The sequence below is a fragment of the Akebia trifoliata genome, chromosome 15 (genome assembly GCF_017979445.1).
Source record: "Akebia trifoliata isolate Shusen 1 chromosome 15, ASM1797944v1, whole genome shotgun sequence".
Lineage (NCBI taxonomy): Eukaryota > Viridiplantae > Streptophyta > Magnoliopsida > Ranunculales > Lardizabalaceae > Akebia > Akebia trifoliata.
Window position 1 is genome coordinate 5,158,328 of NC_141389.1, and position 72,089 is coordinate 5,230,416.

A 72,089-nucleotide genomic window follows, 5' to 3' on the forward strand; every position below is an offset into this window, starting at 1 on the left:
GGGACTAAAATTACACAAGGCAAAAACAATACTAAAACTAAAGCAAAAAAAAAAAAAAAAAACATAAAGCATAAAGTTGGGATTGAATATTAACCCAATGATTTAAACCCATTGAATATTAAAGACTTTTCAAATTCAACCCTCTAAATTCCAACACCCTCAACTTTGTCTAGAACATAAATACATGGTGCAATGTGATTGAGAATAAAACAATTTGAATGTAGACATTTTAAGTTTCAATATACGGTTGAGGCTAGATCTCCAACAAACAGACGGTCGATGTACGGCAAGGAAAATAAAATATTCTTAATTTGTTTTCAATTTATTTTTCTTGAGAATTCCTAGCATTTCCACCATCAATTTGATGGAGAACCTCAACCCTTCAAAATATGTTTTTGTTGGTTAGTTTAAATAAACTCATAATCTGATGCTTTAGAACTTGTTGAGCCACGTCCTGAAACAAGGTTGACTCAATCCAAATGAATTTCAAGTTGTTTTGGCCCTAAAATATTTTTTGAACCAAGTTGAGGAGTCATGACAAACTTAGCCAAATTAATTAAAAAGATACACCAACTTGTGTCAGAAATTTTATTTTAATTTTTTATTTATTTATGACGTGGGTGTCTGAACTTATGTTTAAGTCCCACAAGAGGGACCCAAAAGAACCAGGGTCAGAGCCAAGGTATATGGATCCCTACCCCAAGCACACGCAAGGCCCGCACATCACACGGACTGGGTAAGTGAGGGTGTGCCCTCGCATGTGGTCCTGAGGAAATACTGCTCATACTTGGTATCGAACTCACAACCTATACACCCTCAGGGTTAAAGTTATCTATTATTTTTAATGTTTTTCAATAAATAAATAAATATAACTTTGCATTTTAAAATATTTAACAAGTTTATTGTCATGACCTTGATTTTTGGCCAATATTTATCTATTTTGTGCCTTAATAGTCATTAAAAATTATCTTGACGGGCATATCGGTACGTCATGACACGTTGGAACACTTTTTTGGTCACCCTTGAGGAACAGAGATTTGTTGTTTGGAATTTTATGTGTATTGAAAAAACAGGGGTTACTAGTAAGTGAAGAGAAAATTATGGCAGGAAATTTCAGCCCGGTTTAAGTGCTTAGATTTTATTTGTTTTTTTTAATATTTGTGGTGGCTACTGAAAGCGCCCTCGATCCGCGGGGTGCGCGGATCCACTTTTGACCCTTGAGGTTTGGGAGTCGCCACCTAGTTATTACGGTCTAGGAACCGATCAATGACTCTAAATGGATAAAAACTAATCTAAAACCAAAAAAACTGAATTCGGGGATCATGTTACGGGATTGGAAGGTGTTAGGCACCAACCCCGCCCGACCAAAGCCGATCTCTACTAAATTCCCGAAGATATCACATTGCTAAAAACCTAGATTAAAATAAAAATAAAAAGTTCATACCTTTCCGATAGTAAGGATTTTGCTCCCTCAGATCTGACAAAAAGAACTCCTTGTACTGTACTCCCTTACTTCGTTCTGTCTCCGGATTTGACTTCAAATCTCCTTAATCAAGGTATCTCTTTATTTCTGAATCTGAACTCTTCAAGTTTGTTGCGGATTTAAGGGTGTTTTTAGAGGGATTTTAGATGTTTTCTAGACTAAAATTGAAGGGGGGATGTTAGGTAAGGAGTTGGGGCTCCAAAACTAGGGTTTATGAAGGGCTAGGGGAGCTTCTAGACCTACTTCTCCTAGGGTTTATGATTTGATACGAAAATAGGGTGTGAGCACCTCTATTTATAGATGTTTTTAGGGGTTGATTTGGATAGAGTTAGTGTTTAATTAGAGATCTTTTAATTAGAGTTGTGTTTTAGTTAGACTTATTTTAGGTAGAATTGTGTTTTAATTAAAATTGTTTTAGGTAGAATTGTTTTTAAGTTAGAACTCTATTAGATAGAGTTATTATTTAATTAAAGTTCTATTATGACTTTTGGTCTTATTTGATTGACTTTTAATATTTTGACTTTAGTCTTAATTGATTGACTTTTAATATCTTGACTTTAGTCTTGCTTGATTGACTTTAATTTTGACTTCAGTTTTACTTGATTGACTTTAATACCTTGACTTCAGTCTTGCTTATTGACTTTTAATTTTTGGAGATCCCCCTCTAAAATATATTTAATTCTTTGGACCCCCAAATGGAGGGGTCCTTAAAGAAATATCCACGAACCCTCAACAATTATACCCGAAAGTCCGATTGATCGATTTTTCAGGTTCAAAATTTTAAATTAATTTCATTAATGTTTCACTTTAATTATTTAATGTTTTATTTATTAATTTCGAAAATTTTAATTATGAAAATTGTGAAATTACTGTTTTACCCCCGGAGAGGACTTTTCATGTTTTAAGTCGGTTTTTAATGTTCTAGGATGTTTTAGAATCGATTTTTTGTAAGGAATCAAATGAAAATATTAGTTTGTGTCATTTATGAAATTTTTTGTGTGAAATAGTCATGAACTTAATGAGGGGCATTTTCATAATTTTGTCAAATTTTGTTAAAATTGGTGAAATGATTTATTTGATTTCATTTGTTGTTTTATGTGTTTGAAAGGGTTTTCCTAAGCGTAATGTAGGCTCTAGGGTTGTTTTGATGTTAGGGGTATTTTGGTAATTTGATAGTTTTTTAGTGATTTTTATCGTGAAGCTTCTTTTTGTCTGAAAAATGATGATTTCTATGTTTCTGGAGTCGTATTTTCCTAGCGTAGCGTGGTTTCTAAGGTTTTGTTAGTTTGAGATACCTCATCCGGATTTCTGAAACACATCTAGTAACAAAATAAAGCAATGGAATACACATCAATCATTGGGAATCATTGCGATCGGGTTGACGAGTTGATTAATCAGGCGGATGCAAAAATGGGGTGTCTACAGATGCCCCACTTTGGCAGAGGGTTGAAGCAAACTAGATAGCAAATCTATTTTGGTAGATAGTGCGATATCCGAATGCCAAAGCTAATGACAGTTCATTTTGCAGCCTGATTTAGCAATTCGTCAGTGTTCGGATCCTTGAGGGTAAAGCTCACCCCGAATTAAAAGGTTGTCAGGTCCTTGAGTGTGAGCTCTCACTGATAGTGTCAGATCCTCGAATTTTAGAAAATTCTCCCTGACTAATGCAAAAGTGCACGTGTGTGCAATGGTGTGATGCTTACTGAGTAAAAATGTGTCAGGTCCTAGAGATCTTCTCTCACTGACAATAATGAAACAATCATGGCAAGGTTTAACAATGTGGTAATTAGAGTCATAACATTGTAGGAACTTCATTAAATCCTATTTGAAATTCTTTTTTAGAGTTCAAAAAAAATGAGTTTCATTTATCGAATTCGAACCTATTGTAACCACGTTTCTCGGGCTAAAGAACTTAAATAATCTTGTTAATTCAATATGATTCAAACAAAGCTGGAGTCTCGTTTCTCGGACTCCGACTAAAGTTTAGAGGAACTTAAACAATCCTATTAAAATTGGAGTTTCGCTTCTCGCACTCGAACCTAGTTTTGTAGGCACTTCAAAAAACCTACTCATTCTATGATTCAAAAAGTTGGAGTCTCGTTTCTCGGACTCGCACTTAGGTTTGTAAGCATTTCCAAAAGCCTACTCATTCTATGATTCAAAAAGTTGGAGTCTCGTTTCTCGGACTCGAACTTAGGTTTATAGGCACTTCGAAAAGCCTATTCATTCTATGATTCAAATAGTTGGAGTCTCGTTTCTTAGACTCGAACTTAGGTTTGTAGGCACTTCAAAAAGCCTATTCATTCTATGATTCAAAAAGTTGGAGTTTCGTTTCTCGAACTCGAACTTGGGTTTATAGGCACTTCAAAAAGCCTATTCATTCTATGATTCAAAAAGTTGGGGTCTCGTTTCTCGGACTCGAACTTATGTTTATAAGCACTTCAACAAGCCCACTCATTCTATGATTCAAAAAGTTGGAGTCTCGTTTCTCGGACTCGAACTGAGGTTTATAGGCACTTCAACAAGGCCATTCATTTTATGATTCAAAAAGTTGGAGTCTCGTTTCTCGGACTCGAACTTACTAAGCCACGTTTCTCGGGCTTAGATTTATAGGAACTTAAACAATCATATTAATTCATTTTATGATTCAAAATCGAGTTCAAAGTTTGGAAGATCAATCCTTTATTGGCTTATCATGCATCTGGATTCATAATTATCATTGGGCTTCACCGGACTTTTAAGCTTTTGTAAGATTTTCTTTTTATCATGTGATTAAGAACAAAAACTTTGGAATTAAATGACCTTAAAAAATGCCCCTAGTTTCAAGGTTGACTTTAACTGAGACTTGACTACGAGACTGATGGAATGGATTACGCTTGGACTCTAATGTATGACAGATAGAAGCACTGACATTCTCTTAAATTTAAGACTCTTAAGATATCATATGTGCAATAAAGAATTGATCATTTTCTTTCAAATTTCTTTTGAAAAATGCTTAGCTGGACTTAAAAAATCTCGATAAATATTAGAATAAAAGATCTTCCTCTTCAAAGTGGTTGATGATTCTACATCTTCCATTAGCGAACACTTGAACAAGTAAACATACTTTTGAAGATCCTACAATGTTCATGATGACTTCTGATTTTTTCGACTTCAATATTGTCTTTGTTGGATGTGAGCTCTTGGCTAAAAGACAAATATCGTGGCTTGAATGGTTCTGCAGTTTCTGCACAAGCTTCCTTCTGAATTTTTCTTCTTGACGGGACCTTTCCTCCCATTTGATGATGCCTTAATTTTTGCCTAGATCGCCTATTTAGGTTTTTAATCTAGCGGACTTTATTTTTCTTTTTCTGATGATGCCTTGATTTTTGCCTAGGTCGCCTTTTCAGATTTTCAACTTAGCGGGCTTCTCTTTTTTTTCTTGATGATCTTGTATAACCAACTCGACAACTTCTCAGTTTCCTGCACCTTAACCGAGTCAATTAGCCTTGAGGAGGACTTAATAGGTGGGCTTAGGATATGGTTTAGAAAGAAAAGATATAAGGCTCAACTTCCCAAAATGCCCCTAGTTTGATATTCTCTCTTTCCTATCAATTATTTTGATTTTTTTTCTAAATGCCCCTAGTTTGGCATTCTTTTCTTTTTATCAATTCTTTTGATTCTTTTTTTTTTTCTAATGCCCCTAGTTTGACATTCGTTTCTTTTAAACCTTTCAATAGGGGATTTTCCTTTTGGATAATACTTTCCTTAAGAGAATATATTTTTTTTCATGACCGGGCCTGAAGTAACTTCTCAGGTTGCCTACGTACCCCAAATATTTTCTTTATCTTTTGGGACCAGGTCAAAACGTAGTTCATAATAAGATTCCCTCCCAAGGTTGGTCGGCATAGTTTAGAAAGAAGAGGCTATTGATTTTTTTTTTTTTTAGGCTGCGAGGGGCTAAAGACGGTTATATTTTTCTTGGTAAGACATGAAAATGGTTCGACCAATGAAGGCCTCCTTTTGTGAAATACTACTTGATTTGGCCAAGGTTTTAGGAACTTGATGTCTTGATTGCTCTATCGAGTAAGGTCTTCTTTTGAGAATGAGTCTTCAATCTTCTTCTGATGAGAATGAATAATTTTCAGTCTTTTTTTTATAAAGAGAAATCTTTAGTCTCTTTTACAAAGTTGAGTGTGATTGACTTCTTTGTATTTGACGTTGACTTGTTCAATTTTCCAAACTTCAAAAAAAATCTTATATTCTTTTGCGAATGAGAACTCTTCTTCTTTTGAGTGAGAAACATGGTAGATCCACTTGTAAGTCTTAGCATCTTTGTTGATGCTTTCAGCTATATCATCTTTGACCGATAATCTTTGACTTTGAAATCACTCTTGACTTGATCTATGTTTTTTGTGTAATTCATCCATATATCCTTATGAGATCATGCAAAAAATATTGTTGAATTTCTCAAGTAAGTTTACTATTCTTCATGTTCTCTTGAGGATAATGTATCACCAATTTGCACTTCTTGAGTGTACTCTTTAATTCCAATATTATTAAGTTTAGTTAGTGAGTTTTAAGTCATTTCTCATGTTAAATCTTATATTCAAATCATTATTGCACGCATGATAATCAAAAGCTTCTTTATTTATTGGAATTGAAAAGAACATAGATTGACCACCTTACTAAAATCAAAAATAAAGATGACTAACTGAATTTAAAGACTGACGCAACTAAAGCTAAAAAAAAACTAAGACGACATCATTATGAATGGAGGGACGCAATTCTAGAGTCTATGCCACTTCAGTTATCTTCGATGGATGACTTGAACTTGCCTGCTTTTACTATCTCTTCATATTCCTGTCACATGCGGGACAACCCATTGCTTCAATAATTTCTCTGTTCTTCAGTCCTGTCACTGCCTTAGGGTAGTTGTGCTCATTCTGGCATGGAGTAAATGTACTGTTAAGACCATTGGGTGAATAAAGAAAACTGGGTCAACTGATTCGGGTTTGGATATTGATATTAGGTTCAGAGTAGGAGGGGGTTGATTTTGAAAGGTAGGCAAAGGGTTAGTCTTAACATTGGGAGTAGTAGGAGTGGGTATGGTGACTTTTCCTGCTCAATAAGATCTTGGATAGCATGTCGGAGAGTAATACACCTGTCAAGAATATGACCAGGCATCTGATGGAATTCACAGAATTACCCATTATCTATGTTTGGGGGAAGAAGATTAGGTAAAGGCTTAGGTTGTAAAGGTGCCAGCAATCCCCTTTTCATCAATTTTTGATAAGCAACACTAAGGGACATTCCAAGATTGGCAAACTGTCTCCTAAGCTTAGCTTGTGAAGGCTGAGTAGCTTGTGGAGATAGTGCGAAGGAGGTGTTGGCCACTTGCAAGGAATTGACATTAGGTTTGAAATGTTTGGGTTTTGACTCAGACGAGTTACCACAAAGTCCTGAAGAGTAAGTATCTTCAACTTGATTTCCAGCCTCAAGGAGGGATTGAAAAGTAGGCAAGTATTGAGGCATCAAGTACTTGGCATAATTTGGAGTGAGATTCTTGAGGATAATCTTGACTTGTTCCTTCTCTTGAGGTCGGTCCCACAATTGAGCGGCTTTAACTCTCCATCGAGCAATGAACTCAGTGAAAGTTTCTCCGGGTTTCTGTTTAGTAGTTTCTAGGTCTCTTCTTGTAAGTTCAATATCTGTGTTGAATGAGTACCGACCAATAAACTCCTTCATCAATTCATGCCATGTTCTTACCCGAGATGAGTCCAATGACATTAACCAGCGTAGTGCAGGACCTGTCAGGGTTCTTTGAAAAAGTTGAGCCATCTGTTCTTCACTTAAACCCTGAGATTGCATTATGCCGACATATACTTTTAAGTGAGTCCTAGGGCATCCAATACCGTCAAACTTCTCCATATCAGGCATTGTGAACTTTTCTGGTAGACAGACCGTGGGAAACAAGGTCATTGACCCTAATCCAATAGTAAGATCATCAGGGTCTTTGATGTTCTTCAAAGCAGTTTCAACTTGAGTTATTCGATGAGCTAGGACAGGGTCGATGTGTAACTGATCATCTTCTTGGTTTTCAACGAGGTCAAACACATCCTGAGGTTCTATAGCTTTATCTTTTCCCTTTTCAATTTTCAGGGATTCAATTTGTGTTTGGATAGAGGCAATAATCTGGGCTTGAGAAGATTCTAAAATCTGACGGAGCGCAGCTTCATCCATGGTACTCGTTTCTTCTTGTGGCAATGACTGACTACTTAGCAATGGTACTTTAGAAAGACGACTCTTTTCACGAACCCAAAGTGGTACAGATGGAGGTTTAGAACGTTTAGGACCAATTATCACCTGATTGGAAGTAAACCAAGGTTAACCATTGACTCTAAAGGTTTGACTCTTAACCACATGATTAAAGTTTTGACATAAAATAGTCCAAGTCTGACGGAAAATCGAATCCAAATGCACCATAAGTCTATAGTGACCAAGAAAGTGAGAAAGGTTAGATGCGGGTCTACCCCTAATTGGGATTGAACCTTTGATCAGATAAATTAATTTAATCTTAAGATCGAATCTTTCTAGATAAAGGGGTCTGGATCTTTAAAAGTGAAACCAATTAGTCCAACTGATTTGGTATCGATCAGTTTGATCCATTTGTCCATTGGGTCAACTGGTTTAAGTGGTTCAAATTAATCGGTACATTTCACCGATTAGGTCAGACCGATGTTGTGGGTTTTGTTTGATTATTCTGGATCGGTTTGCCCACCTACCTGTTGGTTGGATTGAATAAAGTAACCCAGGAACACCCATAGTCAGTTCGGGTCGTGACCTATAGGAAGGCTTCTAGACTCTAGGTTTACTACGTGCAATGCAATTTTATCTAGCCACCCTTGCCCAAGCATACCTATATACCTTTCGATACGTGGTGACTTGGTTTGATATACCGTATAGGTGATAATCTAAACATCAATTCACTTCTCTGAAGCCAAAAACAACCAGTTTGATCTCCAGTTGAGAGGTGGCGCACAATGCTGAGTAAGGGCCCACTTAAATACCTCTTGTCTAGAATAGATGTAGTCTATCCCCCTCGTACAGTAGGGTACATCGGGGCAAGATCTTGCTTAGGCACCGGTTTTGACCAAGAAGTGCAATTGATATACTTGGATTATCTTTTTATACCTACGGGTACGAGTCAAGAATTGTAGCTTTCATAAATGGTTTGGCATCCCACGAGAGGGCCGACCACATATTAGTACTACATTGGCAATCGGGACATGTGACTGTGTGGCTTACAATAGGTAAAAGGCTCAGGTCGCTCCAGCCTGGGTGCATCAACATACTTATCAGAATCACCTAATCAGATGGTATTGATGCCCCCAGTTTGATATACCCTAAGGTACGTGACTGGAGTTGTGGGTTTCATGAATGACGTCGCATCTCCGAAGAGACCGGGCCACGCACTAGTGCCACGTTGGCTAAATGGGACGTGTAAGTGAGTAAAACAATAAACGTGCATGTGGTGTCTGCAAAACAGGGTGGGGTGTGCCCGGGACCTTTTTCAAACAAATGGGCCCATGGATCCAATCAAACCAATCATACATTTAATCAAAACCAAAATCATTCAAATCATATGAATATTCAATTAAGATCACATTATTCCCATCACATAAGCACATTAACATTACGATCAACATCAATCATGTATTTCAAGTAAGATCATGGTAAATTAATCATTAAATATGGCATATGATAGATCAAACAAACATTGCAATAGGCATAATTTTTATAATTTTTAAGATCCAATCAATGATCACTTTTGGGTGATCCAAAATAAATTGAGATTCCAATAGGTGTTACATTGATGATAGAATGACAATGGTTGAGATGATTTCACTCTCAAGAACATTAATTGTGCCAACATTAGATAAATTCAGATTTTCTGTAAATTAGGAAAATACAATCTGAACTTGCATCGATGATATCTAAGGTTCCCGATAACGAAATCGAGTGAACTCAAGTTCTAAATTAATCTACTCGATGAGATCTACATTTTATTAATAGGTGCCTAGACTTAATTCTCACCAGAATGTTCTGTAAAAAAGTTTTAACGTTGCTGTCCCAACTTTCATTCAGAATAATTCCAGATTTACAGATTGAACTTGCATCGATGATATCTAAGACTTCCGGTAACGAAATTGAGTGAACTCAGATTCTAAATTAATCTACCGACGAGAGATCTACATTTTATTAAGAGGTTCCCAGACTTAATTCTCACTAGAATATTCTGTAAAACGTTGCTGTCCCAACTTTCATTCAGAAATAATTCCAGATTTACAGATTGAACTTGCATCGATGATATCTAAGGCTTCCGATAACGAAATTGAGTGAACTTAGATTCTAAATTAATCTACTCGACGAGATCTACGTTTTATTAAGAGGTTCCCAGACTTAGTTCTCACTAGAATATTCTGTAAAAAAAATTTTAACGTTGCTGTCCCAACTTTCATTCAGAAATAATTTCAGATTTACAGATTGAACTTGCATCGATGATATCTAAGGCTTCCGATAACGAAATTGAGTGAACTCAAATTCTAAATTAATCTACTCGACGAGATCTATATTTTATTTAGAGGCTCCCAAACTTAATTCTCACTAGAATATTCTCTAAAAACGTTTTAATATTTCTGTCCAACCTCCATCATTCCATCATTTTCATAGGTTAATATGAATCTTTCATTATTTAGGAGTCATCAAAAAGTGATCCTTAATTGGAAAAAAAAAATGCAATACCCAAAATCATCTACAATCAAGATAAAAAAATAAATAAAGAGAAAAAATAAATAAAATAAATCCAACTAAATAAAAAAAAAATTAGGTCATCTTGGCAATGCTCCCATACTTGGGGTTTTTCAAGTTTGATCCTCAATAGTCCCCAGTGGAGTCGTCACTGAAAGCGCCCTCGATCCGCGGGGTGCGCGGATCCACTTTTGACCCTTGAGGTTTGGGAGTCGCCACCTAGTTATTACGGTCTAGGAACCGATCAATGACTCTAAATGGATAAAAACTAATCTAAAACCAAAAAAACTGAATTCGGGGATCATGTTACAGGATTGGAAGGTGTTAGGCACCAACCCCGCCCGGTCAAAGCCGGTCTCTACTAAATTCCCGAAGATATCACATTGCTAAAAACCTAGATTAAAATAAAAATAAAAAGTTCATACCTTTCTGATAGCAAGGATTTTGCTCCCTCAGATCTGACAAAAAGAGCTCCTTGTACTGTACTCCCTTACTTCGTTCTGTCTCCGGATTTGACTTTAAATCTCCTTAATCAAGGTATCTCTTTATTTCTGAATCTGAACTCTTCAAGTTTGTTGCGGATTTAAGGGTGTTTTTAGAGGGATTTTAGATGTTTTCTAGACTAAAATTGAAGGGGGGATGTTAGGTAAGGAGTTGGGGCTCCAAAACTAGGGTTTATGAGGGACTAGGGGAGCTTCTAGACCTACTTCTCCTAGGGTTTATGATTTGATACGAAAATAGGGTGTGAGCACCTCTATTTATAGATGTTTTTAGGGGTTGATTTGGATAGAGTTAGTGTTTAATTAGAGATCTTTTAATTAGAGTTGTGTTTTAGTTAGACTTATTTTAGGTAGAATTGTGTTTTAATTAAAATTGTTTTAGGTAGAATTGTTTTTAAGTTAGAACTCTATTAGATAGAGTTATTATTTAATTAGAGTTCTATTATGACTTTTGGTCTTATTTGATTGACTTTTAATATTTTGACTTTAATCTTAATTGATTGACTTTTAATATCTTGACTTCAGTCTTGCTTGATTGACTTTAATTTTGACTTCAGTTTTACTTGATTGACTTTAATACCTTGACTTCAGTCTTGCTTAATTGACTTTTAATTTTGGAGATCCCCCTCTAAAATATATTTAATTCGTTGGACCCCCAAATGGAGGGGTCCTTAAAGAAATATCCACGAACCCTCAACAATTTTACCCGAAAGTCCGATTGATCGATTTTTTCAAGTTCAAAATTTTAAATTAATTTCATTAATGTTTCACTTTAATTATTAATGTTTTATTTATTAATTTCGAAATTTTTTAATTATGAAAATGTGAAATTACTGTTTTGCCCCCGGAGAGGACTTTTCATGTTTTAAGTCGGTTTTTAATGTTCTAGGATGTTTTAGAATCGATTTTTGTAAGGAATCAAATGAAAATATTAGTTTGTGTCATTTATGAAATTTTTTGTGTGAAATAGTCATGAACTTAATGAGGGGCATTTTCGTAATTTTGTCAAATCTGTTAAAAATTGGCGAAATGATTTATTTGATTTCAATTTGTTGTTTTATGTGTTTGAAAGGGTTTTCCTAAGCGTAATGTAGGCTCTAGGGTTGTTTTGATGTTAGGGGTATTTTGGTAATTTGATAGTTTTTTAGTGATTTTATCGTGAAGCTTCTTTTTGTCTGAAAAATGATGATTTCTATGTTTCTGGAGTCGTTATTTTCCTAGCGTAGCGTGGTTCTAAGGTTTTGTTAGTTTGAGATACCTCATCCGGATTTCTGAAACACATCTAGTAACAAAATAAAGCAATGGAATACACATCCATCATTGGGAATCATTGCGATCGGGTTGACGAGTTGATTAATCAGGCGGATGCAAAAATGGAGTGTCTACAGCTACCATGGTTCATTGACTTAGCACATAACAACAAATCTTTGTTCACCCTTGAAATCATTTTTTTTTAATTATTTGGCTAATTTCATGACCAAAGGAATTTGACCTTGTAAAAAATATTTATTTTAATGTCAATTTAATTATTAATGTGTTGGCATACACAACATGAAAAAAAAACTCTTATTCGATGGTCCAAGACTATCGTATTTCATAAAATTCGATGGACCAAGGTGTCAAATTTTAATTGTCATTTTTTTTTCAAATTATATTACTTATTCTTTTTTTGAAAAAATTGGCAATTACTCCGAGTTGACTTGAAAAATTGGTTCAAACGATTTTGTGGGACAAAACAACTCGAAATTCCTTGATTGAGTTGACCCAGCCAATCTTGGATGACAAATACTCTAAAACATAGAGTATGAGTCACTCAAACCCAAAAAACTTTAAATTCATTAAGTGAGTCGATCTAACTGATCTTGGACGACAGAAAATTCTAAAACTTACTGTAGGAGTCTCTCAAACCTATCATTAAAAAAAAATATTTCGAAATTGTTCATTATTCTCCACACAATGAGCTGTCCAAGTGGTGTGGAAAGAAGTCTAGCCCTATCGCAATCAACTTGGCATTGAGCGGAAACTTGAAAAGTGGGTTGGACATAAGTCAAGTCTTCTATTGACAATATAGGAAAATCTTTGTTTTTCATTAAAAACCATCCACTTCACATGAAAAGCAGCCCCTCCGAATTTTGGTGAATATTTCAGGGTCGAAACCCCACTCCCACGCCTCAGATATTGACATGTACCTTTAACGTAGGGTACGAGTCTCTTGACTTTCAACCTGATAATAAAAACAGAATTTGAATTGAATAATGATGAATGCAGGCGATTTTAGTATGCGACTGACTAACGTGGTAAAAGAACAAAATCACAAATATTTTTCACAGGAAAAAAAATGTGCGATTCTCCGTCCTTACCACGTTGGCTGGGTACTAAACTGCATGCATTTATCATGATTCAAATTATTTCCAATAACATCACATCAGGTAATGTGCACTGACGTGGTGTCTAGTTTTATCCCAATCAATTTCGACATTTTGACACAAGATTTGTTGGAATGGTTTTCACATACTATTCAAAATATAAAATGAAAGGATAAGAATTATGAGTCCGAATTATGATTTCTTAACAGATAAAACATCCAATCAATGTCATTCACATTTGCATCCTTATTATTTTTATATTATTCATGATTTAATCGAGAAATTCATAAAAGTCATGTACTAATAAAAAAAAATTAAATTAAATTAGGACAGAAAATATCATGATTTAGTCCGGTCGAAGACTTTGATGACTTTGATTATAACCACAAAATGAGCTAGCAGTCCAAGTCATGTGAGCAAAAGTCCAGTCTTTTAGTCTATCCGAATCACACGGCATCTTAGCCCACCATTTGTCAAAGTGGTTGTCACAAGTCAAGTTTCCTGTCCACAATATACAAAACCCTTCGGTTTGCAATACACTTGAGAAATTGTATTTTGTGCTAAAAATACTCAAAATACCCTCAGATGCTTATTTCCAAAGTGTATTTATTGCACTTTAACGTGTGTTCTTACTATCATATGTTAACAAAAAACCCAAATTTGAGATTCATCCTTCTATTATTTAACCTGATTGCATGTCCTCCTTGACCTTCGTATTGTCTTATAGACACAAAATACAAAATCCTCAATTTGAGGATCAAACTTTGAAGGGCCTGCCCCCTTCAAATTTTGGCAAACCAGTGTCTTTAAATGACATGTAACCCCATAAATCTTGAAATTAATGTTATGCTTTTCACTTTTGTTAATATTTCAGATGCATCGTTCTATGATTTAAATTGATGGTATGTCCTCCTTGACCTTCATATTCTCTTGAAGACTAATGAAGAATGACCTAAATTCTCTCATCAAAATGATCTTAATGCCATAATCATCAACATAGTTGTTATCATCATCATCATTTCCATCACCATTATGATTAGTTTTGAAAAAGAAAAAATCAAGGATTCTGAAATCATTTTCTATTAGTCTATATGAGAAGACTGAGGTCAAGAGACACGTGCCAATTTGAATATATTGGAATAGTATCTCAAAAATTAATCACAACGTGGAGGGAAGTTGATGCTCTCAGCAACTTTTCCTGTAATGCCCCTGTAGCACTATGTCTACAGTCAAGAGATTGTAATATCACAGGGACACAAAACACTAGAGCTCAATTGAATCAATGGTTTAGATCTGATTTTCAAAAAGAATTTGACAAAAAAAAAAAAACCTGAATCTCCAATTTTCAACAAATGTCAGCATTGTAGGTTTTCTATCTGCTTACGTGGCATTTTGATAACCGTCCATAAGTGTTACAGTGGCTCTACAGGAAAAGTTGCTACAGATGATCCTCTTCGGACTCGTATCTCGATGAAATCATGTATGATTCTTACACTCTATCTACGTCAGAAATGTAACCCCACAATGTACATTTTAATGTTACTTCAGCGTTATCCTTGCTAGACTCACTATTCACCTCTTTTTTTTTCTATATATAGTTCACTCACAAAGATAACCACGCAAACCACTCACTGGAAAGCTTAATTACATTGTTGGTCATGATGAGTGTACTTCATTTCTTTCTTCTACATTCCCTCATTTTCTTGTGCATTGGTTTACCAATAGGATTGGCCAAATCTAGCACCTTAGGGAATGAAACCGATCGACTTGCCTTGCTTGCCTTCAAGGATCTCATTCATCATGATCCTCAGCAACTTATGAGCTCGTGGAATGATTCACTCCATTTTTGCGAGTGGACAGGTATTGTATGCCGTCGTCGACATCAAAGGGTGGTAACATTGGACCTACAATCACGAGGGTTGGTAGGCTATATGTCTCCCTATATTGGAAACCTCTCTTTCCTACATACTATAATTCTCATGAACAACAGCTTCCAAGGTGCAATTCCCCAAGAAGTCGGCCGCTTGTTCAGACTTGAAATATTCGAAATGGGTAACAATTCCTTCGGAGGGGAAATTCCAGTTAATTTCTCCCAATGCTCAAACCTCAAAAAACTCGTTCTAATTCACAACAAGTTTGTCGGGAATCTACCCACTGAGATTGGGTCTTTGTCAAAGCTCAGTCTATTGGCTCTTAATGGCAACAATCTATCAGGAGGGATCCCAACTTCCTTTGGGAATCTTTCATCTCTCATCACTCTTTCTCTAGCAAGAAATTCTCTACAAGGAAGTATTCCAGATTCCCTAGGTCAACTTAAAAATCTTAATATTCTTGGTCTTGGTCCAAATTTTTTTTCTGGTACCATTCCTCCCTCTCTTTATAATCTCTCGTCTATAGCAATTTTTTCTGTACCATATAACCAACTAACTGGCAATCTTCCACTTGAGATAGGCCTAAATCTTCCCAATCTCAAATTATTTTTTATTGCAGGAAATAATTTTTTTGGATCCATTCCAACATCATTGTTCAATGCTTCGCAACTTCAGATGTTTGATATTCCTGCCAACAATTTTTCTGGAAAAGTCCCAACTGAGATAGGAAACCTAAATGGCCTTCAGCGTCTAAATTTGGCTTACAATCATTTAGGAAGTGGGGAAGAAAATGATTTGAATTTTCTAAATTCCTTGACCAACTGCACTAAGCTACAATCGTTGATTATCAGTGGAAATCATTTTGGAGGTAAGCTACCGAATTTTATAACCGATCTGTCCAACCAACTCACTACACTAGATCTAACACAAAATCAAATATTCGGAAGCATTCCTTCTATAATTGGAAACCTCACTAACTTAATTATGCTATCTATGGGGAATAACTTTTCACCGGTAGCATTCCCAATGGCATTGGGTTGCTCCAAAAGTTGCAAAAGTTGGATTTAAGTGGAAATAGATTGTCAGGATATATTCCTAACTCCCTGGGGAACAACACTAATGTATATTCTCTCAATTTATCAAACAATTTCTTAGTAGGAAGTGTCATTCCAGATTTTAAGAATTATCGTTTTTACAGACTTTGGATCTTTCAAAAAATAACCTTAACGGAACCATTCTTGGTTTATCGTGCAGTTACTGTTTCTCCTCTTAGCTGATAATTCTTTGACAGGGTCCCTACCTTTGGAAGTGGGTAACTTGAAAATCTTGTAGTGCTAGATGTTTCTGAGAACAATATGTCTCAAGAAATTCCTAGCACACTTGGTGATTGTTTGAGCTTAGAATACCTTCATTTGTCAGGCAATTTCTTTCAAGGACCCATCCCCTCATCTTTTAGCTCTTTGAAAATCTTCAAGATTTAGATCTTTCGCGTAATAACTTATCTGGAAAAATTCCTAAAGATCTAGATGACCTAGTCTTTTAAAAATTTAAATCTGTCTTTCAATAATTTTGAGGGTGAGGTACCAATAAAGGGTGTCTTTCAAAATGCAAGTGAATTTATATTTTCTGGGAATAATAAACTTTGTGGGGGTATCCCAGAACTTCAATTACCTGCATGTCCCATCAAGAAATCCAAGCAAAGAAGAACATCTCTTGTGCTGAAGGTGACAATTGGTATAATAATATCTGTATTGTCAATTGTGGGGGCATCTTTTCTCGTTATCTATTGGATGAGAAAGCCAAGGATGAAATCTTCTTTCACATTTTCCTTGGGTGACTTTTTTAAAAGGATTTCTTACAATGCACTCCATAAAGCAACAAATGGTTTTTCTTCAACCAACTTGATTGGTATGGGAAATTTTGGGTTTGTGTATAAAGGGGTTCTTCATCCAGATGAGACACTTATTGCAGTGAAGGTACTCAACCTTAACATACGAGGAGCTTCCAAGAGTTTCATTATTGAGTGTAAAGCTTTAAGAAAAGCCCGGCATCGAAATCTACTCAAAATCATAACTGCATGCTCAAGTATGGACTTCAGTGGTAATGATTTCAAAGCTTTAGTTTTTGAGTTCATGCCTAATGGGAGTCTAGAGAATTGGTTGCATCCAAATTCAGACAAGAGGCCTCAATCGAGAGACTTGAACCTTGGCCAGAGACTTAACATAGCAATCGACATTGCTTGTGCAATGGACTATCTTCATAATCATTGTCAAACACAAATTATTCATTGCGATCTAAAGCCAAGCAATGTTCTTCTTGACAACGAAATGGTAGCTCATGTGGGTGACTTTGGCTTAGCAAAGATTCTCGCTGTAAATGCAAGCAATTCCGGTAAAATTGAAACCAATTCAGTACTTGTAAAAGGATCCATTGGATATATCCCTCCAGGTATGAATTTCATTTATGTTAAAAAATTTCAAGTTCATATCTATATATATATATATATATATATATATATATATATATATATATATATATATATATATTATTTAATACTTGACTAGATAATACATATTGGATTGTAGAGTATGGTATGGGTTCTGAGGTCTCTACACAAGGAGATGTGTACAGCTACGGAATACTTTTGTTGGAGTTGTTAACAGGAAAAAGGCCAACTGATGCAATTTTCAAGGATGGTTTAAGCCTTCATCAGTTTTCCAAAATGGCTTTGAATGGGCGACTGATGGAAATTTTGGATCCACATTATGTGTAGAAGAACATAATGAAGCTATCAATGATTTTGAAAATCAAAGATACAATACAATATGTGAAATGCGAGAATACTTGATTTCCATGTTCAGAATTGGAGTTGCATGTTCTACAGAGTCAGTAGGTGACCGAATGGAAATCAAAGATGTGCTCATGGAGTTGCAAATGATTAAGAAAATGTTTATTGAAGATAGAATTCATCAATAGATGGATGATCATTCCCCTGTTGAGTTTAGATTTAAGTTTCGCTTATGGTTTGTTTGTTTGTTTTTTTATATTTATTTATGTAATTTTCTCTACGGTTATGTAATATAGCTTAAAGGGCTTCCTTTACTGATTTAAATAAGATATTATTGCTTCAAGATATTTTTTTCAAGTCTCTAATTTCTTTTCACTTTAGCTTGAATAGAGGAGTGCTGATTTTGTAACTCAACCTGTCATGTACTCAACAAACCACAAAATCATTACACTAAATAGAATGTGTTTTACTCCATCAAATAAGCTAATAGTGTAATGATTTTGTAATTCAACCTGACAGGGTAAGTCAATAACTCAACTGATGGGTACTCACAAGAATCGTAAATTTTTTCCCTCGGGATACATAACTGCACAAATTATGAGAATAAAACTACGGTTCTCAAGTTCTTGCACCTGTAACGGCAGTGAGACAGTTAATACCATGTAGAGTTGAGTTACAAAATCAGTCAATGACTCAACTGAAATGGAGTAAAACAAGTTCTCATGGTCTTCGAATATTAAAATAAACTTTAACAGTTACAATCCAAAAATTTACATTTAAAAAAAAAATGTTGATATCTACGCACATAACATACCCACTGATATACAACACTTACTTTTTGGCAAAGCAAGTATGTTTATAAATAAAAGAATAATTGGCACAGAGATTCGACGGCATACCGTTTACGTTTATTAGCCAAAATCCAGAATTTGGAGGACCTAAATGTAGGGGTGTCAATGGGTACATATTTAATTAATCGAAACCAAACCAAAGCCATTAGGTTGTATCCAATGGGCACCCACAAATACCTAGAACCAATTTATTTGTCATTTGTTTTTACATTATAGATGATTAAAGGTTTTTTATTTTATTTTAAAATTAATGCATGTTATATAAAGTTCTTCAATTTTTCACATAAATTATCAATTCGAGCTTAAAAAAAGTTCTCTTTCTAAAAGTTTAATATGTTTATCTTCATTGTAACAAATTGTAACTAAATTCATAACTTTGTAGATAATATGTTAATTTTTTGAAAGGTAAAAAGTTTTATAATGCTTTAAAATATTTTTTTTCTCATTCAATTCTTAAAAACCCGAACCGATGGGTACCCGTGTTTTCTTGGCAGTTACGGTTCCATTTATTTTGGAACTGGACCCCAAATCGACAAGAACTAGAATTGAAATAAATATAATGGTTATAAGTTCCTTAGGAATCAAACCAGAACTGACCCATTGAGACCCCTACCTACATGAATCTCCAAAAAATACCACTACAGTAATTGGGCAGTGCTTTCCAAATAAATCAAGCCTAGGCTTGGCCCAAGATGCTATTAAATACCAAGTTATTGACCTTGGGCAAGGCTCACTTAGAACTTTTTTTTTTCTTTCAAGTGATAGAAAAACAAAATAATTAAAAATAAAACAAAACAAAAATAAAATTTTATGAAATTGATTGTAATTAATTATGGTTATGAAATAAGAAATAATTGAATAAAATCAATTTTTGGCGTTTTAGCCTGCCTGTAGCTAAATCCTTCGAAGGCGCTTGCTATTACATTTTTAATGTTAGATTTAAAATAAAATGATGTTACAAAGCTAGAATTTTCGTAGTAATCGCGCAAAGAAAAGAAATGCTTTAGGAAGATATTATTATTTATGAAGTTAGATGAAATGCTTTTGTCCATTACCTTCTAGCTTTGACTCTTACCCAAAAATATAAATCGTTTCCATCTTTGTTGAATATATTTGAAGACCATGACGAAGAAAATAAAATATTTCATCATCTTGATTCATCTTCATATTGCCATGGAAGAGTTTAGGAAAGCTTTGACTATTTTTTGTTGGATTCCACTCTTCATAGTGGATGTACACTTCGAGTGATGTGTTTAGACTTTAAAGATTGATGCTCCCTCTATGAAGGAAGGAAAGCAACCCTAAAAACCATCACTGTGTTGTTAAAAATGTGCAGGCCTTCTTATTAGGTTTAATTTATTTGTTAGAAAATGTAATAAATGTAAGTGATAAAAGTTTTAAAAACATTTTGTGGAGCAATCTGGATTGATGCATGTAGCTAAGAAAGAAAATAAAAATCACTATATAACATTAGTTTTTATAAAAATTGACATTATATATTTAATACAATGTCAATTTTTATAAAAACTGATGTGATATGGATGTGATTTTTCAATTTAATTATAACGTCGAGTTTTTGTAAAATCGATATTATATAAGTGATGGCATTTTCGTAATATTGTTTAGTCACATAATATAATGTAGTGTGACTAAAATCGACGTTAAAAATTTTAAAATTAGGGTGTTTTCGCCTCATTCCACTACCCAAAAAAAAAAAAAAAAAAAAAATTCGCTACTATTACAGCATTAAACTTGGCGGCCCAAATCTCACGTTTATTTTCGCCGGCCAATAAGTAAAGAAAAACAATTCTACAGCCCAAGCCCAACGAACCACCGAAATTTTTACCGATTTCCTTCTCAACCATCTCAGCGAAAATGAAACCAGATCCAACTGCAAATTCAGTTCTTCCATCTATACTGATTTTCCACGTCTCATCGAAAACGAAACCTGATCCAACTGCAGAGTTAGTTCTTCCATCTTTACCGATTTTCCTTCTGAGCCATCTGTACTGATTTTTGAGTTCGAAGAAGTTTCTTCCATTTCCATCAACGATCTCTCAATCTCCCATTTCAATACCGAACGATCTCTCAATCTCACTCACGTCCCTCAATCTCCCATTTCGGATCGATAACTCACTTTGTCAATGGTTTTAATCTCTTAGAGCTCAAAACGAAGAAGAAATCAAAGTTCAAAACGAAGAAGAAATCAAAGCTCAAGTCGAAAACCTTAAGAACTGAAGCTCACTTATCAGTGCCACCGATCAAACCACTCCAAATCTCATCTGTAAGTCTATCTCTCTCAAAAACCCTAAAAAACCACTCTAGATCTCTCTGTATGGTTTGTGTTATTGCCAGCCCTTTTGTAGCATCTTTAATTATGTCTGTATTTTATATTTGATGAATGATGGTTAAGCATCTAAAATCAATAGAGGTGGTTGCATCAATTTCAATGGATATCTGCTTTGGTAGCTCTATTCTTGCATTTATATGATAAATTTGTTGTAGATATCTTTTGTTTTTCTTTCAAAATTTAAAATAGCAAAACAATAAAATAAAATCTATTAAAAAATTTAATGGATTTTGTTTGTTTGGCTTTAGTTTCTGTTGTCTCTAATTCTATAATTCAAAAAAAAATGTTATTGCCCTTGTCTTAATTCATAAGGCTTAAGATGCTGATGATGATGTGCTCTTGCCATTGGTACTGCATCAAATGATTGTGTGTATGTGTGTGCGTGTGCTCTTGCCATTGGTACTGCATCATAAGCGAGATTTTTTAATCATTAGTGCTTTTATAACAAGATTAACTTCTTGAATGAGCTTGGAAATAATTGAACAAGACCTCTACAGAGCCATTAAGAGTACTCTCAAGAGTGGCAAGATGATTAGAGAAGTGAATGCTACTGCTGTTACCAGTATCTTTGATGACTATATAGACCAATATCTTGCTGCAATGTTCTTTACAAATGCATCTCCAAGCTCCTAGCCAACAGAATGAAGAAGGTGGTTCACCAATTAGTTAATAGCAACCAATCTGCTGCCTTCACCAAAGGGTGTAAGAATCATAGACAACATCTTGCTTTGGAACTCCTAGATGTGCCATTAAAGTCGACCTCAGAAAGGCTTTTGATAATGTCTTTGCCAATCCAACACCTAATCCATTTATAAACTCCCTTTTATATGAATTTCTTGTTTTCTAATCCATTTATAAACTCCCTTTTAGATCCCTGAAAAATGTTAGAGTTGAACACTTAGATATTCACTTCCTATCTTGTTGTCCTAAACACCTAAAATTTATCTAAAGATGGATAAAGTTTGCAATTTTGCCACATTTTAGTTGGTTGAAATTTGAAAATGGAAAGAGAAAATACCGTCATTAATTCTCTCAATTTTTTACTCTCATGCTTTACAACTTTCCAATCTGGTCTTGGCCAGAAGAGAAACTCAGTTTGTTCAAAAGAAAGAAAAGGTGAAGTCCAATCAGTATTTTTAAAATCAATTAAGAAAATTTTTTAACTCTAAAAAGGTGGTAATCTTGGAGGGGTTTTATTCTTTGTATTGTATGATGGTATCGATATACATCTATCTGTGAATGGCTCAAACACCCAATATGGTTTATTGCATATTAACCAAAGATTTGTCTTACTCTATATTGAACTTTCAAACTTCTTATCCCTGAAGAGTGAAACAATCCTAACCTGAATTTGTACTCTAATATGTTGTGTAATTTCTTCTTTGGTGCTCATCACCATCATCAAAGCCTCTATCCCTTAAATTTGGTGCTAATTTTTTTTTCCTTCTTGCAGACTTAAAATCTTTGTTCCAATCACATTCCTTGCCTTTGCAATCTTGGTACCTGTGAATTGGACTAATGACACACTTGAGCGATCTAAATCTAGTCTGACTTACAGTGAAATAGATAAACTTTTATTTCCAATATTCCCGAGGGATCACAAAGGTGCGTAACCATTTTCTGTTGGTAAGCTGTTGTTTATTTTCAAAATATCATTGGCTAAGATGATGGATACAGGCACAGTGCATTTCTTCGATCCCAAAATCCAGGATATGAATGCAGATACAGTTCTTTTAGTGTTTCCATCATGTTAAACTTAAAGAATCAGTTCTTGGAAAAAGTATGTTTTATTATTAAATAAAAACATATTAGAAAAATTCCCTATAAAAAGTATGTTTTATCATTTAGAAACTTCTAAGTGTGAAGGATTTAGTTTAGAAGATAACCAATTAATAAAATAATAAATAAGAAAATTGAAGATGAGGGCATTAGATGATTTTATATGGATGTGGAAAAAACTTTCAACATTACTAATGTTTCTGTTCAGCCATCTGTACCAATTTTTGATTCGACACATAGCCCTTAATAAAACGTACAAGGAAGACATAGGGTGTAGGGACTGTTATGGTCCATTCAAGTGGATCAAAGCTACCCTAGCTTCCCTTTTATTTGGGGTCCTAGAGTTCTGCCAATGGTTGTGTTCTTCATTTGGTGTGCCTTGGTCATTTCAAAGTGTCTTTGAAGTTTAGGCTCATTGGCCAACTCATTTTTGGTGTGGAAGGAGCATAATAGCCGTGTCTTTGATGGAAGGAATGCGTCTTAAGAGAAGCTTGTTGTGTCGGTCTTGGGTTTTTTTTTTTTTTTTTTTTGGTGTTAGGTGTTTAAAGAGTTTAAGGGATTCTTCTTCGAAGATTTTGTGGTGAGATGGGATCAAATATGTTGTATTGTATTGTGTCCCCTTGATTGTCCTCGTCTGTATTATTTCTTTAAGTTGGTATCATTTACCTGTTCTACTTATCAAAGAAAAAAGATATTTTACCTATTCAACCCAAAAAAAAGAAGAAGAAACAAAGGTCTCATTAGGTTGTATTTCTCTTGCAAACATTGCTGGACCTACCCCCCCCCCCCCCCCCCCCCCCCCCCAGCCCAATCTTTCTTAAATTTGTCGATTTCTCATCTTATTTAAAATGATTTCTATCATATCTAATATGGGTTGGATTTGTTGTCTTTGGTTCGTTATGCCTTTGAAGCAAAATGTTCGAGGAGTCAAAAGTGGTCTTCTTTGACTGTGTATTTGGATTGTTCTTTCTGGGTAGTTGTTGTTTGGTTGCCTTTCCTTGTTTCTGTTTTTGATGCACATAACGTTATATCAATCTCTTGTTTTCTTTTCCCTAATTCAGTTCAATTTGTAAGCATTTTTCTTACCTTCTTTAGTATAAATTTGTCAAGTCAGATAATCAATTGTAAAATGAAAGGTTGATGTTGACAAAGGTCTTTGCTATGTATAGTGCAAGTTTACAATTATGATAAAAGAGAACACTTTCGAATAACTATCCGGCTTTGAACCAGTATCTGTGAGCATTAAAAACACTATGGTTGACATGGTCATATCCCATTTTGTTTTTCTGTTTGAAATTTTAGTAAGGTGATGTTGTTTTTCAGATGGAACAATTAAGCTTTATCACAATGGGGGAAGACCTGCTTCCAAAAAAGGCTTGGTAAGGTGTCCAACGTATTTTAAACTTCTACCAAAACAGGCCACGTAGACACTGTTCTTATGCTATTGGAACAGGACGCCTTTCTGGATCTTGTCTCTAAGAGAAGAGTGTTGATAATCTGACTTTGGCACGTGGCAACTCAATCAACTTACCTGACGTGACAGGCTCAAGAATCATAGATGTGCTCTCCTCGGAATATAAAATTATGAATCTCCATAAAAAGATGCAGTTTTGTATCACGAGAAGAAAAAGATGTCATTGCCGAATGAGATTGCTTGTTCGGATGGGGATTCCGTAACAACGGCCAATTTGATGCTGGAACTTGTAATTCACCGGTCAGAAGAAAAAAAAAGAGAATCTGTTGAACGTAAAAGATTTATTTTAACTCCTATGTAATAAATGGCATTGCTCAAAGTTAGATAACCTTGATATACAATAGAAATCAGGCTCTGTTCCTTAATAATCATATCCCCTTCATTTGAAGCTATGGCCTAAACTGGGTTGGGTCTGAGTCAGACCCACCCAGGTGCATCCATTCCAGATATGAATTTACATTTGCTCTACTGGGATTCTTGATTCCAATCGTTGTCACACTGGTATCCATCTGAACTAATCCAGTATTTTCACATTCTTCTCTAGCCCAAAGAGATCAATAAACATATTTTCGAATGTCTTAACCATTATCATTGCAGGTTGATAAACCAATTTTAGGATTAAAAATACTACTAGTAGTTCGGCCCAAAAAATGAGGGTTCCATGGAGTTCAAATCAGAACCAATCTTATTGGGCCTTCATTTTTTGGATTCCCAAATGAAGCTTAGAATAGAATAGAAAGATGCGAAAGAACTGTCTCAAGCCAACGAAAAAATGGTATTCGACAACCTTTAGCCGTCGATAATATATTATTCGACGGTCTAAAGCCGTCGTTATTGTTGAAAAAAATCCCCAATTCGACGGTTTTGGGCCGTTGAAATGATGAAAATTCTATGGTCTCTAACCGCCGAATTTTTTTTCAATAAGGCCCAATTCGACGGTCGAGGCTGACGAATAGTTACATAATTCGACGGTTTTGGGCCGTCGAATTTATGATATTTTCACGTAGTGTTCTATCACTTTCATTTTCTATTTTCCTGCTCTGCTCTTTTAATCTCTCAATATGTTCTCTCTCATCTTCTCCATCTCTCTCGAAATAGAATGCTCTGATTTCCTCCAAGTAATTAAGTTGTTTTGAGAGATTGGATATAGAGTTGGGTAGCTTAACACCAAATGATTGCCATAGATGTTTAGCTGTTGTAGATTGGTGCAATTGGTTAAGGAATTAAAGAAATTCAAATAATTAACATTCCCACTACCAAAATGATTGGAATTCAAGTTTACCCACCTCAAGTCTTGAAGCATTGAACAATGATAACGGCCAACTTCTTGGGGGATTTCACCTTGCAAGGTGTTGTTCATTAGATTTATACTCCTTAGGAAAGATGTTCTCGATGTAGGGAGATATGGAACCAACCAACCCTTGCGACTATAGGTTCAACATTATCACCCTTCGATGCTGATGACTACTTGTGGTCCCTTGAAATTCATATAAATGGACAGAACCATTTCAAGAGCATACTTGGTATCGAACTCACAACCTACGGACTCTCACCACTTATTGATTCAAAATTTCCATTGAGCTACCCTCAGGGTTAAAGTTATCTATTATTTTTAATGTTTTTCAAAAAATAAATAAATATAACTTTGCATTTTAAAATATTAATAATTATTTTAAAATATTTAACAAGTTTATTGTCACGACCTTGATTTTTGGCCAATATTTATTTATTTTGTGCCTTGGTAGCTATTAAAAATTATCTTGATGGGCACCATTAAAAATTATCTTGATGGGCATTTAGGCACGTCATGACATGTTGGAACACATTTTTGGTCACCCTTGAAGAACAGAGATTTGTTTGTTTGAATTTTATGTGCTAAGTTGATGAACCATTGGCATATATGACTTGATGTGTATAGAAAAAACAAGGGTTATTGGTTAGTGAAGAGAAAATTACGGGAGGAAATTTCCGAATTGTTGAAGTGCTCGGATTTTATTTGTTTTCTTTTTCAAATACATGTGGTGGCTACCATTGGTTCATGGGCTTAGCACATAAAATTCGAGACAACAAATCTTTGTTTACCCTTAACCTCTTTTAAAAAAAAAAAAATTATTTGGCCAATTTCATGATCAAAAGGTATTTGACCTTGTAAAAATATATTTATTTTAATGTCAAATTAATTATTAATGTGTTGGCATACACAACATGGAAAAAACTCATATTCAACGGTCCAAGACTATCGAATTTCATAAAATTCAATGGACCAAGGTGTCAAATTTTCATTGTCATTTTTTCTTTCAAATTATATTACTTTTTCTTTTTTTTTTTTTTTCAAAAAAATTGGCAATTACTCCAAGCTGGCATGAAAAATTGGTTCAAATGATTTTGTGGGACAAAACAACTTGAAATTCATTAACTGAGTTGACCCAACTAATCTTGGATGATAGAATATTCTAAAACATAGAAGACGACTCACTCAAACCCAAAACAACTTGAAATTCATTAATTGAGTTGATCTAACCGATCTTGTACGACAGAAAATTCTAAAACATAGTGTAGGAGTCACTCAAACATATCATTAAAAAACGATATTTCAAAATTGTTCATTATTCTCCACACAATGAATTGTCCAAGTGGTGTGGACAGAAGTCTAGCCCTATCGCAATCAACTTGGCATTGGACGGAAGACTTGAAAACTATCCACTTCACATGAAAAGTGCCCCCTCCGGACTTTGGTGAATATTTCAGGGTCAAAACCCCACTCCCACGCCTCAGATATTGAGACATACCTATAACATGGGGTATGAGTCTCTTGACTTTTCAACCTGATAATAAAAACATAATTTGAAATTGAATAATGATGAATGCACGCGATTCTGGTACGCAACTGACATGGTAAAAGAACAAAACCATAGATCTTTTTCAGAGGAAAAAAAATGTGTGGTTCTGTGCTCTTACCATGTCAACCACGTACCAAGCTGCGTGTATTCATACGGGAAGTAGGACATAATGAGAATGATAGGAAAGGTATCTACCTTTAGAGCTTGGGTGTTCATGACCTTAAGTCATGTGGAAAATAGGGACCTTAGTCAGAACGAAGCTTTAAAAAGAGGGTAAGCAAATTGATGTAAAATTTCACAAAACGTGGGACACCATGTGTGCCTATACAACAAAAGAGAATAAACAACCCCTCATTTGGGGCAATACTTTAGAACAAGTACTAGCGATATAGTCGGCGAAGAAAGCTCACAAAAGAGTCAACGAGCTAGAGCCTACAATTCAATTTGATGACTATGACTATAACCACAAAATGAGACCATGATTGAGGCTAAAATTTTGGTGAAACCCATGTCTTTAAATGACGCTTGACCCCACCAATTTTGGAATTAATGATATGTCTTTGACTTTTTTGATATTTGATTTTCGTTAATGTTTGAAGTCTTGTTAACGTGTGCCTTTAAAGTGTAGTAAATGCACTGGAGAAATTTGTATGTTGTGCCGAAAATATCGCTAAATTTATTTATTTATTTATTATCAAAATACCCTCATCATGCTTATTTCCAAAGTGTATGTATTGCACTTTAACGTGTGCCCTTCGGGCACAAGTTAACAAAAACACAATATTTGAGATACATCCTTCTATTATTGAAATTGATTGCATATCCTCCTTGACCTTCATATTCTCTTGAAGACTAATGAAGAATGACCTAAATGCTCTCATCAAAATGATCTCAATGCCATAATCATCAACATAGTTGTTATCATCATCATCATCATTTCCATCACCATTATGACTAGTTTGGAAAAAAAAAAATTAAAGGATTCTGAAATCATTTTCTAATAATCTATATGAGAAGACTGAGGTCAAGAGACTCGTATCAATTTGAATATATTGGAATAGTATCACAAAAATTAATCATTATGTGGAGGGAAGTGGATGCTCTGCAGCAACTTTTCCAGTAATGCCCCCTGTAACACTATGTCTACGTTAAGAGATTGTAATATCATGGGGACACAAAACACTAGAGCCAATTGTATCATTGGTTTAGATCTGATTTTCAAAATGAATTTGAAAAAAACTGTTTTTTTAACATGATCCAACCCGTTGAAAATGGACGGTCACTAAATCTCCAATTTTCAACAAATGTCAGCAGTGTAAGTTTTCTATGTGCTTACGTGGCATTTTGATAACCGTCCATAAGTGTTACAGTGGCTCTAAAGGAAAAGTTACTACAGATGATCCGCTTCTGACTCGAATCTCGATGAAAATAATCTACGATTCTGACACTCTTATCTACGTCAGAAATGTAACCCCACAATGAACATTTTAATGTTACTTCAGCGTTATCCCTGCTAGACTCACTATTCACCTCTTTTTTTTTTTTTTTTTTTTATATATAGCTCACTCACAAAGATAACTCAATTACAAATTTGGCCATGATGAGTGTTCTTCGTTTCTTTCTTCTACCTTCCCTCATTTTCTTGTGCGTTGGTTTACCAATAGGATTGGCCAAATCTAGCACCTTAGGGAATGAAACTGATCGACTCGCCTTGCTTGCCTTCAAGGATCTCATTCATGATCCTCAGCAAATTATGAGCTCGTGGAATGATTCACTCCATTTCTGCGAGTGGACAGGTATTGTATGCAGTCGTCGACATCAAAGGGTGGTAACATTGGACCTACAATCACGAGGGTTGGTAGGCTATATGTCTCCCTATATTGGAAACCTCTCTTTCCTACATACTATAATTCTAATGAACAACAGCTTCCAAGGTGCAATTCCCCAAGAAGTCGGCCGCTTGTTCAGACTTGAAATATTCAGAATGCGGCAAATTCCTTCGGAGGGGAAATTCCAGTCAATCTGTCCCAATGCTCAAACCTCAAAATACTCAATCTAGTTTACAACAACTTTGTCGGGAATCTACCGACTGAGATTGGGTCTCTGTCAAAGCTCAGTATATGGGCTCTTAATGACAACAATCTATCAGGAGGGATCCCAACTTCCTTTGGGAATCTTTCATCTCTCATCACTCTTTCTCTAGGCGACAATTCTCTACAAGGAAGTATTCCAGATTCCCTAGGTCAACTTAAAAATCTAATTTATCTTGGTCTTGGTCCAAATTTTTTTTCTGGTACCATTCCTCCCTCTCTTTATAATCTCTCATCTATAGCATTTTTTTCTGTACCAGATAACCAACTAACCGGCAATCTTCCACTTGAGATTGGCCTCAATCTTCCCAATCTCAAAATATTTTTTATTGGAGGAAATAGTTTTTTTCGATCCATTCCTACGTCATTGTTCAATGCTTCACAACTTCAGAGGTTTGATATTTCTGATAACAATTTTTCTGGAAAAGTCCCAATTGAGATAGGAAACCTAAATGGCCTTCAGGTTCTACGTTTGGATGCCAATCATTTAGGAACTGGGGAAGAAAATGATTTGAATTTTCTAAATTCCTTGACCAACTGCACTAAGCTACAATTGTTGATTATCGGTGGAAATCATTTTGGAGGTAAGCTACCGAATTTTATAACCCATCTGTCCAACCAACTCACTACACTAGATCTAACACAAAATCAAATATTCGGAAGCATTCCTTCTAGAATTGGAAACCTCACTAACTTAATTGCACTATCTATGGGGAATAACTTTCTCACCGGTAGCATTCCCAATGGCATTGGGTTGCTCCAAAAGTTGCAAATGTTGGATTTAAGTGGAAATAGATTGTCAGGATATATTCCTAACTCCCTGGGGAACAACACTAATGTATATTCTCTCAATCTATCAAACAATTTCTTAGTAGGAAGCGTCATTCCAGATTTAAGAATTATCGTCTTTTACAGATTTTGGATCTTTCAAAAATAAAACCTTAACGGAAACGATCTATTTAGCGTCTCATCTTAGCTGATAATTCTTTGACTGGGTCCCTACCGTTGGAAGTGGGTAACTTGAAAAATCTTAGTGCTAGATGTTTCTGAGAACAATTTGTCCAAGAAATTCCTAGCACACTTGGTGGTTTTGAGCTTACAACAGCTTTCTTTGTCAGGCAATTTCTTTCAAGGACCCATCCCCTCATCTTTTAGCTCTCTGAAAAATCTTCAAGATTTAGATCTTTCGCGTAATAACTTATCTGGAAAAATTCCTAAAGATCTGGATGACCTAGTCTTTTTAAACAATTTAAATCTGTCTTTCAATAATTTTGAGGGTGAGGTACCAATAAAGGGTGTCTTTCAAAATGCAAGTGAATTTATATTTTCTGGGAATAATAAACTTTGTGGGGGCATCCCAGAACTTCAATTACCTGCATGTCCCATCAAGAAATCCAAGCAAAGAAGAACATCTCTTGCCTCCAAGGTGACAATTGGTATAATAATATCTGTATTGTCAATTGTGGGGCATCTTTTCTTGTTATTTATTGGATGAGAAAGCCAAGGATGAAATCTTCTTTCACATTTTCCTTGGGTGACTTTTTAAAAGGATTTCTTACAATGGACTCCATAAAGCAACATATGGATTTTCTTCAGCCAACTTGATTGGTATGGGAAATTTTGGGTCTGTGTATAAAGGGGTTCTTCATCAAGATGAAACACTTGTTGCAGTGAAGGTACTCAACCTTAACGTACGAGGAGCTTCCAAAAGTTTCATTACTGAGTGCAAAGCTTTAAGAAAAGCCAGGCATCGAAATCTACTCAAAATCATAACTGCATGTTCAAGTATGGACTTCAGTGGTAATGATTTCAAAGCTTTAGTTTTTGAGTTCATGCCTAATGGGAGTCTAGAGAATTGGTTGCATTCAAATTCAGACGAGAGGCCTCAATCGAGAGACTTGATCCTTGGCCAGAGACTTAACATAGCAATCGACATTGCTTGTGCAATGGACTATCTTCATAATCATTGTCAAACACAAATTATTCATTGCGATCTAAAGCCAAGCAATGTTCTTCTCGACAATGAAATGGTAGCTCATGTGGGTGACTTCGGCTTAGCAAAGATTCTCGCTATAAATGCAAGCAATTCCGGTAAAATTGAAACCAATTCAGTACTTGTAAAAGGATCCATTGGATATATCCCTCCAGGTATGAATTTCATTTATGTTAAAAAAATTCAAGTTCTATATATATATATATATAATTTTAATACTTGACTAGATAATACATATTGGATTGCAGAGTATGGTATGGGTACTGAGGTCTCTACACAAGGAGATGTGTACAGCTACGGAGTACTTTTGTTGGAGTTGTTAACAGGAAAAAGGCCAACTGATGCAATTTTCAAGGATGGTTTAAGCCTTCATCATTTTTCCAAAATGGCTTTGACTGGGCGACTGATGGAAATTTTGGATCCACACTTATGCGTAGAAGAACATAATGAAGCTATCAATGATTTTGAAAATCAAAGATACAATACAATATATGAAATGCGAGAATACTTGATTTCCATGTTCAGAATTGGAGTTGCATGTTCTGCAGAGTCGGTAGGTGACCGAATGGAAATCAAAGATGTGCTCATGGAGTTGCAAATGATTAAGAAAATGTTTATTGAAGATAGAACTCATCAATAGATAGATGAACACTCCCCTGTTGAGTTTAGATTTAAGTTTGGCTTATGGTTTGTTTGTTTTGTTTTTCATTGTAATTTTCTCTATGGTTATGATTGGATACTTGTGTATGTAATATAGCGTAAAGGGCTCTTTTACTGATTTAAATAGAATGTAATATAGTAATTTTGTAATTTAACCTGACAGGGTGAGTCAAAAATTCAAGTGACGCATACTCATCAGAATAGTAGATTTTCCCTTGGGATACGTACTGCACAAACTACGAGGAATAAAAATTACTATTCTTGCACTGTCACGTCAGTGAGTTTTTGAGTTAGCCTGTGAAGTTAGCGTTCAACCTAAAAAGGAGTAAAAAAAGTTCTAAAGGCCTTGGGAATATTAAAATACACTTTAAAAAGTTACAAGCCAAAAACTTACATTTAAAAAAAAAAAAAAAAAAAAAAAAAAAGGATAATTGGCACAGAGATTCGATGGCATACCATGTACATTATATTAGCCAAAATCCAGAATTTGGAAGAGCTACATGTAGGGGTGTCACTGGGTACACATTTAATTAATCGAAATCAGATGGAACCATTAGAACCGATTTATTAGACATTTCTTTTCATGTTATAGATTATTTGAGGTTTTTTTTTTTATTTTAAATTAATGCATGTTATATAAAATTCTTCAATTTTTCATATAAATTCTCGATTTTAGCTTAAAAAGAGCTCTCTTTCCAAAAATTTAAGACTTTTATTTTGAAAAAAAAACATTAACTTATATCTTCATTGTAACAAATTGTAACTAAGTTAATAACTTGGTATAATATGTTAATTTCTTCAAAGGAAAAAAGTTTTATAATACTTTGAAATATATTTTTTCTCATTCAATTCTTTAAAATCCGACCTGATGGGTACCCGTGTTTTTTTGGTGGTTACGGTTCCATTTATTTTGGAATCGGAACCAAAATCGACAATAATCAGACTTGAAATAAATATAATGGTTATAAGTTCCCTGGGAACCAAACTGGAGCTGACCCATTGAGACCCCTACCTACATGAATCTCCAAAAAATACCAATACAGTAATTGGGTAGTGCTTTCCAAATAAATCAAGCCTAGGCCTGATCCGAGATCCTATCATATAACAAGTTACTGACCTTGGGCGAGGCTCACTTAGGCCTTTTTTTTTTTTTCAAGTGATAGAAAAACAAAAGAATTAAAAAAAAAAAAAAAAAAAAAAAACAAAAATTAATTTTATGAAATTGAATGTAATTAATTATGGTTATGCAATAAGAAATAATTGAATACAATAAATTTTTGGTGTTTTAGCATGTCTGTTGCTAAATCCTTAGCAGAAAAATTGAGGTTGTTATACACTATTACACCGAGGGGAATAGTAGGTGCTAGCTATTAGATTTTTAATGTCGGATTTAAAATAAAATGACATTACAAAGCTAGAATTTTTGTAGTAAATTCGCAAATATTTTAAAAAGGTTTATAACTTTGATTTTTGCATAAACCGACATTATAAATATATTTTTGACTATTTTTTGTTGGATTCCACTCTTCATAGTGGATTTACACTTTGAGTGATGTGTTTAGATTTTAAAGATTGATGCTCCCTCTATGCAGGAAGGAAAGCAACCCTAGAAGTCATCACTGTGTTGCTGAAAATGCGCAAGCCTTCTAATTAAGTTCAATTTATTTGTTAGAAAATGTAATAAAAGGTAAGTGATAGAAGTTTTTGGAAATTTTTGTGGAGAGATCTGGATTAATGCATGTAGCTAAGAAAGAAAGAAATAAAAAAACCCTATATAACATTAGTTTTTAGAAAAACTGACATTATATATTTAATACAACGTTGATTTTTATAAAAACCAATGTTATATGGATGTGACTTTCGATTTGATTATAATGTGGATTTTTAGTAAAACTGATATTATATAAGTGATGGCATTTTTGTAATATTGTTTGGTCACATAATATAACGTCAATGTGAATAAAATTGACATTATAAACTTTTTAAAATTAGGGTTGTTTTCACCTCATTCTATCACTTTCATTTTCTATTTTCCTGCTCTACTCTTTCAATCTCTCAAGTTCTACTCTCTCAATCTCTCAATATGTTCTCTATCTTGTCTTCTTTATCTCTTTCGAAACCCTCCCGATTTCTCTCATTTCCTCTCTATTAATCTATCATCCTCAGTTTCTTTTCTCGGCTTGGATCTGTGGGTGGTGTAACATCTAACGTTCAAGTTCTCGGCTTCCTTCTCGAACTTGAACTCGAAATTGATCTGTGAAACATATATGATATTGATAATGAAGAACAATTATTATTCTTCTCTAAAGAATGAATATTTTTGTCATCTTCGTTACAATTTTTTTTTCAAGTTGACATATGAATGAATGTTATTGAGTATTACATTGGTTGAAACCTAGACGTTATATTAAGCCCGCACACTAAGTTTATCTTTATTGAGTTAATAGAACTATTTTCTCTCTTATTTGTATGGTAACTAAGTTCGAATATGAGATTTCATTAGCCATTGTACATTCAAGGAACCTATGATTTTGTTGGCCTACACTACAACAAATATGGCAATTAGGAACGGTATAAACCTGTTCCTAAGTCACTATGAAACGGCTGAATAGCCATCTTTAATCGAGGTTTCGTTAATGAATTTAAACAGCTGGAAGCCGTTCTAGATCTCAAGATTTGGAACGGTTAAAAACATTTCCCAAACTCAGATTTTGGAACAGCTTAAAACCATTCCAAAATTGTATTTATATAACAAAAAAAATTATCTTAGACATGGATTTATAATCCGAAGTCTATAAGGCTGATGCACTAAGTCTGAGACTCTAGGCATCGATTACAAACCGATATCTAAAGTAGTTATAAACCGATATCTAAACTTTAAAAAAAAAATTAATTTTTTTTTCTACGCACCTATTACCCACGGTTAAAATAGATTTAAATAGAAAACATCGAGATTTTCTATCATATTAATTTATATACAAAAAGATTACAAATCAAAAATAATTTTTATAATAAAAGAGATCACCAATTACGTAATTCAATCGAGCCTTTAAGAAAGGATCTGATTGGCCGTAGCGGCTACCAGCACTGCTTGAGATCTTAGGTGCAGTTTGTGACTTGTGAGTCATGTCTTTTGTAATTGAGGCCACTGTGTTATAGAATTGTGGAACAATAGAATTGTGGGTGCCACCCCACTACTTACTTGCATAGACATGTAGACCGTTGACCATACAGTCAGGGCGAGAGCTGCAACCAAGTATGTCCACAGAAAGAGGACAGAGCACTCTTGGCCCACACCAAACAATTGTGTCTTAGTACCCATGAAGGGTTTCATAATCATAATTAAATATTTATTATCACATAATTATTTGACAATTGGACATAATGGAGAGATGATTGAAAGCATTTCATCAAATATGTATTAGCTACATACCGATATTCATGGCTGGTGGCAGTGTAAACTGCACCATAAGCACGTATCGGGACAATGGGTCTGAGAGAAGGAAACCAAGATTGCCCACTGCTTTAACTACACCAATTCCAATTGCAGGAAGGATAATGTATCGTATACAAATAATTCCAATAACAACCGGAGGTTTCAATTTAGTCGACCGTAATCCTGTTTGAAGTTTAAAATAATAAACTTGGTTAAGATTCTGAATTTAGATCAATCAAAGTGGTGAATTGAATGATTAAAGATTTTCACCTTGAGTGAGGTTGCCCCCAAGAATAAGAGTGATGCAAGGAATTGTGCCATCTCTGCAGAATAATCTTGATATCAGCATTCAAGAATAAAAAAGAACAATTGAAAAAGCCCAAATGTTTTGCAAGATAAGCTTAGGTTTTACTTATAATACTACATACCAAAGTAATTTGATAGATTCTTGGATCACTCTTAGTGGAGCTCCATTACCAATGATGAGATTTTTCAGCCATGGTGTTGCCCCAAAGATGAAACCCACAATCTAATAAGCCACAAAGAAGCATAATTTTGAATTAACCACCAACCAAGTAGAGGTAGTGAAGCATTTCTTAATATAAGCCGAGATAATAAAAAGAACTTACAGCAGCAATGGTCGGAGGTGCCAATAATTCCTCAGCAATTTGGTGAAGAACACCAGTTAATTTACCCCAAAAAGACACCTTGTCACCTACGAGCTTCTCACTAGATAAGTGTGGTACAATCCGCAATGAAAATAGTTTCAAATTTTGGGATCAAGACCAGTATCATTGTTCTTGATATATCACCAAGAACACATGGAGTGGCAAGCCAAGAAACTCAATATTATACTTACAGCTTGGTTCTCTGTATCTTCATCAATGGATTTTGTTGATGCCACTAGTACAACCACCTGGTCTTGATCTTCTCTCTTTAGAAGGTGAGTTTCCCCATTGGAATCCAAATCCTTATTGGGTAGCCTTGAGTATTCCTCCTTTGACGCTAGAAGTGCTTTGTACTTTATGCCTGAAGTATGTAAAAGATGGTTAGTGTGAGGCCAAATGAAGAAACCACCGAGCTGCATAAAGTGAAAAACTAGTCTTAAAATTAGAAGTCCAAACCAAATGAAGCTGAAAAAATCACTCTGTAGCGAACTCATTGAGTCACAAATCCTTTAGGACAATTGACACCACTAGCTACATCATAGTGTAATCCTAGTTGATGATTCATAAATAGCCCACGTGTCACGGCCCTATTCTTTCGAAGCGGGGTCGTGCGGCGCAAGGGGGTCAAATCCACTTGCAAGCCTGTAAAATGATCGTACACCACACACACGTAGCTAGCAAACAAGTAAACGAGGCAACACGAGATAAAGCCCGAAGGCAACTTTGTTGATATAATATTGATTACACGTGTGTAACGCGGTATAAAAGCAAATAGATGCGTTACAAGCAATTGATGATCCTATGACACGCGGGACCTCCACGGAGCTGGGCTTCAAGGGCTTCAACAACGTGGGTGTAGGCCGGGGATTGGGACAGCACTGACACCCTTCCTACAAAGTGTATGCTAAGTCTTTACTAGATTTCCAGAAGGGAACATCAAAAGTAGAGGCCGGTCATACTCCCTTATTACGAAAATGCCACTAAGCTAACAAGTGTGCCCTGGCACGGGGCTGACACGTACCCTAAGCTAACAGATATGCCCTGGTACGGGGGCTGACATGGCTTCATAACGAGCCTTACATAGTGTTACATAGGGGCTCCCGGGTGACTCCGGGGCGAGCTACACCTAAACTCTAGGTGTCAGAGTACATGGCCGTTACAGTCTCCCCCACCTATTCTGCAGACGTCCTCGTCGCATTGTCCCTGACAAACTCTTCAATCTTCTGCTTGAATGGTTGTAGGTTCTCTGCTCTTTCCCAGGTGGCTTCACATTCTGGCAAGTTCTTCCAAGTGACAAAGTACTCCATGTGCTGCTGCTTGCTTGAACTGCTGCTGACTTGACGCTCGGCGAGAACTTGGTCGACAACACGTTCCGGCTGGATTGTTGAACGAGAAGGTGAACGTGTTGGAATGCTGCGTGCTGGATCTGCTGGATCTGCATGGAATGGCTTGAGACAGCTGGCATGGAAGACAGGGTGGATGTTGCGTAACCAGTGCGGTAACTTCAGCTTGTAGGAGACCTTGCCGACTCGAGAGAGGATGAGCATTGGACCTTCATAACGCTGTAGTAGACCCCTGTGTGCTCGCTGTACTCGGTTGAACCTTCTCAACTGATCTGTCTTGAGTAGAACTAAGTCACCAACTTTGAAACGATCTGGTCGACGATGTTCATCAGCCCATTTCTTCATCCGCTTAGACGCTTTTTCAAGGTAAGATCTGGCAATTTCATTGTTGTCCTGCCAAAACTTAGCAAACTTGTACGCCCTTGGACACTGTCCCTGATATCCTGAAACAATAGTATGAGGAGTTAAAGGTTGTTGGCCAGTAATAAGTTCAAAAGGACTCTTGTTGGAGGAAGAGCTCTTTTGAAGGTTGAAACAGAACTGTGCGACATCAAGTAGATTCGCCCAATCCTTTTGGTTGGCAGTGACAAAATGCCTAAGATATTCCTCCAACATGGCATTAAATCTTTCAGTCTGCCCATCTGTTTGTGGATGTCCACTGGTCGAAAAGTCAAGCTGAGACCCAAGTAATCTGAACAATTCGGTCCAGAATCTCCCGGTAAATCTTGAATCTCTGTCGCTGACAATGTTCTTGGGCACACCCCAATACTTGATAACATGCTTGAGGAACAAGTGCGCTGTTTCTTCTGCTGAGCAATATGTCGAGGTCGGTATAAATGTAGCATATTTGGAGAAACGGTCCACAACCACAAGGATGGACCCATACTCTGCAACCTTCGGCAAACCTGTGACAAAGTCCATAGAAACACTTTCCCAAGGCCTTTGGGGGACTGGAAGCGGTTCCAGCAGCCCGATAGGTTTGTCGCGCTCGATCTTGTCTTGCTGGCAAATGAGGCAGGTCCTCACATAGTCTAACACATCATCACGGATGTTCGGCCAGTAGTATCCTCGCTCCAAGAGAGCTAATGTGCGGCGCCAGCCCGGATGGCCAGCCCATGGAGTGTCGTGACACTCCCTCATCAGTTCTCGTCTTAGCCCGTCCGCACGTGGAACAAACATGCGGCTCTTGGTGGTATATAACAACCCATCCCGAAGCCAGAAACGGCGTGCTTTCCCCTTCTGCACCATATCCAATATGGCCTTCGCCTGGGGATCACTGCTCAAACCATTCTGAATTCTCTGCTGTAAAGTGCTGGTAACTTGAGAAACTTGTCGCTGAAGTGCTGCTAGCTCTGCTTTGCGACTCAAGGCATCGGCCACGTTATTGTTCTTTCCTGGCTTGTAATCCAAGGCCAAGTCGAACTCTGCGAGGAATTCTTGCCAACGAGCCTGTTTCGGTGTCAACTCTTCTGAGTCAGGAAATGGCTCACAGCCACATTATCAGTCTTCACATGAACCTGTGATCCTAACAAATAATGTCTCCAAACTCTCAAACAGTGGACGACGGCTAACAACTCTTTCTCCTGTGCGGTATAGCGTCTCTCAGCATCATTGAGCTTCCGACTTTCATAAGCAAGCGGATGCCCATCCTGTAACAACACTCCTCCAATAGCAAAGTCAGATGCATCTGTCTGAACTTCAAACGGCTTGGTGATGTCGGGTAGAGCTAAGACTGGGTCTTGCATAACAGCAAGCTTGAGGTCTTCAAACGCCTCATTACACTTGTCCGACCAGGACCAAGTGTGATCTTTCTTCAACAGGTCTGTGAGAGGTGCGGCTCTTTTGGAATAACCTTGGACGAAACGTCTATAATAGTTTCACAAGACCGAGGAATGACCTGAGTTCTGTGACAGTGGAAGGGGTTTTCCATTCATCAATAGCTCGCACTTTCTCCATGTCCATCCGGATCTGTCCATTACCCACAACATGGCCAAGAAACATAATCTGCTCTTGGGCGAATGAACACTTCTCTAGCTTAACATACAACTGATTGTCGCGAAGCACTTGAATTCCTTGCGTAAATGTTGAACGTGCTCTTCTAAGGTAGAACTGTATACCACAATGTCATCGAGATATACCACAACAAACTTGTCGAGGTACGGTCTGAAGAGGTCGTTCATCAAGGTGCAGAATGTCGCAGGTGCGTTCGTAAGACCGAAGGGCATGACTAAGAACTCATAAGCACCATACCTGGTAGAACAGGTAGTTTTCGGCTCATCACCATCTGCAACCCGTACTTGATAGTACCCTGATCTCAAATCCAACTTGGAAAAGTACTTGGCTGCTCCAAGTTGATCAAACAAATCGGCAATCAGTGGAATCGGATACTTATTCTTGACGGTAACTTTGTTCAGCGCTCGGTAGTCTACACAAAGTCGCAATGACCCATCGTGCTTCTTCTGGAATAAAACAGGCGCCCCATAAGGTGCCTTCGAAGGTCTGATAAATCCAGACTCCAGAAGTCCATCAAGTTGCTTACGTAGCTCAGCTAGTTCCGGAGGACTCATCCTGTATGGCCCCTTAGCCACTTAGTCAGAGTGTCAGCAAGAATTGTGATGTACCTCAGAGTGTTGTCAGCGTCAGAGATTCAAGAGTCACAGGAAGTTATGTCACGGCCCTATGCCTAAAATACTCCAACGCAGAACTGAATCTCTCTGCTGGCCAAACTGATTGATGATGTACACTGCTCGGAAAATCAAGCTGGAATCTAAGTAGTCTGCATGGTCCGTTCCATAACTTCCCTGTGACTCTTGAATCTGACTCTGAAACACTTGAGGTACATCACACTGAGGTAAATCTTGCTGACACTCTGACTAAGTGGCTGAGGGGCTTCTTCTGCAACTTGAATCTTACAGTAACCTGATCTCTGACCTAACTCTGAAAAACACTTGGCAGTCCCAAGCTTATCAAACAAGTCGGCACTCTGCTGGATAGGATACTTGTTCTTGATGGTGATCTTCTTCACTGCTCGATAATCGATACGTCTTGAAGATCCATACTGCTGCTTGCTATACCAACTGTCACGGCCCTATTCTTTCGAAGCGGGGTCGTGCGGCGCAAGGGGGTCAAATCCACTTGCAAGCCTGTAAAATGATCGTACACCACACACACGTAGCTAGCAAACAAGTAAACGAGGCAACACGAGATAAAGCCCGAAGGCAACTTTGTTGATATAATATTGATTACACGGTGTAACGCGGTATAAAAGCAAATAGATGCGTTACAAGCAATTGATGATCCTATGACACGCGGGACCTCCACGGAGCTGGGCTTCAAGGGCTTCAACAACGTGGGTGTAGGCCGGGGATTGGGACAGCACTGACACCCTTCCTACAAAGTGTATGCTAAGTCTTTACTAGATTTCCAGAAGGGAACATCAAAAGTAGAGGCCGGTCATACTCCCTTATTACGAAAATGCCACTAAGCTAACAAGTGTGCCCTGGCACGGGGCTGACACGTACCCTAAGCTAACAGATATGCCCTGGTACGGGGGCTGACATGGCTTCATAACGAGCCTTACATAGTGTTACATAGGGGCTCCCGGGTGACTCCGGGGCGAGCTACACCTAAACTCTAGGTGTCAGAGTACATGGCCGTTACACCACGGCAGAGTTGAGTTGGCTTGCGAATTGTGATGCATAATTGAAGGGATCCAACTTGGAGTTCTCCAAGACATTAACCCAAATGTATGATCACAAACACCACTCATTCTGTTTCATTTAATGGAAAGAAGGAAAATGTAAGATTGGTTTACCGCCATGGAGAAGGATACATAGGATAGTCCAATAGAGCTGCAAATACTACTTTCGCCGAATGGGCTACCATCCTCATTACAAATTGCATGTACAATTATCAAGAGAAGGTTTCCCAAATTTCCTGCTCAATAAAAGACAACAATGCAAACTAATGAAGACTAAGTAATTAGGATGAATATCGCGGAATAAGTAGAAACTATGAACTCTTGAGACAACCTGCTGATCATGTAGCAATGATCAGGCCTTCTAGACGAGGTTCGGTTTCAGTATTTTTACAAGTACCTATCCAAGAATTGCTCCAACTAAAAAGATTATCCCAATGTTAATTGGCATAAACCACCTGTATAGATGATCAAAATAAAATGGGGTTAGATTGTTTGATTTTGGTCTTTCACTGTTATAGCAACTTGGTTCCGCAAGATAACTAGAACCTATGAACCAAATCTTTTCATTGAAATTTGAACTGCCAGCAAAAATTTTAAAATATTTATCAAAAGGGACGTATACATATTTTATAAAAATCAGGATCCAGAATGGTGTCCGGTTCCTACAATATAGGAACGGTGTCTAAGTGGCACGTTAAGGTAGGCATTTATAGCACAATGGGCTCCTAACCAAGCCATTTTCTTCAGGCACACAGCACGATGTATTTATTCTTAAATAAAAATCTGCCATGTAGACACCGTATTTTGCCAAAGCAACGGGACACCACCCTAGATTACAACTCAACTGATAATTACCTTGATATGCCTTCATACCTTTTCTGATGCACCAACCCAGCATATCTATCCACGTGTTTTTCATATTTACTGTACAAGGCAGGAACTGTGATTGACATGATAGTTCCTGTCAGCCATTCAAAATGAAAAATCATTCTGAAGATTAGCATGCATTGCAATATTGTACAAAATATAAGATACATGCAAGGGAAATGCTCTGTGTCATCACAGTAGCAATCGGCTCCTTTTTCATCACGCAAGTGCTTAATGCTAAATGCATGTGACCATTGGATGGAGACAAATGAAGACAATACCAAGCCTCAGCTCAGAGATATATGAGGGCTCACATGTATGTGTGCCTGCAAACAGGAATTTCTCAATGGATTTGAAATGACCTTGCACGCAAGTCTCAAGTCCAACAGGCATTGGTACACAAGCACATGCACTTAAAGACATTACATACGTACATACATAGGGATTGGCCCTACGTCAGTATCATTTTGCATTAGTTATGCCTATGTAAGGACTAACTACTCATTCAACTATAGGTTCCTTGGTACTTACCAAAAAAAAAATAGGTGCAGATCCCTTGGTGTTTGTAATTTTTAGATGATAGAATGTTGGTTGATGAAATTAAATGCGAAATTAACACATCTGTATTAATGTCACATGTCAATTAACTTGTATATTTCCACTAATTCTGTTTCAATGGACAAAATTACGACAAATATATATGATATACATGCAAATAGAAACATTGCTAAAAACAATAAGCTAGACAATATTAGTTTAAGAAACTTATTGGTTCTTCACCATAGGGTTTGGCCATGAGATGTTTTAGCGAAACAAATGAAAGTTTGATGGAATTCTGATTGTAAGGAAATAAACATTCACACCCCGGGCTCCTATCTTACCAATCGATGTAAATATGCTAATACTATTCATGATAAACAATCAATGTTCCTTCCAAATATAGCAGGAAATAGTATTCCATATACATTCATCTCACTAAAGGGAATTTTTTTACATTTACCTAATAAAAGAAATCTCTTGCAATTCTAAAATAACCTGAACTTACCTAAAATATCTCTCGAATTTTATAGGAAAACCTGAATTTATTGAACTGTTTGCTCAATACTTCTTTGAACCACTAGATGACATGGTATACATATAGAAGTAAACCCCAAACTTTTGTGATAAGGCCTCTGTGATTATAACAAAATAGTGAACATAAGTTATTTTAAAAATACAACAATAAAAAAGAAAATTTCATTAGCATCTTTAGACATGAGTATATGAGCATTTGTCTGTGTTTGTTTATGCATGTGTGTATGAAGAAACAAACAAGCCTATACACAAAATGGCATGCTACTCAGCATAATACTTGATGGTTATCTGCTAAGACGGAAATGCAACTGAAAACTAAGATACACTGGCAATGGGTAGACCAGCGTTCAAGACTAAAGATTCCAGAATAAAATAATTTACTTAAGAAATTAAGAAAGAGATTAGACATCCATGTTTCTCGTACCTTCTTTTGGGTTCTGGATTGCATACCATTAGAAGTACCTTTTGGGCCAACAGGTTGAATATGTCCAAAGAAACAATTGAGGAAGTGCGCTATCGCTGGCCCAAGATCTTTATCCTGTGACTCCCTCAGAATGTCCTGCATAGCCAGATAAAGGAGACACAATAGCAATATAAGTTTTTTGATTGATATAAGTATGCCAATGTCATACAGTAAATGCAATTACAACAAAAGAACAAATAGTTTTTCATTCTTAATTAGTGATAAGAGTTGAAATATTCAACTATTATAAACTGTACTTTATTTTTTTCAACTCACAAAGGCATGAAAAAAATTATTTATGTGACAGCACAAGAAATATTGCATATTGATCGGACAACCTGTTTATAGTAAAAGCAGCATAGTACTTAGAAAAGCAGGGTTGAGAGCATTAAAGATTGGCACCAAAAGCACCATGTTTTTGCTTTCAAGTTTCAGATATGTGGGAAACCCATATGGTTGTTCCAATTACTTTTATAACATAGAAGGTGCAACACAAGAACACCCTTGTTGGATCCCAAACCAGACTCCACAGCACCACACAGTTTCAGAATGTGGCATTGAAATAGTAGGCTCTAATGACATTAAACTAGCATTAACATGGAAGATCTATTGAATGAAGTTACATTCTATTTACATACAATGGCAACATTTTAGATTTTTAACTCAACTAAATGTGCAATGGTAAAGGTTCAAACCCAATATTTCAAAATTGCAGAAAAAACTTCAAGAACATAAATAGTTAAGCAGATAAGAAGGCTCACCTTGAGAATGTGTTTTGTAGACCTAACAACAATTTCGACAACACAAAGATCTCAAATATGAGGTAAATGCCTAGTCATATCAGCTATCTGGAGAACATGATTCAGACTCATCAGAAAGAACAAAGTAGCGATTAGATTAAAAAGGAAAAAAAGAAAGAGATATAACAGATCTTCAAATTGGAATTAAGAAATGCTTACTTTCCTAATTTCTACAGCTTGAGAGAAAATGCATGGAAAAGGCAATTAAACAACATGCCATTTATGCACAAGGAACGTCCGCATATTCAGCTAATGCTTGCTTTTCCAATATAACGGACATTAATTCCATGAGAATGTAATGCTTCAGTTAATGTCTGACCATCCATGGGTGAAACCTCAAGCGTGCAAAGATCTTGAATAAACTTAGGGATCACTTCGTCTTTAAGATACAAACAAACCTTCGTCACACTATCTTCATCAGCAGCTACCTCATATAAAGCTTGGGAATGTAGTTGTAACAAATTCCAGGATGTTAAACAAAAATACTTTCAAAATAAAGAATATGGCTTTCTAACAAATAAAACAGGACTCTATGGCAAAGCACATAATACATTTATGAACCAAGCCATAAAAAACTGAACACCTATCTCATAAAAACCAAAACATTATGTTGTCATTATAACAGAAATCACGGGAATGCTACCAAACAGTTACATGATTCCTGTTACGTAATAATTTTAAACTACTCACCAGCTAAACATCCACTCAATGCGGCCTCTCAATGTCTATAAATCCACACAAGATACAAAAACAATCATGATTCAGTTGCAATCGATTCTAGGAATTAAGCTAGCCTTGCTGTATTTTGGACTAACATACCCTTTACTAGAATAATAACCCAAAAGAAGCTCAATTTACCACATCCAGTAATAAAAGAAAATCAGAAACATCAAAATAAGGTCAAGAGATCTAAAATTGAGTCCAATGTAAATCAGAACCGTGAGATAATGAAACTAACAAAACTGTGTTTAATCACATTTAAAAACCTAAATCTTCAATCCAAATCCCTAATGCAATCTAAATAAAGAAAAGAGGGATTAGAGAGAGTACCTAGCCCGAGAGGTTGATCGAGGGAGCCACTGATCGAGAGAGATGAGATTGAGAGGTCGATCGAGGGAAAGACTGAGAGAGCGACTGAGAGTTCGATCGAGGGAGCGACTGAGAGAGAGAGAGAGATGAGATCGAGGAGAGACTGAGAGAGCGACTAAGATCGAGAGCTCGATCGAGAGAGGGACTGAGATCGAGAGAGAGAGACGAGATCGAGAGCGGCTGAGAGAGAGAGAGAGACAGACACTGTTTTTTTTTTTTTTTTTATGAAAAGTGACGGAGACAGACTTTCGTTCCAACGAAATAGATGAACAGCGGGTCCTATAATTTAAATTTAAAACGGTTTAATTTCTTAATAAAAACGGCTTAATGCCGTTTTAACCTTATGTTACAATTTTGCAATTTTTTTTTTTTTTTAGTGCTAACAGATTGAGAGACAGGTTTGAAACTCATTTTTGCTCCATGATTTAGCATATTTGAGATTTAAAACACATGTTAATAACATTTTGCAATGACTATTGAAGGTCTCTTTCTTGTCTCTCTCCGTCTCGATTGATTTGGTGGGCTCAAAAGTTACTAACTGTTATTTTAGTTTGCATTTTTTGGTGTTGAAGTGCAAAAATCATTATGTTTGTTTTGTGACATAATAGACCTATGGATGAATGTGTTCAATGTTGCGTTACTGCATTTGTTAATGAATAGATAAGACTGTCGAGGGTGAAGTCTTAGTTGATTGTTTGAAAATTTGCCTCAATGGTTTATGTCTGTAACTGTTGTACAACATTGTAGATGTTTGTTTTGTGGTCTGAGACCTATGGATGAGTAGAATATTTTGACAATCCATCTATTTTACAGACTCTTTATAACAATATTAGTTTAACAGATTGTTTCGTTTGCAATCAAGCTAATTGCGTCCAAGAGTTGAATTCATCACTAACCTATTACATTCGAAGTCTCCCTTGTGATTGTTATTGTGGCCTTGAGTCATGCTTTCACCCCTAAGCTTGATAAAAAAAAAAACTTTGATAGTTTGTTTGTTTTAAAAAAAGCTAAAGTTTCCAAGTGATGAGCTCGAATTCCTAGAGCCCCAGCTAGTAATGTTGCAGTTCCTCTATTTAGCACGATAATTGGGATCATTGAAATACCAAGCAATCCATTTCTATTGACCCAATATTCAAACTTATTTAAGCAACTATTCCTTTTTTTGTTTGCTTAATATATAAGTTGATTTCAGTTCCGTCACTTTGTCGTGTTGTAAGGATCGAAGCTTGCTTATTATTTGTGAATAAAGAGGTACGTAAACTTAACATTGATAATGTAAATATTCTTTTAAACATTCCCAACTCAGTTAGGATTTAGAAATGTAATATTGTTCTTCCCTTTGATGGTTATCTCATCTATCATGTCTATCCTTACATAATCCAAGGTCAAGAACACTCCTTCAAGCTTGTTGCTTAGAAAATGAGCTTGTGGTATCACATATAATCACTTCACCACAACTCAATTCTTAATACAAATTATGATATTTATCGGTAATTGAGTGTGGAAAAAAAACCTAGGCTGTCCTTTTCATATACATGTGTTAGACATTAATTTTTGGGTTTAATTGTTATTTTTAATATTTATTGTAATCTATGAATTAATACATGAATTGATCATCACATAATTTGTATAGATAGAATGAGGTGTGGATTGATATGAGATATAGAAAAGAGATTAGGGTGTATGTTTAGAGGTAGATGATTATATCCCAATCAAGGAAAAATATATTAAATGTATGACAGAGGTTTTAATTTTTGTTACTTTTGTGCATCTTATGATGATTCTCTATACTCCTTGAGATATGTTTTGATGATGTCAGATCTTTGGAATCGGCATCATCAAAACAATAGACTTACCTAGTTTCCTTAGACCAAAAGGTATTTGACCTTGTAAAAATATATTTATTTTAATGTCAAATTAATTATTAATGTGTTGGCATACAGAACATGAAAAAAACTCATATTTGACAGTCCAAGACTATCGAATTTCATAAAATTCGATGGACAAAGGCGTCAAATTTTCATTTTCATTTTTTTTTTCAAATTATATTACTTCTATTTTTGAAAAAATTGGCAATTACTTCGAGTTGACTCGAAAAATTGGTTCAAATGATTTTGTGGGACAAAACAACTCGAAATTCATTAATTGAGTCGACCCAACCAATCTTGGATGACATAATATTCAAAAACATAGAGTACGAGTCACTCAAACCCAAAACAACTTGAAATTCATTAAGTGAGTTGATCTAACCGATTTTGGACGATAGAAAATTCTAAAACACAGATAGGAGTCACTCAAGCATATCATTAAAAAAATATATTTTGAAATTGTTCATTATTCTCTGCACAAGGAGCTGTCCAAGTGGTTTGGAAAGAAGTCTAGCCCTATCGCAATCAACTTGGCATTGAGCGGAAGACTTGAAAAGTGGGTAGGACATAACTCAAATCTTCTAACAACGACATGGGAAAATCTTTGTTTTTCATTAAAAGCCATCAACTTCACAAGAAAAGTGCCCCCTCCGGACTTTGGTGAATATTTTAGGATCGAAACCCCACTCCCACACCTTAGATATTGACATGTACCTATAACAAAGGGTACGAGTCTCTTGACTTTTTAACCTGATAATAAAGACAAAATATGAAATTGAATAATGATTAATGTACACGGTTTTAGTATGCAACTGAGGTAGTAAAAGAACAAAACCATAGATCTTTTTCATAGGAAAAAATTGTGGTTCTGTGCTTTTACCACGTCAACTGTGTACCAAACAGCGTGCATTAATCACGACTCAAATTATTCCCAATAACATCACATCAAGTGACGTGTACTAAAGTGATGTCTAGTCTTATTCCAATCAACTACGGCATTTTAACTCAAGACTTGTCCAAATGATTTGCATATACTATTCAAAATATAAAATAAAAAAGATGATAATTATGAGTCCGAATTATGATTTCTTAACAGATAAAAACATTAAATCAATGTCATTCTCATTTGCATCCTTATTATTTTGATATTATTCGTGATTTAATCATGAAATTCATAAAAATCACGTATTAATAATAAAAAAAATTAAATTAAGACAGAAAAATATCAGGATTTAGTCCGGTTGAAGACTTTGATGACTTTGATTATAACCATAAAATGAGCTAGCAGTCCAAGTGATGTGAGCAAAAGTCCAGTCTTTTAGTCTATCCGAATCGCACGGCATCGTAGCCTACCTTTTATCCAAGTGGTTGTTTGAGAGTCAAGTTTCCTGTCCACTAGATACAAAACCCTTAGTTTTGCAATAAACTTGAGAAATTGTATTTTGTGCCGAAAATATCCAAAATACCTTATGATGCTTATTTCCAAAGTGTATTTATTGCACTTTAACGTGTGATCCTAAGAGTACACGTTAACAAAAACCCAATATTTGAGATACATCCTTCTATTATTGAAATTGATTGCATGTCCTCCTTGACCTTTCACGTTAACAAAAACCCAATATTTGAGATACATCCTTCTATTATTGAAATTGATTGCATGTCCTCCTTGACCTTTCGTATCGCCTTATAGACACAAAATACAAAATCCTCAATTTTGAGGAGTAAAATTTGAATGGGCCTGTCCGCTTCAAAATTTTGGTGAAACCAGTGTCTTTAAATGACATGTAACCCCATAAATCTTGAAATTAATGTTATGCTTTTCACTTTTGTTAATATTTCAGATGCATCGTTCTATGATTTAAATTGATGGTATGTCCTCCTTGACCTTCATATTCTCTTGAAGACTAATGAAGAATGACCTAAATGCTCTCATCAAAATGATCTCAATGCCATAATCATCAACATAGTTCTTATCATCATCATAATTTCCATCACCATTATGACTAGTTTTGAAAAAGAAAAAATCGAGGATTCTAAAATCATTTTCTATTAGTCTATATGAGAAGACTGAGGTCAAGAGACACATACCAATTTGAATATATTGGAATAGTATCTCAAAAATTAATCACAACGTGGAGGGAAGTGGATGCTCTGCAGCAGCTTTTCCTATAATGCCCCTGTAGCACTATGTCTACAGTCAAGAGATTGTAATATTACGGGGGACACAAAACACTAGAGCCCAATGCCCAATTGTAGTAATGGTTTAGATCTGATTTTCAAAAAGAATTTGAAAAAAAAAACTGTTTTTTAACATCATCCAATTTTCAACAATTGTCAGCAGTGTAGGTTTTCTATGTGCTTACGTGGCATTTTGATAATCGTCCATAAGTGTTACAGTGGCTCTACAGGAAAAGTTGCTACAGATGATCCGCTTCCAACTCGTATCTCGATGAGAATCATCTATGATTCTGACACTCTATCTACGTCAGAAATGTAACCCCACAATGAACATTTTAATGTTACTTAAGCGTTATCCTTGCTAGACTCACTATTCACCTCTTTTTTTTTTCTATATATAGTTCACTCATAAAGACAACCACGCAAACCACTCACTAGAGCTTAATTACATTGTCGGTCATGATGAGTGTACTTCATTCCCTCATTTTCTTGTGCATTGGTTTACCAATAGGATTGGCCAAATCTAGCACCTTAGGGAATGAAACCGATCGACTCGCCTTGCTTGCCTTCAAGGATCTCATTCATGATCCTCAGCAAATTATGAGCTCTGGGAATGATTCTCTCCATTTCTGCGAGTGGACAAGTATTGTATGCAGTCGTCGACATCAAAGGGTGGTAACATTGGACCTACAATCACGAGGGTTGGTAGGCTATATGTCTCCCTATATTGGAAACCTCTCTTTCCTACATACTATAAATCTCTTGAACAACAGCTTCCAAGGTGCAATTCCCCAAGAAGTCGGCCGCTTGTTCAGACTTGAAATATTAAGAATGGGCAACAATTCCTTTAGAGGGGAAATTCCAGTCAATCTGTTCCAATGCTCAAACCTCAAAAAACTCAATCTAGTTAAACAACAAGTTTGTCGGGAAGTATTCCAGATTCCTTGGGTCAACTTAAAAGTCTAATTGTTCTTGGTCTTGGTCCAAATTTTTTTTCTGGTAGCATTCCTCCCTCTCTCTATAATCTCTCGTCTATAGCAATTTTTTCTATAGCAGATAACCAAGTAACTAGCAATCTTCCACTTGAGATAGGCCTCAATCTTCCCAATCTCAAATTATTTTTAATTGGACAAAATAATTTTTTTGGATCCATTCCTATATCATTTTTCAATGCTTCGCAACTTCAGAAGTTTGATATTCCTGAAAACAATTTTTTTGGAAAAGTCCCAATTGAGATGGGAAACCTAAATGGCTTTCAGCATCTAAGTTTAGCTTCCAACCATTTAGGAAATGAGGAAGAAAATTATTTGAATTTCCCAAATTCCTTGACCAACTGCACTAAGTTACAATCGTTGATTATATGTGGAAATCGGTTTGGAGGTAAGATACCAAATTTTATAACAGAAAATCAAATATTAGGAAGCATTCCTTCTGGAATTGGAAACCTCACTAACTTAATTACACTATCTATGGGGAATAACTTTCTCACCGGTAGCATTCCCAAGGGCATTGGGTTGATCCAAAAGTTGCAAATGTTGAAATTAAGTGGAAATAGATTGTCAAGATATATTCCTAATATTGTTTCTGAATACTGTTTTCTTATGGCAAAGAGAGAAGAAGTTAGAACAAATCTTAATTTTGAAATTGAATGTAATAGAAAAATATTACCTAAAAAGAAATGGTTGAGGCATGCACAAAGTACTGTTCTAAAACGAAATTCACCCTTGTTACGGTACCACAGTCTATAGGCATTCGTTTTGCAGGATTCAACAACCCACGCATCCAAAAGGGTACTCTAAATTGGAATGTAACTTTGAACTCGACAATGTTGTGTGCTCTCACAACGAATAATAAATTACTGATAATTCGAAAATATAAGAGCAGAGAAAATCAAGTGTGTTTAAACTGACTAAACATTGGATATAAATTAAAGAGAAAGTGACTGTTTAGAACAGTCACAAACCTATTCTGAACAGACACATTGTGTTAGAATAAAAAACGTGGCTTGGACCTTGATAATTAAAGCAAAAATGGGCATTTGCGCGCACCCACATGAGGTGTAAATCTGAGATTTTGCACCCCCCTGCGCGCATGTCGTACGTGCGCACACGCATTAAGGTTTTCGGACCGGAGGATCCAAATTTCAATTCAAACCTTGGGCCCGCCCTGCGCGTATGTCGTACGTGCGCACACGCATTAAGGTTTTCGGACCGGTGGATCTAAATTCCAATTGAAACCTTGGGTTTTCCTCTTGGGCCCCCGTGTGCATGCGTGAACCCGCCCACTACTTCTAACCACTTTAAAGCTATTAGAAGCACAACTATTTAAGAAATGCAAATCAATTCTTCTCCTAGTCGATGTGGGACTAAAATTACTCAAGGCAAAAACAAAACTATCAACTAAACATAAAACAATAAAGTAAAAAACATAAAGCATAAAGTATAAAGCATAAAGCAAACATGGGATTTAAATACCCTATAGTTAATAGATTGATTTATCATATGGTTGCAATTAAAGGAATATTAAAGGGATTTCCAATTCAACCCTCTAAATTTCAACAATCCCCCACATGAATGCAGAAAACTCAAAATAAAAATATATAAAATATATAAAGAGAGAGCACTTTGAACAACCATGTTTCAGTATAGGTGTCTTTTGAACTTGAACCTTTCTTAGTATAAGTCTATCGGATTACAAGTCGATCAGTGGACTTTAAGCCTTGAACTGTCAATCTTTAGTGTAAACCTAAACAATAGACTATACACACAGCTTACTCAATCAACTATCAAGTTTTATCGATGGTGTTCATTTTGGCCCTGAACATATCCTGGTATCATTGCTTTAGAGAGCTTAGCCTTAACTCTCATAGAATCGGCCCAATTCTATACTCATTTAGGTGTGCCTATGAAAAGTACCCTGATATACTCCACTTTTACAAGTATAGGCAACATTAAGAATTATAATTCAACCTTTCTTCTTTACAGGCAACACTAAACACTTCATAGGGATGGACTTGGAACACTCTGTTCCATTAGTGTTTTCTTTTTAAATTATATTCAACTGATTTTCCCATTGAACCTAATTTTTGGGATCTCCAATCAATTAGGTTGGGTTTCCATTGAAATAATTTTTAATCAATAGGCTTTAGGCTCATTCCCCTCGAAGTCGATGCAACTAACTCTCTAGATAATCCTTTTGTTAGAGGATCCGCCAAATTTTCCTTAGACTTTACAAAGTCAATGGAAATAATTCCATTAGAGAGTAGTTATTTTATAGAGTTGTGTCTCCGTTTAATATGCCTTGACTTGCCATTATATATATTATTTTTTACTCTTGCAATGACAGCTTGGTTGTCACAGTGAATAGATATTGCAGATACTGGTTTAGGCCAAATAGGAATGTTAACAAGAAAATTCTTTAGCCACTCAGTTTCTTCACCAGTCTTGTTCATGGCAATAAACTCAAATTCAATGGTGGAACGAGCTATGCACGTTTGCTTGGTGGATTTCCATGAGATTGTTGCACCTCCAAGTGTAAAGATATAACCACTAGTGGATTTCGATTCTTCCAAGTCTGATATCCAATTGGCATCACTGTATTCTTTCAATACGGCAGGATACCTATTATAATGCATCCTGTAACTCATGGTATACTTTAAGTATCTCATAATCCTCACCAAAGCTTCCTAATGATCATGTCATGGGTTGTTAGTGTATCTTCTTACTCTATTTATTGAATATGCAATATCAGGCTTAGTACAGTTCATAATATATATTAAACAACTAATAACTTGAGAATATTCTAATTGAGAAACACCTTTACCAATATTTTTCATAAACTTACAATTTGAATCAAAAGGTGTTTTTACAGGAATACAATCAAACTGATTAAAACGTTTTAGAACATTTTCAATATAGTGAGATTGTGATAAATCAAATCCATTATTATTCTAAGAATTACATTAACAGGACCTATGTCTTTCATGTCAAAATTTCTAGACAATAATTTTTTAGTTTGATTTACAACATTTATATTAGATCCAAAAATTAGCATGTCATCTACGTATAGTAATCACATAAGAATCAAAGATAGTTTTATAATAAACACACTTATCAGCTTCATTGATTCTAAATCCATTTTATATCATTATATTATCAAATTTTTCATGCCACTGTTTTGGAGCTTGTTTTAAACCATATAAGGATTTAATTAATCTACAAACTTTATTTTCTTGTCCTTTAATTACAAATCTTTCCGGTTGATCCATATATATTTCTTCATCAAGTTCTTTATTTAAAAAAGTAGTTTTTACATCCATTTGATGAATTTCTAATTTATCTGATCCTAATAACAGGAGAATAAGTATCAAAAAAATCAATGCATTTTTTTTGCTTGTACCCTTTAGCCACTAATCTAGCTTTATACTTATCTATAGTTCCATCAGATTTTAATTTTCTTTTAAAAATTTATTTACAACCAATTTTTTTATTACTAGGAGGTATATTAACTAATTCTCAAGTGTTATTACTCATAATTGAATCCATTTCACTATTTATAGCTTCTTTCCAAAATAGAGCCTCAAGTGTTGAAATTGCATCTTTAAAAGTCTAAGGAACTCCTTCTAAGAGAAAACTAATAAAATCAGGTCCAAAGGATGTTGTTATTCTAGTTCTCTTGCTTCTCCTAGGTTCTATATCAGATTCTTGTTCTCTAGGTTCATTACTAGATAATTCAATGTGAGATCTTTTTAATGATTTTTCAATTTTATCCTTACAATGATACACATCCTCAAAAAATTTAGCATCCCTGGATTCAATTATAGTGTTAGGATTAATATCATTTATATCAGATTTATAAACAAGAAATCTGTATGCACTACTATTAATGGCATATCCAATAAAAATACAATCTATAATTTTAAGACTTAATTTTGTTCTTTTAGGTAAAGGTACAATCACTTTGACTAAACACCCCCACACTTTCATGTATTTAAAAGTAAGTGTTCTATCTTTCCAAAGTTCATAAGGTGATTTTTCAGAATTCTTTAATGAAATTTTATTTAAAATATAACAAGATGTTAAAAGGGCTTCTGCCCATAAATTTAAAGGTACACCTGAACTAACAAGTAAAGAGTTTACCATGTCTTTTAAAGTTCTATTTTTTCTCTCTACTACACCATTCTGTTGGGGAGAATAAGGAACAGTGGTTTGGTGTATTATTCCATTTTCTTGACAAAATATAGTTAGAGGATTAGATTCATATTCTCCTCCTCAGTCAGATATTAAAATTTTTATTTTATTTTCAAGTTAATTTTCAACTTTAGATTTATAAATTTTAAACATTTCTAATGCTTCATCTTTACTAGTTAAAAGATATATCATACAAAATCTAGTGCAATCGTCAATAAAGTTATGAAATATTTTTTACCGCCTCTAGATTGAGTATATTTGAGATCACATAAATCATAATGTATTAATTCTAAAGGTTTTGTACATCTTTCAATATTTTAAAAAGGTTTTTTAGCAAATTTTGATTCAACACAATTTTCACATTTTTTTGATATATCAATATGCATTTTAGGAATCATACCACTATTCATTAATTTGATAACTGATTTATTATTAACATGGCCTAATCTAGCATGCCAAATATTAGAATACTCAGAAACATAAGCAAAAGAATTAATATTATTAATAAAATCAGATATTACATTGAATTTAAATAATCCATCACATGGATAGCCCTTGCCCACAAACATTTCATTCTTTGTAATTATACATTTATCAGACTCAAACACCATTTTGAAGCCTCTCTTACTTAAAAGAGAATCTGAAACCAGATTTCTTCGAATGTTTGAAACATGAAACACGTCATTTAGAGTTAAAACTTTGCCAGATGTGAAATTCACATTCTCTTTTCCTTTTCTGATCACAGCGGATGTGGAAGCATTTCCTATTAATAACTTTTCATCTCCAACGTTGTTGTAAGAGGAAAACATACCTCTCTCAGAGCATATGTGTTTGGTGGCTCCCGTATCCAACCACCAATCATTGGTATTTCCTACCAGATTCACTTCTAAAACAACCGTTGATAGGTTCTGAGTTTCAGTCACATTGACTTGTTCATGTTTCTGATGGTGTTGCTGATTTTTCCTTTTGCGACAGTCCTTAGTCCGGTGTCCAGGTTTATTGCAAAAATAGTAATATCCCTTGATCTTCTGGATATTGACTTTTGGATCATGCAAGTTTTTCTTTACATATTTTTTCTGGAATCCGGGTTTGAACTTTCTAGTGAATTTGGAAGGTTCTTCTTCCACTACATTCGCTTTAGAAATTATAGAATTTGTTTCACTCTTCTTCTGATTCCTACGGTTATCCTCTTCAATTCTAAGTCTTATCACTAGATCCTCGAGTTCCATTTCCTTTCTTTTATGCTTCAAATTATTTTTGAAGTCTTTCCAAGATGGTGGTAATTTTTCAATTATCGATCCAACTTGGAATCCTTCACTTATACTTATGCCTTCAACATGAATCTCATGAATAAGGATTTGGAACTCTTCGGATTGTGATACAACTGACTTAGAGTCTACCATCTTAAAATCTAGAAAACGCCCAACAACAAATTTCTTTGTGCCAGCATCTTCTAAAGTATATTTCTTTTCAAGAATTTCCCACAATGTCTTGGCAGACTCAATAGAGGAATACACCGTATAAAGAACAGTATTTAATCCATTTAGGATATAATTCCGGCACATGAAATTGGAATGTTCCCATTTCCGACACGTGAACCCGCCCACTACTTCTAATCACTTTAAAGTTATTAGAAGCACAACTATTTAAGAATTGCAAATCAATTCTTCTCCTAGTCGATGTAGGATTAAAATTACTCAAGACAAAAACAAAACTATCAACTAAACATAAAGCAATAAAGTAAAAAGCATAAAGCAAACATGGGATTTAAATACCCTATGGTTAATAGATTGATTTACCATATGGTTGCAATTAAATGACTATTAAAGGGTTTTCCAATTCAACTCTCTAAATTCCAACACCTAACTCCCTGGGGAACAACACTAATGTATTTTCTCTCAATTTATCAAACAATTTCTTAGTAGGAAACGTCATTCCAAAATTTAAGAATTATCATCTAGTACAGACTTTGGATCTTTCAAAAAATAACCTTAATGGAACCATTCTTGATTTATCGTCGCAATTACTACGTCTCATCTTAGCTGATAATTCTATGACTGGGCCCCTACCTTTGGAAGTGGGTAACTTGAAAAATCTTGAAGTGCTAGATGTTTCTGAGAACACTGTCTCAAGAAATTCCTAGCACACTTGGTGGTTGTTTGAGCTTACAACAACTTTATTTGTCAAGTAATTTCTTTCAAGGACCCATCCCCTCATCTTTTAGCTCTTTTAAAAATCTTCAACAATTAGATGTTTGGCATAATAACTTATCTGGAAAATTTCGTAAAGATCTAGATAACCGATTCTTTTAAAAAAATTTAGACCTGTCTTTCAATAATTTTGAGGGTGAGGTACCAATAAAGGGTGTCTTTCAAAATACAAGTGAATTTATATTTTCTGGGAATAATAAACTTTGTGGGGGCATCCCAGAACTTCAATTACCTGCATGTCCCATCAAGAAATCTAAGCAAAGAAGAACATCTCTTCCTCTAAAGGTGACAATTGGTATAATAATATCTGTATTGTCAATTGTGGGGGCATCTTTCCTTGTTATTTATTGGATGAGAAAGCCAAGAATGAAATCTTCTTCCACATTTTTCTTGCGTGACTTTTTTAAAAGGATTTCTTACAATGGACTCCATAAAGCAACGGAAGGATTTTCTTCAGCCCACTTGATTGGTATGGGAAATTTTGGGTCTATGTATAAAGAGGTTCTTCATCCAGATGACACACTTGTTGCAGTCAAGGTACTCAACTTTAACGTACGAGGAGCTTCCAAGAGTTTCATTACTGAGTGTAAAGCTTTAAGAAAAGCCCGGCATCAAAATCTACTCAAAATCATAACTGCATGCTCAAGTATGGACTTCAGTGGTAATGATTTCAAATCATTAGTTTTTGAGTTCATGCCTAATAGGAGTCTAGAGAATTGGTTGCATCCAAATTTAGATGAGAGACCTCAATCGAGAGACTTGAACTTTGGCCAGAGACTTAACATAGCAATCGACATTGCTTGTGCAATGGACTATCTTCATAATCATTGTCAAACACAAATTATTCATTGTGATCTAAAGCCAAGCAATGTTCTTCTTGACAACGAAATGATAGCTCATGTGGGTGACTTTGGCTTAGCAAAGATTCTCGCTATAAATGCAAGCAATTCCGGTAAAATTGAAACCAATTCAGTACTTGTTAAAGGATCCATTAGATATATACTTCCAGGTATGAATTTCATTTATGTTCAAAAATTTCAAGTTTTATATATATATATATTATTTTAATATTTGGAGTTGTTAATAGGAAAATGGCCAACTGATGCAATTTTCGAGGATGGTTTAAGCCTTCATCATTTTTCCAAAATGGCATTGAATGGGCGACTGATGGAAATTTTGGATCCGCACTTACGCATAGAAGAACATAATGAAGCTACCAATGATTTTGAAAATCAAAGATACAATACAATATATGAAATGCGAGAATACTTGATTTCCATGTTTAGAATTGGAGTTGCATGTTCTACAGGGTCGGTAGGTGATCGAATGGAAATCAAAGATGTGCTCATGGAGTTGCAAATGATTAAGAAAATGTTTATTGAAGATAGAACCCATCAATAGATAGATTAACACTCCCCAGTTGAGTTTAGATTTAAGTTTCGCTTATTGTTTGGTTTTTTTTTTTTATTGTAATTTTCTCTACGATTATCATTGGATACTTGTGTATGTAATATAGCTTTCAGGGCTTCCTTTAATGATTTAAATAGAATGTGTTTTACTCCAAATAAACTAAAAATGTAATGATTTTGTAATTTAACCTTACAGGGTAAGTAAAAAATTCTAGCGACGAGTACGCACCAGAATCGTAGATTTTTCCCTCGGGATACATAACTGCACAAACTACGAGGAATAAAAATTACTATTCTTGCACTATCACGTAAGTGAGTTTTTGAGTTAGCCCGTGAAGTTGAACTACAAAATAAGCGTTGAACTTGAAAAGGAGTAAAAAACAGTTCTGGGAGTAAAAAAAAGTTCTGAATGCCTTGGGAATATTAAAATACACTTTAAAAAGTTACAATCCAAAATATTACATTTATAAAAAAAAAATGTTGATATGCAAGCAAATTTATAAATAAAAGAATAATTGGCACAGAGATTCGATGGCACACCATTTTCGTTATATTAGCCAAAATCAAGAATTTGCAAGACCTACATGTAGGGGTGTCAATGGGTACACATTTAATTAATTAAAACCAAATCGAAGTCATTAGGTTCTATCCAATGGGTACCCACATATACCTAGAACTGATTTATTTGTCATTTCTTTTTATATTATAGTTTTTTTATGATTTTTTATTATATTTTAAAATTAATGCATGTTACATAAAGTTCTTTAATTTTTCATATAAATTATCGATTCGAGCTTAAAAAGAGCTCTCTTTCTAAAAACTTAATATTTTTATTTTGAAAAAAATCATTGACTTATATCTTCATTGTAACAAATTGTAACTACGTTAATAACTTTGTGTAGATAATATGTTCATTTTTTGAAAGAGAAAGTTTTATAATACATTGAACTTTTCCATCTTTGGCATTACGAACTTTTTAGAGAGACGAATCTTAGGGATTTGATTTAAAGCCTCGATACTTGCTGCGATTTCATTAATCCCTTTTATATTTTCAGGGTTGTTTCCAACTGAGTCATTATGTTGGCTAGCATTAAGCTCTCATTAAAGAGTTCTTCGTTTCCATCAAGTTCATAAACCTCTTGTAGATTCTTATTTGCGCTGCCTTCCGGTTCCTTGCCCTTTTGATCGTCAAAGTGGTTTTTTGATTGTGTGCTCTCACAATGAAGAATATTAATATACGGATGGTGATAAAATAGTGAAATTAGCAAGAGATCAAAGATATTTTTTGTGTTAAATCGACTAAATAGAAGCATTTAAATAAATCCGATATTTTGCACCCGTTTGGGTGTTAGTTGTACGTATGCACACGCATTAGGTTTTTAGACCAGTTGATCCAAATCTCTGTTGGAACCTTCAATTTTCCTCTTGGGCCCCTTGTGTGTGCCTGAGCTCATTGACTACTTTTATAAACTTTAAAACTAATAGAAATACAACTATTCAAGAGTTGCAAATCAACTCTTCTCCTAGTCAATGTGGGACTGAAATTACATAAGGCAAAAGTAATACTAACAACTAAAGTAAAAAAAACAAAAAAAAAGCATAAAACATAAATTTGGGATTGAGTTTTTATCCTATGGTTTAAAATCATTAATTATTAAAAGATTTTCAAATTCAACCCTCTAAATTCCAACACTCTCAACGTTATCTAGACCATAAATACATGGTATAATGTGATTGAGAATAAAACAATTTTAATATAGACATTTTAACTTTCAATCTACAATCGAGGCTAGATCTCTAGCAAACAAACAGTTGATATACGACAAAGAAAATAAAATCTTCGTAATTTGTTTTCAATTTATTTTTCTTGAGAATTCTTAGCACCTCCATTGGCAATTTGATGGAGAACCTCAACCCTTCAAAATATGTTTTTGTTGGTTAGTTTAAATAAACTCATAATCTTATGTTTTAGAACTTTTTGAGTTGTGTCATCAATCAAGGTTGACTCAATTCAAATGAATTTTAGGTTTTTTTGGCCCTAAAATATTATTTGAACCAACTTGCGGAGTCATAGCAAACTAGGCCCAATCAATTAAAAAAACTACACTAAGTCGTGTTAGAAATTTTATTTAAATTTTTTTTATTTATGATGGGGATGTCTGAACTTATGGGTCCCTACCCCAAGCACATGCAAGGCCCGCACATCACATGCACTGGGTAAGTGAGGGTGTGCCCTTGCGTGTGGTCCAAAGGAAATAGTGTTCATACTTGGTATCAAACTCACAACCTATGGACTCTCACCGTTTATTAGATCCAAGATTGCCATTGAGCTACCCCCTTAGGGTTAAAGTTATCTGTTATTTTTAATGTTTTTCAATAAATAAGTAAATAAATATAACTTTGCATTTTAAAACATTTGACAAGTTTATTGTCATGACCTTGATTTTTGGCCAATATTTATTTATTTTGTGCCTTAGTAGTCATTAAAAATTATCTTGATGCGTATATAGGTATGTCAATGTCATGTTGGACCACATTTTTTCACCGTTAAGGAATAGAGATTTGTTGTTTTGAATTTTATGTGCTAAGTTGGTGAACCAATGGCATATATGACTTGACATGTATTGAAAAAACAAGGGTTATAGTTTGGTGAAGAGAAAATTACAGGAGGAAATTTTTATTTGTTTTTTCAATACATGAGGTAGGTACCATTAGTTCATCGGCTAAGCACATAACATTCAAGACAACAAATTTTTGTTCATCCTTGACATATTTTTTTCTTTTATTATTTTAACCTTGTAAAAATATATTTATTTTAATGTTAAATTAATTATTAATGCGTGGGCACACAACATGAGAAAAAACTCAAACTATTCCTGATAACATCACATCAAGTGATGCACGGAAGTGATGTCTAATCTTATCCCAATCAACCCCGGCATTTTAATTCAAGACTTGTTCAAATGGCTTGCAAGTACCATTCAAAATATAAAATAAAAAGATGACAATTATGAGTTTGAATTATGATTTCTTAAGTAATAAAAATATCAAATCAATGTGTTCCCATTCGCATCATTATTATTTTTATATTATTTGTAATTTAATGATGAAGTTAGTAAAAGTCACATATTAATATAAAAAATTAATAATAATTAAAGTAGTAAAGAAAAATATCATAATTTAGTCGTGTCGGAGACTTCGGTGAGTGATTACAACCACAAAGTGAGGTAGCAGTCCAAGTCATGTGAACAAAAGTCCTAGTCTTTTGGTCTATCTGACTCACACTGCATTTTAGCTCACCATTTGTCAAAGTCGTTGCTCACAAGTCAAGTTTCCTGTCCCCAAGATGCAAAACCCTTAGTCCAATCACTTTGAAGCTAAAATTTTGGTGAAACCCATCAATTTTAGGATTAATGTTATGTCTTTGACTGTTGATATTTTATTTTTATTAATATTTGGGGTCTTGTTAACGTGGGCCTTTAAAGTGTAACAAATACACTTGAGAAATGAACGTGGCCTCAGTGTTAGGAGACTCGGGGAGATGAACGTGGTCTTGAGGGGAAAGTGGTTGTAGAAATTTGGGGTCGATCGGGACAACTTATGAAGAAAAGTCATAGAAAACAAGTACAAGCTGAGCCGGATAGGGTGGGAAAGAGGATCAACAAGACAACCATATGGGTGAGGGTTATGGAAGAGCATCATGAAGATCATCCCACTGTTCAAAATGAGAATAAAATTCAAATTGGGTCAAGGAAACCAAGTAAGGTTTTGGGAGAACACATGGTGTGGCAATCAGCCTCTAATGGAGGTCTTCTCAACCTTGTATTTTATATCTTCTTCGAGAAAGGGCAACCAATCACTTTCGTCCGACGAACTTTGGGAGGAGAATGTGCATGGGATCTTGGCTTTCAAAGGAACATTAACAAGTTAGATCTTCAAGAAATTGGTAGATTAGTCGGTGACGCTTCAAGTATCGAGTTTCGTATGGGAAGGTTACGGTACACTCATTCTACCAATCACTATGCAATAATGGAGACTCGCTATTTTCTCATGCTTCAATTTGAGGTCCAAAAGTGCCAAGCAAAGTCGCATTCTTCACATGGACGACGGCTTTACGAAGGATACAAATCACAGATTTGTTGATGAGGCGTGGATGGTATGGGGCGAGTTGTTGTATGCTATGTATGGAAAATGAAGAATCATTGGATCACCTTCTAATCCATTGCAAGCTCTCACATGGCATTTAGGCTCACTTTTTTAAGTTATATGGGTGAAAGCGCCCTCGATTCGCGGGGTGCGCGGATCCGCTTTTGACCCTTGAGGTTTGGGAGTCGCCACCTAGTTATTACGGTCTAGGAACCAAACTGACTCTACAATGGATAAAAAAGAACTAATCTACTATAGAAATCTGAATCTGGGGATCATGTTACGGGGTTGGAAGGTGTTAGGCACCAACCCCGCCCGGCCAATGCCGGTCTCTACTTATTCCAAATATAACTACATCGCTAATGACAAAACCTAGATTAAAAAAATAATGAAAAATCTTACCTTCGATTTGCAAAAGTACTATTCCCTCAGATCTGGTGAAAATAGCTCCTTGTACCGTACTTCTTGCTTCGTTCTGTCTCCGGATCTGATTTCTGATCTCCGAGGTAAGGTATCTCCTTCTTGGATCTGGATGCTTTTAATTTGTTGTGGATTTTTGGGGTGTTTTTGAAAGGTTTCTAGGTGTTTTTTAGGCTAAAATCGAAGTAGGGGTGTTAGGGAAGGAGTTGGGACTCCAAAATTAGGGTTTTGGGGAGGTTGTGGAGGCTTCTTCACCTACTTTTTCTAGGGTTTTTTCTTTGATACGAAAATAGGGTGTGGAGGCTCCTATTTATAAATTTTTTTAGGAGAATTAGGGTTTCTTTTAGGGTTTCAATTAGGGTTTAGACTTTGGTCTCACGAGATGGACTTAGTCTTTAGGGTTTTAATTTAGGGTTTTGACTTTTGGTCTTATGAAATTGACTTGATTAGTTTAGATTAGGGTTTTGATTTAAGATTTTGACTTTTAGTCTTATGAGATTGACTTGATTAGTGTTTTGATTTAGGGTTTTGACTTTAATACTTTGACTTTAGTCTTACTTAATTGACTTTAATTTTGACTTTAGTCTTATTTGATTGACTTTAATATCTTGACTTTAGTCTTGCTTGATTGACTTTAAATTTTTGGAGAACCCCCATCTATTATATCTTTGATTCTTTGGACCCCCAAATGGAGGGGTCCTTAAAGAAATATCTTGCGAACCATCAACAATTTTTCTTGAAAGCCTGATTGATCAATTTTTCGGTTTAAATTTTATAATTAATTTTATTAATGTTTCACTTTACATTATTTAGTGATTTATTTATTAATTTCAAAAATTTTAATTATTAAAATTCTGAAATTACCATTTTGCCCTTGGAGAGGATTTTTTACGTTTTAAGTCGTTTTTCAATGTTCCAGGATGTTTTGAAATCAATTTTTCGTAAGGAATTCAATGGGAATGTTGGTTTTTGTCATTTATGAAATTTTTTGTGTTAAATGGTCGTGAATTTTATGAGGGGTATTTTCGTAATTTTGTCAAATTTTGTGAAAATTGGCGAAATGATTTATTTGGTTTTGATTTGTCGTTTTGTGTATTTGAACAGATTTTCCTAAGCGTAATGTAGGCTCTAAGGTTGTTTTGATGTTAGGGGTATTTTGGTAATTTGGTCATTTTTTAGTGATTTTTACCGTGAAGCTTCTTTTTGATTTGCAGGATGATGATTTCTATGTTTCTGAGGTAGTATTTTCCTAGCGTAGCGTGGTTTCTAAGTTTTGTCAGTTCGAGATACCTCATCCGGATTTCTGAAACATATCTGGTAACAAAATAAAGCATTGGAATAGACATCCATCATTAGAAACCTTTGCGATCGGGTTGACGACTTGATTAATCAGGCGGATGCAAAAATGGGGTGTCTACAATGGGGTTTCAACTTGCTTACCGAAGTCAATTAAGGACATCTTCACGGGTTGGTCGTCAATTGGTCACCTGTTTGACGACACAAAAAGGATATTGTAGACTATAACACTTTTCGCAATTTGTTGGGGGGTGTGCCTTAAAGGAATAGATGCATTTTCGAGGGAAAACACAAGGATTGTCCAGACACGATTATGTCGATCTTGGGTCTTATTTTTTGTTGGTCCAAAGTGTATAAAGAGTTTAGCGGTCTATTTTTTAAGGATTTCTTGTATAAGTGGGATAAGATTTGATGTTCTGTTCATGAGTAGTACTATTTTGTAAGGCCTTTCCAGGTTGGCCATCTCGACCGATTTGGTTTTGTTATATGAATACAATACTACTTATCAAAAAAAGAAAAAATAAATAAAATTTATCCCAATAAATTTCAACATTTTAACTCAAGATTTGTCCAAATGATTTGCACATACTATTCAAAAGATAAAATGAAAGGACAATAATTATGAGTCCGAATTATGATTTCTTAACAGATAAAACATCCAATCAATGTCATTCACATTTGCATCCTTATTATTTTTATATTATTCGTGATTTAATCGAGAAATTCATAAAAGTCATGTACTAATAAAAAATAAAAAAAATTAAGACAGAAAAATATCATGATTTAGTCTGATCGAAGACTTTGATGACTTTGATTATAACCACAAAATGAGCTAGTAGTCCAAGTCATGTGAGCAAAAGTCCAGTCTTTTAGTCTATTCGAATCACACGGCATCTTAACCCACCACTTGTCAAAGTAGTTGTCACAAGTCAAGTTTCCCGTCCACAAGATACAAAGCCTTCGTTTTTTAATACACTTGAGAAATTGTATTTTGTGCCAAAAATATCCAAAATACCCTCTGTTGCTAATTTCCAAAGTGTATTTATTGTACTTTAACATGTGCTCTTAGAATCACTTGTTAACAAAAATCCAATATTTAAAATACATCCTTGTATTATTGAAATTGATTACATGTCCTCCCTGACCTTCGCATTGCCTTATAGACATAAAATACAAAATCCTCAATTTTGAGGAACAAACTGTGAAGGGGCGCCTGTTTCAAAATTTTGGTGAAATCAGTGTCTTTAAATGACATGTAGCCTCCTAAATCTTGAAATTAATGTTATGCTTTCCACTTTTGTTAATATTTCAGATACATCGTTCTATGATTTAAATTGATGGTATGTCCTTGACCTTCTTATTCTCTTGAAGACTTATGAAGAATGACCTAAATGCTCTCATCAAAATGATCTCAATGCCATAATCGTCAACATAGTTGTTATCATCATCATCATTTCCATCACCATTATGACTAATTTTGAAAACAAAATCAAGGATTCTGAAATCATTTTCTATTAGTCTGTATGAGAAGACTGAGGTCAAGAGACACATACCAATTTGAATATATTGGAATAGTATCTCAAACATTAATCACAACGTGGAGGGAAGCGGATGCTCTGCAGCAACTTTTCCTGTAATGCCCCTGTAGCACTATGTCTACAGTTAAGAGATTGTAATATCACGGGGGACACAAAACACTAGAGCCTAATTGTAGTAATGGTTTAGATCTGATTTTCAAAAAAAAAAAACTGTTTTTTAACATGATCCAAGACCTTGAAAATGGATGGTCACTAAATCTCTATTTTTCAACAAATGTCAGCTGTAGGTTTCCTATGTGCTTACGTGGCATTTTGATAACCGTCCATAAGTATTACAGTGGCTCTACGGGAAAAGTTACTACAGATGATCCGCTTCAAACTCGTATCTTGATGAAAATCATCTATGATTCTGACACTCTTATCTACGTCAGAAATGTAACCCCACAATGTACATTTTAATGTTACTTAAGCGTTATCCTAGCTAGACTCACTTTTCACCTCTTTTTTTTTCTATATATAGTTCACTCACAAAGACAACCATGCAAACCACTCACTGGAGAGCTTAATTACATTGTTGGCCATGATGAGTGTACTTCATTTCTTTCTTCTACATTCCCTCATTTTCTTGTGCATTGGCTTACCAATAGGATTGGCCAAATCTAGCACCTTAAGGAATGAAACTGATCGACTCGCCTTGCTTGCCTTCAAGGATCTCATTCATGATCCTCAGCAAATTATGAGCTCGTGGAATGATTCTCTCCATTTCTGCGAGTGGACAGGTATTGTATGCAGTCGTCGACATCAAAGGGTGGTAACATTGGACCTACAATCACGAGGGTTGGTAGGCTATATGTCTCCCTATATTGGAAACCTCTCTTTCCTACATACTATAAATCTCTTGAACAACAGCTTCCAAGGTGCAATTCCCCAAGAAGTCGGCCGCTTGTTCAGACTTGAAATATTCAGAATGAGCAACAATTCCTTCGGAGGGGAAATTCCAGTCAATCTGTCCCAATGCTCAAACCTCAAAAGCCTCTTACTAGCTGGCAACAAGTTCGTCGGGAATCTACCGACTGAGATTGGGTCTCTGTCAAAGCTCAGTAAGTTGGGTCTTACTAACAACAATCTGTCAGGAGGGATCCCAACTTCCTTTGGGAATCTTTCATCTCTCACCATTCTTTCTCTAGCATTAAATTCTCTACAAGGAAGTATTCCAGATTCCCTAGGTCAACTTAAAAATCTAATTGCTCTTGGTCTTGGTCCAAATTTTTTTTCTGGTACCATTCCTCCCTCTCTTTATAATTTCTCATCTATAGAAATTTTTTCTGTAGCAGATAACCAACTAATTGGCAATCTTCCACTTGAGATAGGCCTCAATCTTCCCAATCTCGAATTATTTTTTATTGGAGTAAATAATTTTTTTGGATCCATTCCTACATCATTGTTCAATGCTTCGCAACTTCAGAAGGTTGACATTAGTGGAAACAATTTTTCTGGAAAAGTCCCAATTGAGATAGGAAACCTAAATGGCCTTCAGAGTCTACGTTTGGATGCCAATCATTTAGGAACTGGGAAAGAAAATGATTTGAATTTTCTAAATTCCTTGACCAACTGCACTAAGCTACAATTGTTGATTATCGGTGGAAATCATTTTGGAGGTAAGCTACCGAATTTCATAACCCATCTGTCCGACCAACTCACTACACTAGATCTAACACAAAATCAAATATTCGGAAGCATTCCTTCTAGAATTGGAAACCTCACTAACTTAATTGAACTATCTATGGGGAATAACTTTCTCACCGGTAGCATTCCCAATGGCATTGGGTTGCTCCAAAAGTTGCAAAAGTTGGATTTAAGTGGAAATAGATTGTCAGGATATATTCCTAACTCCCTGGGGAACAACACTAATGTATTTTCTCTCAATTTATCAAACAATTTCTTAGTAGGAAACGTTATTCCAGAATTTAAGACTTATCGTCTTTTACAGGTTTTGGATCTTTCAAAAAATAACCTTAACGGAACCATTCTTGGTTTATCGTCGCAGTTAATGTTTCTCCTCTTAGCTGATAATTCTTTGACTGGGTCCCTACCTTTGGAAGTGGGTAACTTGAAAAATCTTGAACTGCTAGATGTTTCTGAGAACAATTTGTCTCAAGAAATTCCTAGCACACTTGGTGGTTGTTTGAGCATAGAACGCCTTTATTTGTCAGGCAATTTCTTTCAAGGACCCATCCCCTCATCTTTTGGCTCTTTGAAAAATCTTCAAGATTTAGATCTATCGCGTAATAACTTATCTGGAAAAATTCCTAAAGATCTAGATGACCTATTCTTTCTAAAAAAATTAAATCTGTCTTTCAATAATTTTGAGGGTGAGGTACCAATAAAGGGTGTCTTTCAAAATGCAAGTGAATTTATATTTTCTGGGAATAATAAACTTTGTGGGGGCATCCCAGAACTTCAATTACCTGCATGTCCCATCAAGAAATCCAAGCAAAGAAGAACATCTCTTGCTTTGAAGGTGACAATTGGTATAATAATATCTGTATCGTCAATTGTGGGGGCATCTTTTCTTGTTATCTATTGGATGAGAAAGCCAAGGATGAAATCTTCTTTCACATTTTCCTTGGGTGACTTTTTTAAAAGGATTTCTTACAATGGACTCCATAAAGCAACAAATGGATTTTCTTCAGCCAATTTGATTGGTATGGGAAATTTTGGGTCTGTGTATAAAGGGGTTCTTCATCCAGATGAGACACTTGTTGCAGTGAAGGTACTCAACCTTAACGTACGAGGAGCTTCCAAGAGTTTCATTACTGAGTGTAAAGCTTTAAGAAAAGCCCGGCATCGAAATCTACTCAAAATCATAACTGCATGCTCAAGTATGGACTTCAGTGGTAATGATTTCAAAGCTTTAGTTTTTGAGTTCATGCCTAATGGGAGTCTAGAGAATTGGTTGCATCCAAATTCAGACGAGAGGCCTCAATCGAGAGACTTGAACCTTGGCCTGAGACTTAACATAGCAATCGACATTGCTTGTGCAATGGACTATCTTCATAATCATTGTCAAACACAAATTATTCATTGCGATCTAAAGCCAAGCAATGTTCTTCTTGACAACGAAATGGTAGCTCATGTGGGTGACTTTGGCTTAGCAAAGATTCTCGCTATAAATGCAAGCAATTCCGGTAAAATTGAAACCAATTCAGTACTTGTAAAAGGATCCATTGGATATATCCCTCCAGGTATGAATTTCATTTATGTTAAAAAATTTCAAGTTCTATATATGTATATATTATTTTAATACTTGACTAGATAATACATATTGGATTGCAGAGTATGGTATGGGTACTGAGGTCTCTACACAAGGAGATGTGTACAGCTACGGAATACTTTTGTTGGAGTTGTTAACAGGAAAAAGGCCAACTGATGCAATTTTCAAGGATGGTTTAAGCCTTCATCATTTTTCCAAAATGGCTTTGACTGGACGACTGATGGAAATTTTGGATCCGCACTTATGCGTAGAAGAACATAATGAAGCTATCAATGATTTTGAAAATCAAAGATACAATACAATATATGAAATGCAAGAATACTTGATTTCCATGTTCAGAATTGGAGTTGCATGTTCTGCAGAGTCGGTAGGTGACCGAATGGAAATCAAAGATGTGCTCATGGAGTTGCAAATGATTAAGAAAATGTTTATTGAAGATAGAACTCATCAATAGATAGATGAACACTCCCCTGTTGAGTTTAGATTTAAGTTTCGCTTATAGTTTGTTTGTTTTGTTTTTCATTGTAATTTTCTCTATGGTATGTAATATAGCGTAAAGGGCTCCTTTACTGATTTAAATAGAATGTGTTTTACTCCATCAAATAAACTTAAAAGTGTAATGATTTTGTAATGTAACCTGACAGGGTGAGTCAAAAATTCAAGTGACGCATACTCATCAGAATAGTAGATTTTCCCTTGGGATACGTACTGCACAAACTACGAGGAATAAAAATTACTACTCTTGCACTGTCACGTCAGTTCAACTTAAAAAGGAGTAAAAAAAAAAAAAATTCGATGGCAGGCCAAAAAATTACATTTAAAAAAAAAAAAAAAAAATGTTGATATGCAAGCAAGTTCATAAATAAAAGGATAATTGGCACAGAGATTCGATGGCATACCATTTACATTATATTAGCCAAAATCCAGAATTTGGAAGAGCTACATGTAGGGGTGTCACTGGGTACACATTTAATTAATCGAAATCAAATGGAACCATTAGGTTCTATCCAACAGGTACCCACGGATGCCTAGAACTGATTTATTTGACATTTCTTTTCATATTATAGATTATTTGAGATTTTTTATTTTATTTTAAATTAATGCATGTTATATAAAATTCTTCAATTTTTCATATAAATTCTCGATTTGAGCTTAAAAAGAGCTCTCTTTCCAAAAATTTAAGACTTTTATTTTGAAAAAAAACATTAACTTATATCTTCATTGTAACAAATTGTAACTAAGTTAATAACTTAGTAGATAATATGTTAATTTTTTGAAAGGAAAAAAGTTTTATAATACTTTGAAATATATTTTTTCTCATTCAATTCTTTAAAATCCGACCCGATGGGTACCCGTGTTTTTCTGGCGGTCACGGTTCCATTTATTTTGGAATCGGAACCAAAACCGACTTGAAATAAAATAAATGATGGTTATAAGTTCCTTGGGAACCAAACTGGAGCTGACCCATTGAGACCCCTACCTACATGAATCTCCAAAAAATACCATTACAGTAATTGGGTAGTGCTTTCCAAATAAATCAAGCCTAGGCCTGACCCGAGATCCTATTATATAACAAGTTACTGACCTTGGGCGAGGCTCACTTAGGCCTTTTTTTTTTTCAAGTGATAGAAAAACAAAAGAATTAAAAAAAAAAAAAAAAAAAAAAACAAAACAAACCAAAACAAAAATAAATTTTAATGAAATTGAATGTAATTAATTTGGTTTTGCAATAAGAAATCCTTGAATCAAATAAATTTTTTGTATATTTTTGTAGGTGCTAGCTATTAGATTTTTAATGTCGGATTTAAAATAAAATGACATTACAAAGCTAGAATTTTTGTAGTAAATTCGCAAATATTTTAAAAAGGTATATAATTTTGATTTTTGCAGAAACCGACATTATAAATATATTTTTGACTATTTTTTGTTGGATTCCACTCTTCATAGTGGATTTACACTTTGAGTGATGTGTTTAGACTTTAACGAATGATGCTCCCTCTATGCAGGAAGGAAAGCAAGCCTAGAAGTCATCACTGTGTTGCTGAAAATGCGCAACCTTCTAATGAAGTTCAATTTATTTGTTAGAAAATGTAATAAAAGGTAAGTGATAGAAGTTTTTGGAAATTTTTGTGGAGAGATCTGGATTAATGCATGTAGCTAAGAAAGAAAGAAATAAAAAAAACCCCTATATGACATTAGTTTTTAGAAAAACTGACATTATATATTTAATACAACGTTGATTTTTATAAAAACCAATGTTATATGGATGTGGCTTTCGATTTGATTATAATGTCGATTTTTAGTAAAACTGATATTATATAAGTGATGGCATTTTCGTAATATTGTTTGGTCACATAATATAACGCCAATGTGAATAAAATTGACGTTATAAACTTTTTAAAATTAGGGTTGTTTTCGCCTCATTCTATCACTTTCATTTTCTATTTTCCTGCTCTACTCTTTCAATCTCTCAAGTTCTACTCTCTCAATCTCTCAATATGTTCTCTATCTTGTCTTCTCCATCTCTCTCGAAACCCTCCCGATTTCTCTCATTTCCTCTCTATTAATCTATCATCCTCAGCTTCTTTTCTCGGCTTGGATCTGTGGGTGGTGTAACATCTAACGTTCAAGTTCTCGGCTTCCTTTCTCAAACTTGAACTCGAAATTGATCTATGAAACATATATGACATTGACAATGAAGAACTATTATTATTTTTCTCTAAAGAATGAATATTTTTGTCATCTTCATTACAATTTTTTTTTCAAGTTGACATATGAATGAATGTTATTGAGTTAATAGAACTATTTTCTCTCTTATTTGTATAGTAACTAAGTTCAAAAATGAGATTTCGTTAGCCATTGTACATTCAAGGAACCTACAATTTCGTTGGCCTACACTACAACAAATATGGCAATCATGAATGGTTTATAACCGTTCCTAAGCCACTATGAAACTGCCGACAGACCATCTTTAATCTAGGCGTCGTTAATGAATTTAAACGGCTGGAAGCCGTTCTAGATCTAAGGATTTGGAACGACTAAAAACATTTCCAAAACTCTGATTTTGGAATAGCTTAAAACCATTCCAAAACTGTATTTATATAACAAAAAAAATTATCTTAGACATCGATTTATAATCCGATGTCTATAAGACTGATGTACTAAGTCTGAGACTCTAGGCATCGGTTACAAACCGATATCTAAAGTTGTTATAAACCGATAGACTCAAATAGAAAACATCAAGATTTTCTATCACATTAATTTATATACAAAAAGATTACAAATC

At 35.2% G+C, this 72,089-nt stretch overlaps 5 protein-coding genes, 3 long non-coding RNA genes and 1 pseudogene across 8 annotated transcripts in view; 6 read left to right on the plus strand and 3 right to left on the minus strand.

Moving 5' to 3' along the window:
• The first annotated feature begins 16,316 nt into the window (after positions 1-16,316).
• On the plus strand, positions 16,317-18,020 carry LOC147384051 (putative receptor-like protein kinase At3g47110). Its single transcript, XM_086424718.1, has 2 exons — positions 16,317-17,458; positions 17,596-18,020. Exons 1-2 carry the CDS (start codon positions 16,801-16,803, stop codon positions 17,781-17,783), a joined length of 846 nt encoding a protein of 281 aa, XP_086280844.1. The 5' UTR covers positions 16,317-16,800; the 3' UTR covers positions 17,784-18,020.
• Positions 18,021-20,386: 2,366 nt separating this feature from the next.
• Positions 20,387-24,620, plus strand: LOC147384052 (uncharacterized). Its single transcript, XR_015172798.1, has 3 exons — positions 20,387-20,933; positions 22,453-22,604; positions 24,102-24,620. It is a non-coding gene; the product is annotated as an uncharacterized LOC147384052 (long non-coding RNA).
• A 4,072-nt stretch (positions 24,621-28,692) lies between these two features.
• Positions 28,693-30,119, plus strand: LOC147384053 (uncharacterized). Its single transcript, XM_086426268.1, has 2 exons — positions 28,693-28,893; positions 29,076-30,119. Exons 1-2 carry the CDS (start codon positions 28,693-28,695, stop codon positions 30,117-30,119), a joined length of 1,245 nt encoding a protein of 414 aa, XP_086282394.1.
• A 535-nt stretch (positions 30,120-30,654) lies between these two features.
• LOC147384054 (putative receptor-like protein kinase At3g47110) lies at positions 30,655-31,982 on the plus strand. The gene is made up of 2 exons (XM_086426100.1): positions 30,655-31,330; positions 31,424-31,982. The coding sequence occupies exons 1-2, from the start codon at positions 30,793-30,795 to the stop codon at positions 31,813-31,815; spliced, it is 930 nt and encodes a 309-aa protein (XP_086282226.1). The 5' UTR covers positions 30,655-30,792; the 3' UTR covers positions 31,816-31,982.
• A 1,987-nt stretch (positions 31,983-33,969) lies between these two features.
• LOC147384055 (protein PIN-LIKES 5-like) lies at positions 33,970-36,358 on the minus strand. The gene is made up of 6 exons (XM_086426270.1): positions 36,084-36,358; positions 35,901-36,000; positions 35,749-35,800; positions 35,269-35,454; positions 35,038-35,081; positions 33,970-34,089 (listed from the first exon to the last, which is right to left on the minus strand). Exons 1-6 carry the CDS (start codon positions 36,356-36,358, stop codon positions 33,970-33,972), a joined length of 777 nt encoding a protein of 258 aa, XP_086282396.1.
• A 4,127-nt stretch (positions 36,359-40,485) lies between these two features.
• LOC147384056 (uncharacterized) lies at positions 40,486-45,499 on the minus strand. Its single transcript, XR_015172518.1, has 5 exons — positions 45,237-45,499; positions 44,148-44,234; positions 41,856-43,482; positions 41,314-41,437; positions 40,486-41,218 (listed from the first exon to the last, which is right to left on the minus strand). It is a non-coding gene; the product is annotated as an uncharacterized LOC147384056 (long non-coding RNA).
• An 11,628-nt stretch (positions 45,500-57,127) lies between these two features.
• Positions 57,128-58,121, plus strand: LOC147384057 (putative LRR receptor-like serine/threonine-protein kinase At3g47570 pseudogene; annotated as a pseudogene).
• Positions 58,122-66,084: 7,963 nt separating this feature from the next.
• Positions 66,085-69,339, plus strand: LOC147384058 (putative receptor-like protein kinase At3g47110). The gene is made up of 2 exons (XM_086426767.1): positions 66,085-68,774; positions 68,866-69,339. Exons 1-2 carry the CDS (start codon positions 66,110-66,112, stop codon positions 69,255-69,257), a joined length of 3,057 nt encoding a protein of 1,018 aa, XP_086282893.1. The 5' UTR covers positions 66,085-66,109; the 3' UTR covers positions 69,258-69,339.
• Positions 69,340-72,028: 2,689 nt separating this feature from the next.
• LOC147384059 (uncharacterized) overlaps positions 72,029-72,089 on the minus strand; it is a 635-nt gene continuing 574 nt past the window's right edge. The window contains exon 2 of the long non-coding RNA XR_015172971.1: positions 72,029-72,089. This exon is cut by the window's right edge and continues 274 nt beyond it. This is a non-coding gene — a long non-coding RNA (uncharacterized LOC147384059).

Excerpts from the sequence above, each read along its gene's own strand:
- LOC147384051 (XM_086424718.1), top strand. The coding sequence starts at position 16,801 with ATGAGAAAGCCAAGGATGAAATCTTCTTTCACATTTTCCTTGGGTGAC. Across the intron at positions 17,459-17,595 it reads CATTGGATATATCCCTCCAG|AGTATGGTATGGGTTCTGAG; the intron begins GTATGAATTTCA and ends ATTGGATTGTAG.
- LOC147384053 (XM_086426268.1), top strand. The coding sequence starts at position 28,693 with ATGAGTGTTCTTCGTTTCTTTCTTCTACCTTCCCTCATTTTCTTGTGC. Across the intron at positions 28,894-29,075 it reads TCTGCGAGTGGACAGGTATT|AATGCGGCAAATTCCTTCGG; the intron begins GTATGCAGTCGT and ends TGAAATATTCAG.
- LOC147384054 (XM_086426100.1), top strand. The coding sequence starts at position 30,793 with ATGGGAAATTTTGGGTCTGTGTATAAAGGGGTTCTTCATCAAGATGAA. Across the intron at positions 31,331-31,423 it reads CATTGGATATATCCCTCCAG|AGTATGGTATGGGTACTGAG; the intron begins GTATGAATTTCA and ends ATTGGATTGCAG.
- LOC147384055 (XM_086426270.1), bottom strand. The coding sequence starts at position 36,358 with ATGCAGCTCGGTGGTTTCTTCATTTGGCCTCACACTAACCATCTTTTA. Across the intron at positions 36,001-36,083 it reads TGCCACTCCATGTGTTCTTG|TGAGAAGCTCGTAGGTGACA; the intron begins GTGATATATCAA and ends ACACTTATCTAG. Across the intron at positions 34,090-35,037 it reads CGGTCTACATGTCTATGCAA|ATCAATTTCGAGTTCAAGTT; the intron begins GTAAGTAGTGGG and ends TATGTTTCACAG.
- LOC147384058 (XM_086426767.1), top strand. The coding sequence starts at position 66,110 with ATGATGAGTGTACTTCATTTCTTTCTTCTACATTCCCTCATTTTCTTG. Across the intron at positions 68,775-68,865 it reads CATTGGATATATCCCTCCAG|AGTATGGTATGGGTACTGAG; the intron begins GTATGAATTTCA and ends ATTGGATTGCAG.